Source organism: Sminthopsis crassicaudata, chromosome 5, assembly GCF_048593235.1.
Source record: "Sminthopsis crassicaudata isolate SCR6 chromosome 5, ASM4859323v1, whole genome shotgun sequence".
NCBI classification, from domain to species: Eukaryota; Metazoa; Chordata; class Mammalia; order Dasyuromorphia; family Dasyuridae; genus Sminthopsis; species Sminthopsis crassicaudata.
In genome coordinates this window covers 44825291-44897379 of record NC_133621.1, presented here as the reverse complement: position 1 = coordinate 44897379, position 72089 = coordinate 44825291, and the positions used below count along the sequence as shown (strand labels likewise).

At 35.7% G+C, this 72089-nt stretch overlaps 3 long non-coding RNA genes across 3 annotated transcripts; 2 read left to right on the top strand and 1 right to left on the bottom strand.

Moving 5' to 3' along the window:
- Positions 1 to 13031: 13031 nt before the first annotated feature.
- Positions 13032 to 38809, bottom strand: LOC141543359 (uncharacterized). Its single transcript, XR_012482419.1, has 3 exons — positions 38723 to 38809; positions 15136 to 15297; positions 13032 to 13155 (listed from the first exon to the last, which is right to left on the bottom strand). It is a non-coding gene; the product is annotated as an uncharacterized LOC141543359 (long non-coding RNA).
- LOC141543360 (uncharacterized) lies at positions 19839 to 28478 on the top strand. Its single transcript, XR_012482421.1, has 3 exons — positions 19839 to 19866; positions 20689 to 20863; positions 28432 to 28478. It is a non-coding gene; the product is annotated as an uncharacterized LOC141543360 (long non-coding RNA).
- Positions 29341 to 32797, top strand: LOC141543361 (uncharacterized). The gene is made up of 2 exons (XR_012482422.1): positions 29341 to 29421; positions 32305 to 32797. It is a non-coding gene; the product is annotated as an uncharacterized LOC141543361 (long non-coding RNA).
- Positions 38810 to 72089: the final 33280 nt, after the last annotated feature.

Below are 72089 nucleotides of genomic sequence, written 5' to 3'. Positions count from 1 at the left end.
ATGAAATAGTTAAAATATTTTGCAGGTTTTGTGTCCTTAAATGTTCATGCATCTCTGAATATATTAGCTTGTGCTGCATTTGACAGGAAGTGAAAATATCAAAATAAATAAGATTCATCTCATGGTATTTTCTGGCTTAACTGAATGCAGGAAGTACTGGAAATCTTGTAAGACTGCCTCTTCCTTCAAGATGTCTTGTTTGGTTTCCAGAGTAAAAAAAAAAAAAAAAAAAAAAAAAAAAAAAAAAAAAAAAAGTTTTAAGTTTTTGATGAGTATCTAAAATCAGTTAGGTTTTTTTTTTTTTCAGTTTGACTGTCACTGGAGCTCTGCATGAGATCCTGCTTTAGGCTCATTCAAAGGTTTTTTTTTTTGTTTTGTTTTTTTTGACACATTATAAGTCTCATACAAAGTGTCTTTAGAGTTAGTTTTTTCTTTCTTGTTATCACACTTTTTATCTGTATGGGTTTAAGACACTTTAGTGGAATTAATTACATCTAAACTTCAAGTGGATTAAATGGAAAATCAGACAAATATTTAAACAGATCATAACCTTTTGGTTTGAAGCATCTGATTAAGTGTACTTTAAATCTCTTATGCTTCCCCCCGTGAATAAAGGTGAACTTGAACACTGAAAACTTGGTGTAAAAAGTACATCTATCTACTTGTGATCTGTGGTTCTTTAAAACCCTTTTCCAAATTTCTTTACTTTTTTCTGTTTTGTTAATAATGATTTAAAATGGATGATTTAATTTCATTGAGGCAATGTGAAGTAATGAATAGAATACTAGATTTGGAATTAAAAGTTAGGGCTTGGAGCTTTGCTTTCCTCCTTAGTAACTTATGTGACTTGGGTAAGTGACTCAGACTCTCTGAATCATAGTTCATTTATCAAGGAGGGTTGTTGGAGCAAGTAATCTATAAAGTTCCCTCCAGTTTTAATTCCCATGATTTCAGTCTTAGAGGTACCTAGTAGTTATGAGCTTTACAAGTAAAGATTCACTCATAGTATAAGAATGTTATTGGAAAGATTTATGATCTCTCCTCTCCTGTCCTCTCCTGTCTTCTTCGTATGATCAGAAAAATCATGGTCAGTCATATAATAAGGACAAGGGAAAACTTGGACAGTCTGGGGGGTCATGTCTATGCTAGTGATATTTATTCAATATCAAGAAAACTAGAAAGAAAACTATGAGCACATTGAGTGGAAGATCCATGGGAGAATTTGGTCAAAAGTTGCACAGGACAGCCAAGGATGAATGAGTTGCTACTTACCCAGGTAGAAATAGACACTCTTATAACGTCACAGAGCAATGAAATATCAAAATGTGTTTGTTGTCATAACTTTGAAAGCTAGAATACTAGGCTTTAACATTGTGGTATAGCTTTATGGAAATTTTCATAGAATTTCTTCTCTTGGAATCCCAAAGAGAGAAATCCTTAGAAAAATTAATGTGATGTACATTGAGAAGATACCAAGAGTTAGTTTTGTTTACCCAAGCTTAAATGAGAAAGAAATTATGAAAAGCAATTTGAAATTAAGCTACGAAAGCAATTAAAATATCCACACCCTTCGATCCAGATAGCCCACTATTAGGTATGTTATACCTTAAGGAAGGCAAAAAGAAAGAAAAAGAAAACAAAGATAAAACGTTAGAAATCGAATGCTATGAAATCATAATAGTCGTGCTTGGTCCCAAGAAAAATATATGAAAAGATAGCTCCATCTTTGAGGAGGTAGATATGATATAGGTGGGAAGCTTCATTCTAATGTTCAACTTGGTTAATATGTTGGTTAGTTCTGCTGAACTATTTCTTTTTCTCTTTTAAAAAACTATTATAATGGATGGCTCTCTGGAAGGGGAAGGACTATAAAGGAAACAAAAAACAAAAGACATCAATAATATTTTAAATTAGAAAGACTACAGTAGAGGAAAAAATATGTATGTATCTGTGTAGGCACAGTTAAATAATAATTAAGCATAATTTCACATAACCAGTTCCTAAATTACAAATTGATTTTCAGGAAATTTTCTGAGGTATGGCTTGTTGCAAGAGTCCAAAGACAATGCATTTAAAAAACTCCATAAACTTAAAGATGAACATCAACTGTGATGATCATGTTGATGAAGATGGAGACATTATCATTTCAGTGTGCAAGATCCTTTCTGCTGACAGTGAGCCATTACATTGCCTTGCTATTCATTTCATGAATGATTCAATTCTGAACATCCTGTAGCCATTTCCTTTGCAATCAAACACTCCCAGAATCCTATGTATGGCTTTTCTCACTTCTTGACAGGTCCCCAAATATTACAATTTCTTCCACTTTATTTTCTTCTAACAATAAATAACGTCTTTCCACCCCAATCATTCATCTTTTTCTTGGTACAAAGCATTTGCAGTGGTAAATATGGTCTACCAAATCATCCTTACTTTGGAGAACTCTCCTGTATTTTTATTTGCTCAGAACTTTCAGAGCTTTGGATTTAAGCTGTTCCCAAATTTGGTGTCAGAGCCCAATTGTGTTTGACATTGTGAATAAAATCCATTTGTTTTTGTTCAAGGTATGTTACAAAATTCATTCTGTACTTTTTCTTTACTTTCCGATATGAAAAATAGAACATTACCATTAACAAAGTCTTTCTAGAGGCAAGAATATTGGTGATTTGATTCCAATTATCAGAAAAGGAGATGAGAGATGCAATGTTTATAACAAATGGGAAGCAAATTGTTACTGATGTGAAAGTCATTACTTAATCAACTATCTTGGTATAGTCAGCCCACTGACTTGATAAAGGAAATATAAAAATTTAGAAGAAAATGACAGAGAAAAAAAGATCAGGGTATATGATTAAAACATTTCAAAACTTACCTACTTAAATTATTGTTGCAAAAAATGAGAATGGAAGGAAGACATTAACACAGGTAATAACAGATTACAAGTTTTATACTGAAGCTTAGCCAGTGAAAATATATTGCTATAATGAGGAGATCAAAAGACATTAAAAACCACTATTTGATCCCCTTGTCAAGTGGAGAAACATGAAAATAAAAGCAAACCACAATTTAGACTATATATATATTTATAAAATCTTACTTGGAAGTGTGACGGAAGATTATGAATCTTCCATTTGGTGTTAGAAGTCCTTCATACTGCCCCCCTTAAACTTTTCCAGTCTTCTTATACCTTACATCCCACCATATACTATATAATCCAGAAATGTTGGTCTCATTACTTTCTTAAATAATATGCTCTGGGAGTTTTTGAGGACTTTCTCTTCTCATCTCTGTTTCCTGGATTCTCTGTTTGTTTTTTTTTTTTTTTTTCCAAGTACCAGCTAAAATCCCATCTTCTACAAGAAACCTTTCCTTGTCCCTCTTAATTTTAGTGCCTCTTCTGTATTTATTATCATCATCCATTTATCCCATATCTTGTTTATACATAGTTTTATACGTATTTTCTCTTTTATTTGCTCTCTTCGAGAGCAAAGGTTTTTTTCCCCTTCCTTTTTTTTTTTTTTAAATCTCTACAAAGTAGATCTGGCACACATCAGGCACTTAATAATTTTTGTTATCTCACAAAGCCAACATATGGTAAAGACAGTACTTAAGCCCAAGTCCTCCTAAGTCCTATCCACCATGCCATCTTGTTTATTATTTGTCTAATTGCTAATCATGGTCTAGCAAATGATGCTTCCATCTACTTGCTTTTTCTGCTTAGATTATTAAGTTAGATTCTTTTTAAAAATTTTAAGATTTATTTTATTTTTAATTTATGGAATAAAACAAGCTTTCCATAACATAGTATAATAAAGAGATGATTGCATAAGACATTGCAAATCTAAGTCCCCCCTCCTGAGATGGCCGATTTTAGACATACATATGTGTGTGTGTAAAATCATTCTCTATATATTTTTACTTGTCAGGTCTTTCTCTGGATATAGATGGTATCCTGTTTCATAGGTCCTTTGTAGATTTTTTTTATTTATAATTTTATAATATTTATAATAGTCAGTAATAATATAATAGTCAAAATTATCATTCAAAATTGTTCTTTTTAAAAATTTTTAGAGTTTTAAAAATTATTATAGTTTTTTATTGACAAAGCATATGCATGGATAATTTTTCAACATTGACCTTTGCAAAAACTTCTGTTCCAACTTTTTACTTGCTTCTCTCTACTCCCTCCCCTAGATGGCAGGTAAATTTGTTCTTAAAAGAATATTACTGTTACTGTATGCAACGTTATCTTGGTTAAATTCTTTTTAGCTTCAAACTTTTCCCTGAAACAAAACCTCATTTTTAAAATATAAATATTCAGCTGATAGAAAGATGTATGGGTGTTTTTTGTGTGTGTGTGTGTGTGTGTGTGTGTGTGTGTGTGTGTGTGTGTGTCTGTGTCTGTGTGTGTATGCTGCATCCCATTACAAATAGGGAATCAGAAGGGTGAAAAAGACTAAACAATTTCATTGAAGGAATATATGTGAGAAATCAAAGATGGATTGGTAATGTGGTAAAAGTGAGGGATGATGGATGTACAGCCTATGTACTTCCTTAGCAGCCGTACAAAATCAAGAAAAAGCAAAGAAAACCCCTTAAACATTGATTGTAACGTGGTAGCTTCTATTACGATTTCCTGGGAGGACAATGGTGAGCACAGGATGTAGAAGCATGGAGGGACTGGAAGAACTCCCTACATTTGATGAGATCACAGATCCATTTGAGTATCTTAATCACCTGTTGAAAAGATAACTCTGGCTTTTTTTCAGGAACCTGATAATTTTAGGGAAATCTACACAGAAACTCTTTGGAAAGACTGTGTTTTAGGAACTTGATTTCTTCAGTCTTGCATAAAACTGGTACCACAAAATGGGGGTTAGGACCATTAGGACATGTATGGTATGCTGGATCAGGTCTGGAAAGCAAATTAGGATCTCATCTAATTATTATGCACCATGTGATCATATATATATATATATATATATATATATATATATATATATATATATGCAGATATAATTTATGAATGATGTGATTCTGGAAGACAAGAGGCACATAGTCTAGATGGTATCCTGACACATTCAATGCTCACATGAAATCTAAAATGTGACCATTCCATTCATCCTTTCTCCAAATTTGGATTAGTTTGCACTGCTTTCAATTTGTTATAAATAACAAGCTCCCATAGCTGTTCTGTTGGGTTTAGGATCAGCCAGAGAAGTTGGAAGTGTGAGTTGAAGAGAATGATTGTCCTGAAAGCTCTTCATGGAGACTTCCATTCTTGCTCTTAACCAAGAAGAAAATTGACATTTCATCACTGGAAGTGGGAACATATTGGAGCTTTTAGGGGAGGACAACTTCAATGATTGGGCAGGTGGGCGGCAGAGTGCTGGGCTTGGAATCTCTTCTTTGTGAGGTTGAATCTGGCCTCAGACACTTACTTATTAGCTGTGTGACACTGGACAAGTCACTTAACTCAGCCTCAATTTCTTCATCTGTCAAATGAGCTGGAGAAGGAAATGTCAAACCAATCCAGTATCTTTGCCAAGAAAACTCCAAATGGGGTCATTAAGAATCAGAAATGACTGGACAACAATAAAGACTTCAGTGAATTTCTGGTAGATTCTCTTTTTAAATTTGGGAAAATGTAACTTATTGTGTGAAGTATTAAAGGGGCTGAGAACACAATAAGTTACATTTTTTTAAAGTTATAGTCAGATATCACTGGTGGATGACAGCGATCCAAATTTTAGGCATGGCATACAGGAAGAAATAAATAACTTTTGAGAACTAGCCTTGCAAACATAAACCTTCCAAGTGAGAGTAAATGTCATAGCACTTTACCAAGGTCAATAATTCAGCCAGGAGAGCAGCCAAAGCCAATTCCATTCTCATGAGCCGAAAGACAATGCATGTTGTCAAACTAAATTCAGATTAGGGTACTTGTCTAGTTGATGATTAAATTCAAAAGCAATGTAGACATAAATCATGGTTAGTTTATTTCATAAACTGGTTAAAATAATTTTTCTTACTGAGATTCATTTGCACTCCTGAAAAGGGCTTTAAACTTATTTCTTGATTTTTTTATATCACTATCACTTTCTGATAACCCCTTAACCTAATAGATATCTCTATTACAACAAAAATAAACAGTTAAACAAACAAATGGACATATGCACAGGTCATGTTTGCCTGCACATTCAGGATTTCACAATAGTTTGTTGTGTTCATCACATCTGATTCTTTAAGGCCTCATTTGAGGTTTTCTTGGCAAAAATACTGGCGTGGTCTGTCATTTCCTTCTCTACTCATTTTACAATTGAGGAAACTGAGACAAATAAGCTTAAATGATTTGCCTGGGGTCGCACAGCTAATAAGCATCTGAGGTTACATTTGACCTTAGGTCTTCCTGATTTCAGACCTTGAATTCTAGCCACTGCACCATCTAGTTGCCCTTGATATAAACTCTCACTTTTCTATTAAGAAGGAGGGGGGGGGAGAATATTTTTCATTAGGCCTCTCGAATTAAGGTTGGTTCTTCCCATTAATATACATATGTGTGTGTTTGTGTTTTACATTACTTTTTACATTATTGTGGTAATTTTGCCTTTTTTCTCCTTTCTGTGTAATTAGTAGACATCTACCCAGATTTCTTTGAATTCCTCACATTTACTATTTATTAGAGATAAGGACTGACCCTGTGATTGAATCACTTTAGGGATCTCCCAGGTTAAGAAATTAACTCTACCAATGTTTGTCAGCCCCTTCTCTGTAACTTAGAGATTTAATAGCCATTTTAAGAGACTTGCCCAGAAACATGCAGGCAAGTATGGGAGAAAGATAGGACTTGATCTATGTCTTCCCGATTTTAAGGTCAGCTCTCTCTACTTTACTTTGCTTCTTCTTGCAATTTATTATGACACAATAATGTTTCATTTGTGCATATACCAAAACTTATTCAACTATTCCCTAATTTATAGGTGCTCACTTAGTTGGACCAATTTATAAATGCATTCACAGTGTAGTAGTACAAAGAAGTTAACTTTTGAATAAATAAACAGAACTAAATTGAAAATAATTGTTTACATTTTAATAGAATTTAAAGGTTTACAAAATATTATATATGTATTCATTATATATACATAAACATAAACATATATAATTGTATTTGAGTCTCATAATAACACTGTGAAATACAATCAACTCAATTTAACAGAGGAGAAAACTAAGACTCTAAAATGGTTTAGGAGATTTAAATAGGGGTGTTTAGATTAGAGAAGCAGAGATTTAGGAGGACATGTTAGTTTGCATCATGTATTTGAAAGATTTTTGTAAAAGTTATCCTTTTTCTGATTGCTGAAAGGATAGAATTAGCAATGAATAGAAATTATTGTGAAGCAAATTCAGGCTTGATGTTTCTGATAATTAGTTGTCCAAAAGTGGTCAAGTGTGTGTAGAAGATATTATAGGAGGAATCATAGGACAAATAGGAATTAGATGTGATTTTGTTGTTTTGATAGTTTTGCTAGATGATAAAAAAAGGGGGAAAGCAGGGGATTGCATTGGGAATGAAAGGAGAAGTAAGGAAACAGAAATAATTATGACATAATATAATAGTATAAGAAAAAGAGGAGGGGGAAAGGGAAAAGGAAACAGGCATTCTTGAGCCTCACTTTCTTTTGAACTGCATAAAGGAAGAGCAAACACAATTACAGTGCCCCCTTACTCTCTTACACACACACACACACACACACACACATGCACACACGCACACATGCACATCTCTCCAAGCTTTCTGCAAATATATTAAATTTATGAGGGAAATAGTAGATAATGGGAATTCTGAAAAAGAAAGAGGAACTTAAGAAGAAAGAAAGTATAGGTAAAGGAATAGTCATAAAGAAAACAAATTCAAATGTGAAAAAAATTTAGTGAGGAAAGGAAAGAAAGAATAAAAATTTGGCATTAGAAGTGGGATAGGGGGAAGAAAAGATCAGGTGCAACTGAATGGAAGAAGAACATTTATTTTATCAATCACACATGTGATTCCCTTTCTTTTACTATCTTCCCTCTCTTTTATTGTCTTCTGGTGTGTGTGTGTGTGTGTGTGTGTGTGTGTGTGTGTGTGTGTGTGTTTTGTGTTTTTTTTTTTTTGTAAAGAAAAGGGTGGAAATAAGGAGAAAACTATAAGAGCACAGGATGGAGTAAAATACACAAGTAACAATTATAACTATGAATGTTAATGGGATCAGCCCACTCATAAAATAGAAGAGGATAGCACAATGGATTAGAAAGTGGAATCCAACAATAAGTTGTTTATATAAAACCTGCCTAAGTTATGAAGATACACATAAAATTAAAATTAGGGGCTGGAGCAAACTCTATTATATTTCACTTTAATTTTAAAAAATGTTAAGGTAGCAATCATAATTTTAGATAAGGCTAAAATAAGGTAAGATGTGATAAAAGAAGATAAGTAAGAACATTATATTATGAGTAATGATCATGAATCAATATCACCACTAGATAACTGTGCACTAAATAGTAGCACACCTAAATACTTAAAGATAATATTAATTGAATTAGAGAGAGAAATAGATAGGAGAGCTATGATAGGTGAGGGACCTCAATGTAACTCTTTTAAACTTACACAAATCTAATAAAAAGATTAAAAAAAGATATTAAGAACTTTAGTAGAACTTATTAAAGATAAAAGCTGTCAGCAATTATTGAATGAGGAATTTACATACATCTGTACATGGTACTTAAAAGAAATTATCTGAGTGCTATACCAATCAGACTCCCAAGAAACTATTTTAATGACCTAGAAAAAATAACAACAAAATTCATATGGAAGAATAAAAGGTCGAGAATTGCAAGGGAACTAATGAAAAAAAAGTCAGAGGAAGGTGGTCTAAGTGTACCTGATTTAAAGCTATATTATAAAGCAACAGTCACCAAAACCATTTGGTATTGGCTAAGAAATAGACTAGTTGATCAGTGGCATAGGTTAGGTTCACAGGACAAGATAGTGAATAAAAATAGCAATCTAATCTTTGACAAACCCAAAGATCCCAAATTTTGGGATAAAAATTCATTATTTGACAAAAACTGCTGGGAAAACTGGAAATTAGTATGGCAGAAACTAGGCATGGACCCACATTGAACACCACATACTAAGATTAGATCAAAATGGGTCCAAGATTTAGGCATAAAGAACGAAATCATAAATAAATTGGAGGAACATGGGATGGTTCACCTCTCAGACTTGTGGAGGAGGAAGGAGTTTGTGTCCAAGGGAGAACTAGAGACCATTATTGATCACAAAATAGAACATTTTGATTACACCAAATTAAAAAAGTTTCTGCACAAACAAAACTAATGCAAACAAGATTAGAAGGGAAGTAACAAATTGGGAAAAAATTTTTACAGTTAAAGGTTCTGATAAAGGCCTCATCTCCAAAATATACAGAGAATTGACTTTAATCTATAAGAAATCAAGCCATTCTCCAATTGATAAATGGTCAAAGGATATGAACAGACAATTTTCAGATGATGAAATTAAAACTATTTCCACTCATATGAAAGAGTGTTCCAAATCACTATTGATCAGAGAAATGCAAATTAAGACAACTCTGAGGTATCATTACACACCTGTCAGATTGGCTAAGATGACAGGAACAAATAACGATGAATGTTGGAGGGGCTGTGGGAAAACTGGGACACTGATGCATTGTTGGTGGAGTTGTGAAAGAATCCAACCATTCTGGAGAGCAATCTGGAATTATGCCCAAAAAGTTATCAAAATGTGCATACCCTTTGACCCAGCCATACTACTACTGGGCTTATACCCCAAGGAACTACTAGAGAAGGGAAAGGGTCCTGTATGTGCCAAAATGTTTGTGGCAGCCCTTTTCATAGTGGCTAGAAGCTGGAAGATGAATGGATGTCCATCAATTGGAGAATGGTTGGGTAAACTATGGTATATGAATGTTATGGAATATTATTGTTCTATAAGAAATGACCAACAGGAGAAATATAGAGAGGCTTGGAGAGACTTACATCAACTGATGCTGAGTGAAACGAGCAGAACCAGAAGATCATTATACACTTCAACAATGATACTGTACGAGGATGTATGCTGATGGAAGTGGATTTCTTCAACATAGAGAAGAGCTAATCCAATTCCAATTGATTAATGATGGAAAGAACCAGCTACATCCAGAAAAGGAACAATGGGAAATGAATGTAAACTGTTATTTTTACCTTCTGAATCCAATTCTTCCTGTGCAACAAAAAATTCGGTTCTACACACATATATTGTATCTAAATTATACTGTAATATATTTAACATATATAAGACTGCTTGCCATCTGGGGGAGGGGTTTGGGGGAGGAAGGGAAAAAATCTGAATAGAAGTAAGTGCAAGGGATAATGTTATAAAAAATTACCCATGCATATGTATTGTCAAAAAATGTTATAATTATAAAATAAAATAAAAATAAATTAAAAAAAAAAAAAAAAAAGAAATTATCTGAAAATAGTTGCCCAATTATATGTTAATAAAGCTGATATTTTGGAGGAAAAAGAAGAGTACTTAAAAATGTAAAATGTCAATATTAAGAAAAAGAAAATTGACTTTTTAAATAACTCTATCAAAAAAAATCTAATAAGTCATCAGTAAACTCCAAAAAGGGAAAAATTGTAAGATCAGATGGATTTCTCAGTGAATTACATCAAACATTCAAAGAGCAATTATTTCCAATAATACACAAATTATTTCCAATAATAGAAAAAGAAGATAAAAATATGGTCTTAATAACTAAGCCAGGGAGAAAAAAGGTAGAGAAAGAGAATTAAAGACCATTATTCCTAATGAACACCAATACAAACATTTTAAATAAAACATTAGTAAATAAGATACACAGAAATCAAAAATTTTTATCCTATGACTAGATTTGGCTTATATTAGAAATTTAGAGTTTAATTCAACATAAGGAAGACTATCAGTATGTCATATTAATAACATAAATAATTAAAGCCTAGGTTTACTTTAATAGATACTGAAAAAGACTTTTGACAAAGTCCAATACTCATTTCTGCTAAAATACCAGAAATTATAGGAATAAATGGAACTTTCCTTTCATATGAAAATAATTTCTACCTTAAAACAGAAGTAAACTTTAAAGATCTTTCTAATAAGATCAGGTATTAAAGCAAGGATGTCCATTAGCATCACTACTATTCAATCTAGTCCTAGTAATATTAGCTAAAATAGTAACACAAGAAAGTTAAATCAAGGGAATAAGCATAAGCAAAGAGGAAACAAAATTATTACTTTCTTCAAGTGATATTATTTCCTTAGAATACCCTAAATATTCAACCAAAAATAATTAGTAACTCCAGCAAAGCTATAGAATATAAAGCAAATCAGTGTAAACCATCAACTCTCCTTTATCAACAAACTCCAGCAGGAAGAACTAGAGAGAAAAATTCCATTCAAAATAACTACAGTATAAAATATTTGAGAGTATCTACCAATGTACATCCAAAAACTATATGAACCCAACAATAAAACACTCCTTGAAGAAATGAATTCAGATTTAAATAATCATAGAAATGCTAATTTCTCATGAGTAGAAGCAGTGGGAGGAAAATATAATGAAAGCTTGTAAAATAAGTACAAATAATTATTTAAAGAAATCTTTGGTCAGCAGATAGCCTTTGAGGTAGTTTTTAGCTTTTAAATTCTATAATTCTGTCACTCACCATTGGTCACATAACTAGTAAATGTCATAGTTGAAATTTGAACTTAACTTCTTCTGCCCCAAAGTCTAACATTTTTCCAATATATCACACTATTTACTCACTAATGTTGAACATGTAATGCAATCTACTGTTATTTAAAACACTTGAACTGTCTTTAAGCTGAATTTACCTCTTTCCACAAGAGGAATTTCTTAGTAGACCACATTTGGGGAGTTTTTTGGCTATTGATTATGTGTGAAACTTTTGTCATTTTTTTTCTTTTCTCTCTTTGACCATAATTGCTATCACTATTTCATGGTTTAAAAACTCTGAGAAGAAGTACTTTTTTTTTTTTTACCTGAGAAGACATGTCCAGAGAAGATCTCCAAAGTGCTCTTCTTGGACTAATAATGGCTTGATATTCTCAGACTCCCCCAGCAGCAGGCATTCAAGTACTGGGTTACTTGGCTTACCACAAAGAAACCTAAATATTTCCTGAAATTCTTGGGAATTTTAAGGGTATTTTTCCTTTTTAAAATAGGATCTTTGCACAACTTTTCTTTATTTTAGTGACTCAGAAAAAGAGAGAGAGAGAGAGAGAGAGAGAGAGAGAGAGAGAGAGAGAGAGAGAGAGAGAGAGAGAGAGAGAGAGAGAGAAAGAGAGAGAGAGAGAGAGAGAAGAAGAAGAAGAAGAAGAAGAAGAAGAAGAAGAAGAAGAAGAAGAAGAAGAAGAAGAAGAAGAAGAAGAAGAAGAAGAAGAAGAAGAAGAAGAAGAAGAAGAAGAAGAAGAAAAGAGAGATTAAAAGAGATTCTTCAAAAAATTATTTATCTGAATTAGGCCGTCTTCAGAGTGCACTTTGGGTAAGGAGAAAGGACTAAAAGGAGCTGGAGAGAAATATTTTGTAATTCTAGAGTTCTATGGCTTTAAATATGAGCCTTTATTCATGATTTAGAGAACTTGTAAGTTATGGAATAGTTTTCCAATATAATCACTAATTTTGAGACATCCAAAATCAATAAATACAAGTTAGAAAATTATACTGAGCCCATAATGGCTTTGTAAACTCATTTTAGAGTACCTTAGGATTTAAGATATAATTATATATCTCTAGATAATTTATCTATATCACAATTCTCTAGATAATACAAATAACAATAATGATGATGATTCTATTAATACCCAATTCATTCTTCTCAGTTTTCTTGCTTTTTATGTTTAGAAGTAGATGACAAGTGCAACAAAGGGTTTGTGAGATGTCTCTGGAATATGAACATTTTTAGAGGTGAAGAAGAAAGAGATAGGAGTAAATGATGACACCCTTGCAGGGACTGTGCCTGTCTATTTCAGATAGTCTTGGCAGGACATAGATGACCAGGTAGTTTTCTTGCTGTGAGGAAATTCCTTGCCTAGTAATGCAGAAGAGAGGAATACAAATTAGATGGTAGATTGAGAAAGCTGGAGAGACTAGACCAAGGATAGGTAACCCTTCATCCAAGGGAGGGAGGGAAGAGAGGGAAAGGAAACGTTGTGACCAGTGCTTGACCCTATTTAATAAAAAGGATCAGTACTCAGTCCCACCTGTCATTCATGTGATTCTATATCAGAAAAAGTCTGGGGCATTTATCTCTAGTGTTCCAGAATTATCTGGAAGCAGAACGAATAAGGGACATCGCTCTTTCCCTCAGCCACTTCTTCTGTTCTTTGAGAGAGACATGAGTTTTCTGGGCTTACTGTATCACATTCACCACCTGGGCACTGATCTACTATTGAGGCTTACTAATGTGACTTACTTAATCATCTACCAGAAGCCAGGAAGCTCTCTGTTCAAATGCAACTCCTGAAACTTATTTAGCTCTGTAACTCTGGGAAAGTCAATCTGTCTCAAATTCAAACTTCTCAACTATAAATTGGGAATAATTAAATCTGTATTCATGAGAATAATGCTGTAAAACTTAATTGATATATAGTACCTTGCCAAATCTAAAGCACCATGCATCAGTTATTACATTATTAATATAAAATAAGTGATATTATTATTAGCTGTAAGCGAACAAGCCCTGATCATGGGCTTTTGCTAGATCTCTATCAGGAAATGTTGTAGGAGATGGAGGAATTAGTTTCTAAGCTTTTGAGTCTGCTTACCACTGAGGAACCGATGTGGGGTCTGAAGGAAGATCATATGGATTGGTGAATTCATGAATGTTGGCTGCATTGATTCTAACTCATTCCAGTTCATTTCTTCTGTTTTTATTTAAAAATCTCTATATAACCATGTCTGTATAAGAACATTAATAAAAACACAATATAGATAGGATGAAGTGGAGGAGTTTTCCTAAAATGGATGAAGGCTGGGAACATATTTATGTGACTGATGGATAATTTACATCTAGATTTCTGAGAGTGATACTACCCACAAAGGGATGGAACCAATAAGCCAGTGATGTTCGGCTGTCTGAAATCTATAAGAGAGTAACACAGGTGTTTGGCAATTGCCCCAGAACCCCTTCTAAAATAAGAAATCAACATATAAAGGAGCCAGCAATCTCTTTTATAATCCTATCCCTGGTTTACCATAGGAAGAGACTGGTAAATTTACCATATTGTGTATTTACCAAATTGTGTGGCTTGAGAAGAAACTCTCTTTCTTGGCTGAGCTGAGTTTGTAGAGTTCATTCATTCTACATTGTCTGGTATATATTCTCTTATATATCCTTTCTCTGATTTTTTGTTTTGCTTGGATAAATGGGATTATTTGCTATTTACTATGAATGTTCATTATAGAACTGGAATCTGGTGGGAACAGAGTCAAGCCTTGGATACATCGTTTGGGGCACTCCCTCCCCTTTTAAGGGGTAGTGAGCAGGAGCAAAACTTGAACCAAAAATTATTTTCCTTGGGTCAGACAGGGAGTAGATACATCTAATTCTAACTTGTTACCCACTCTCTCTGAAGAAAACCAAATGGCCATCCTCAGGTTTCAACCTCCTACTTCCCTCTTGGTAGAAATCAAAATCTCTTTGAGGAAGGAGATTCTAGAAATCTAGAAATATCTATTATATATATAAACTTCCATAGGCAAAACCACAACCCATAGCATAATACACTCATACTTATATATATATATATATATATATATATATATATATATATATATATATATATATATATATATATATATATATATATATACATATATATGCAGTTATTTACATACATACATGCATATTCATACATATAGGATAAGATACATATATACTTCTACTCAAGTATTATTACTCTGCTGCCTGATTGTGAGGTGGAGGTCACTATGGGCTCTCAAAGGTCATGCTAAAGGAGAGTTAGTGTGGGTAGGTCAGATGCTAGAACAGTTTCCACTACATACTCACTGATAAACTGTGCCTCTGGTCCAAAGTACCCCATGTAGCTCTAGAATGATGCTGGCAACTCTCCAAAGTTTTCTATCAACTCATAAAGAAGTTGCCATCCGCTTCAGTAGAGGGAAACACATGGGCAAAATCAAAGATCCTTGAAGTAAATATTATTATTAGCTTTAGGAGAGATCAGAAAGCAGAGTACATATGAGTTCCTAAGTCTGAGAAAGAAAAAAGACCCATCACAAGTTAGAAACAAAGGGAAATAAAGAAATTTGACCTAGGGAAAATACTGTTTTTAACCCTGTGTCCTAGAATTTTTCCCCATTAGTAAATACAATATTTTTTGATTCTTATAACTCCCCCAATGGTATGAAGTGCTTTTGTTGTATACATTTTTCCCTGTAGAAGTGAAGTGATTGATTGAATCATAATCATGATTTTTACTGTTTGTATACAGAAACTGCAAATGCAATTCCCCCCCCCCCATTTTGGGGGTATTTTATAGAAAAATTGCTTGTTTTAGGTATGGTTTATTATAAGCTAATTTTTTTTGTTGTTGTTTGAAGCATAGACACTTGTAACCTTACAAGTTCACATACAAAATAATTGAACAATATTTTCCCCTTTCTTTGAAATTTTCCCTGCTAATGTAAAGTGATTGATAGTAAGTTCTTCCAAGATTGATCTCAGGATAATTATTAGTACCTAAACCGGGCAGACTGCCCACTCTGACATAACCATCAGCTCCCAAGGTCACTGACTGCATGTCATGTTTAGGTTAATTATAAGAATAAACCCATGATATGTCCTCCTCTATTTCCTCTCCCCCTCCTGCTTCTTCCTCTCCTACAATAGGTACTTTCATCTAAGCCATTGAGAATATTGACTGTGTACCAAGAACAAATTGCCTTGTGAAACCAATCCCATGTTTGGAAAAAGTTCACCACAATCTCAGGCACATATGCTCTGGTCAATGAGTACTTTTGTTTCTTCACAATAACTTGAGAAGCAAGATAGGAAATAAAGAGTGATATTAGAAGTGGAACATTTCCTTTTAGAATCAACAACAGTCCAGTCTCAAATTACATTGCTTCTAAAGACTCATTCTATAATCTCATCTAGGTACAAATGCTTTTATCCACACAAAGAAGACAAGAGGACCAGGAGTGTATCCTTCATCTAGAAGCCCCAGGCCTGCTTCCTGCAGTCATGATTGATCTAGAATCCATCTGGTTATAACTTTTATTCTTCAATAAACCTTGATGGAACTCACATGAGTTTTTGTGTTGGATCCTACTTTGACCTTTTGTGGTGCAGAGGTAAAGGTGACCACAATATTATTCATTTAGAGAGTATTTGCTGTTAAAAAGTTGGGGAATGGGCTGGAAAATCAAACCCTAGGAATGAGATCTGGGAGCCTAGAACAACTTCATAAAAAATGAGAAATGAATTTATACAGTAAAGGCTTTTATCCCCCTATACTACTTCATATGATGATTATTTGCATCCATAGTACCATTATCTCTGCAGAATTATCTTACCCTCTCTCATCTCTGACCAATCCTCCTTCCCCCTCCCCAACTTTCCATTACCGTTGAAGTCACTCTCATCCTTCAAGTCAATCAGACTAGCAATCTAAGTGTCATCCTCAGTTCTTCAATAACATTTACCCTTCCTATTCAAATCTATTACTAAGTCTTGTTGTTTCTACTTTCAATATCTCTGGCCCATGTCAACTTCCAACTGCCACCTCAGTGCCGGCCTTCATCACCCTCGTGCATAAATGTTCCTCCCCAACACAATCCATCCTCTACTCAACTACCAAAGGGTTCCTTGGATATGACAGTCTGTCTCCTTACTCTTTACCTTTTCATGGGTTATCCTCCATGTGTAGAAAGCTTTCTCTCCTGATTTCCTTCCTTCAAGCTCATATCCCACTTCTGAGGAAGCTTTTCCCAACTCTTGTCCCTTATTCTTAATGACTTCCCTTTGAGAGAATATCCTCCATTCACACTGTATATATTTTATATGTATGATTTTTTTTTTTTTTGCAATTTGCTTCCCCCATTAGGTGAGATCTTTTGGGTTAAGAACAGTGTTTTGCTTTTTTTTTTTTATTCCTAGTGTTTAGCACAGGACCTGTCTCATTGCAAATATTTAATAAATGCTTCTTGTTGACTGACCAAAGAGCCTCTTGATGTCTAGAATAAGCGTTTTTCATACATAGAACTTGGACTCTTCAACTGGTGAACCTTTCTTTGAGATGTTGTGGCCAATAGCATCATCACTGCAGAAATTGAGCCAACTGAGTTTAAATGGCTAGTCTAAATGTTTCACCACCATGTAGTGGTGAGGTCAGTAAGGAAACTCAGGGTGCTTTTATTCCCTGTCTCACTCAAACACTTGCCTCTGGACTAGACTGTCTCACTCCAGACCACACAAGCTCCAACAGAGCATCTATAGAGAGATTTATTCCAATGGACGATTATTTTCTTGAAAGAGCTAGTGATATACTATCCATTTAAAATTAGATTGAATTGGTATATTATTGTCAAGTAGTCTCACCATTTTGAACTTATTGAAATGTTTATTGAAATTAATTATAAAACTCTACTTGAAATGAAATGTTTGAAGTCAGAATTTCCCAAATTAATTCATCTATAGAACACTTTTGAGGTAGAAATGTTGCAAAAAGTATGATCTTAATTATTTAATATGAAAAAAAGGGAGGGAAATTAGGGTAAAGAGAGTAATTAAATAATTTCTTTCTTCTTTGAACTCTACTAGAATTTTGTACCTTTCTTATACACTAATTCATATGATAGTAAAAGAGTTCTCTGGGCATCAACCTATTTTTCTTCTCTCAGATTGTAAGTTCTTTGAGATCAGAGATCAAAACCACTTAGCACTTTGTACACAATAAATGTCCCCAAATAATTTAAATTTATTTGAAAATCTATTTAACATTGGAAGGACTAAACTTAGGTAGTGGAGATGAGAATAAAGAAAGGGGTAATTATTAATGGAAAAAGACTGTTCATCAAAATCTTAGCAAAAAATAATTTAGAACAAATACTTAAGGACCTACTTAATGCAAAGCTCTATGACATGTACTACAGAAATAAAAATGACAAATAGTATAAGTAATACATTCATTATCTTCAAGGGGCTTACAATTTACTTTCTTCTATTTGGCTCAAGTTTTATATATATATATATGATAAAGAGAATTTGCCTTCCCTGGAATACTTCCAACCTCTTCTATCCTATAATTTTGTTAGAAATATTAGATTGTGATTTTAAAAAACATAACTTCCCAAATTGTTTTCCAGGAGAACTCATGTGTTCCATGTGATATACCTGTCCTCTAAAAGGATAATGATGATGATGATGATAAGTAACATTTGTATAATGCTCACTATATGGCAGACATTATTTTAAGTGCTTTATAATTATCATCTCATAACAATCCTGGAAGGTAGATATTATTATCTCTATTTTGAAAATTAAGGGACTTGCTCAGCTCACATAGCTATTAAGTGTCTGAATCTAGATTTAAACTCAGAATACAGCTTAAGTCCACATTCACCATTTATTTCATCTTTCTCAATTAAAAACTTTGGTGATCAAGACAAATATCACAAAATACCTCTGGAGAAAGCAGTGGAAAAGACATCTTTTGAGACAAATTCAGTTATGGGAAGAGAAAACTGAGGAAGAGAGCTTGGACTTTGAAATATAAGACCTGATTGGGGAAGAAACATCTTTGACAATGGGGAGATAGAAACCTTAGTTATCAGAACAGTTTGCACCTGATGTTGAGTGAGGGACTAGGATTAAGCTCATCTGTGATGCTGATGAGAATGGGAGGAAGATGTGGAAGCACTTCATTTTAAAGTTTTATATTTTAACTATTCTTGTTAATTTGATGATAAGTTCCATTGTTTCTATCTTCAAGATTACAAGTTCTATTGGCACTTTTAATCATCCTTCTGGGACAAAGTCCTAATTGCCAGCTATGCCCAGTTATAGTTCTATGTTAACTCATACAAAAGTCTTACTTTCATTTTTTATATCTTATATCTATATCTATCTATCTATCTATCTATCTATCTATCTATCTATCTATCTATCTATCTATCTATCTATCTATCTATCTATCTATCTATCTTATATATCTTATATGACACAATGACATTGAATGATTTTTCTAGAAGCACAAACTGTCTATAGAATTTCAGATTTAGAAAGGCAATCTTAGGTCTATGTAGTTCAACTCATGGCCCCAAAAGAATTACTTCTACAACTTAACAAAAGGATTTGCTTGAAGCATTCCAGTGATAGAAAAGCCAAGATTTATCAAGGTAGCCTGCTCTTCTTTCAGATAAATCTGAGGAAATATATCTGTGCTGCAATCATTCCACCTTCTCAGCCAATTTCTACCAGGCACACTTTTAATTCTACTCTCTGAAACAAAACAAATCTAATTCTTCTACATAAAAGCCTTCCCAATATTTGGAGGGGAAAAAAACCTATTTTGTGTCTTTGAGTCTTTCCTTCTCAAAGCTAAACATCCCCATTTCCTTCACCTGATCTGCATATCAACTTATGGCATCAATCTCTGGTTTATTAACTTTTCTGATTCCCCTTCTCTGAATGCCTTTTAGTTTCCTGATGTCCTTCATAAATGTAAAGCTAAGAAATCACAACGCTCCAGATGTTGTCTAACCAGAGCAATTGATAGTAAGTAGATTGTTGATCTCACTAGTCCTGTTTCTTGATGTAATTTGGCTGGCATTTGGTTTTTTGGTTGTCGTGTCATTATACTGACCCATATTGAGCTAAAATCCTTAGATCTTTTTCAGGCAAACTGCTCACTAATCATATCTCTCTCTTCTTGTTTTTTTGGATCAAAGTGTAAAGCTTTACCTTTTTTCCAAGAAATTCTATCTAAACAGATTTATCTAAAGCTAACAAGGACGATATATTTTAGTACTCTGACTCTCACACCCTAACTCTCCCTCCAAACCTTTTATCATTTACTACTTTAATATGCGTGTCATCTATGCCTTTATCTAAGTCAGTGATGTAAATATTAAACAGCACAAGGTCAAGCACAGGTCTCTGAGGAACTCAATGACAGTCAAGATGACATCAAATCATTAATAAATATTTTCTGAGTCTAGCTATTCAACCAATTGTGAATCCATCTAATCATAGCATCATGGAGCCTATGTCTCTTCATTTTTACTAAAAGAATAGTGTGAAAGACATTATCAGGATAAAATTTTTACAATGTCTCCTTCCTGTATATTTACCAATTTATTAACCTTGTTGGAAAAAGATCTAGCAAAATTCATGTTGCTAAAATTAGGCTGGGTGATGTTTTCCCCCTTCCCCCATCACTGTTTTTTCCCATAGATCTTCACCAACCATTTCTTTAATATGACTTTCTAGAATGTTTTTTCCAGGCATATTATGCTCACTGATCTATAGTTTCCAGATCCTGTTTTCCCCCTTCTGAAAATTGACAGAACATTCTTTTTTCCCTCTCCTGTTCTCTAGTGGTTCTGCAGTCATACCTTTCAAGTCCTTCTGAGCATCTATTATCTGATCCAGATTCGCCCAGAGAGCATCTTCTTCTGTATCTTGGGGATCAGCTTCCTTTTAGCCAGTTTTGTTGTGCTCTATCCAGAATTGACATGCTTAAAGCTCCATAGGAGCCAGATATTGGTGGTGGGTAAGTGGCTAATTTCTCTTTCTTCACTTGGCAACTCAAAGGATATCCGACTCACATGAACACTTCCAGAGAAGGAAGAGAAAGATGTGAAGCTCAGACTTTTTTTTTAAATGTACACTCAGTTCTAGCTCATCCTCTCTTGAGTCATCAATCCTTCTAGCTCTGAAATCAATTAAAAGACTTTTCATCATCACATAGTACTAACTCTGAGTCATCACGACTGAAACCTGGATCCTCCCAAGTTTCCACATGTTCACTTGGATAGAAATGAGTCATGTAATATCTGCATGTGCTTCAACGATTGGGTCTTGATTGACCAGTCCTCCCATTACATGGAGTGAGATTTCCTCCTTCTTGTTAATTGTTTCAATTTAAATTCTCTTTAATTACACTTGCAAGACATTCAAAGGCATTTTTATGACTCCTTCATAGATGAACGCTATACCTGGTCAGGAACTTCTCATTACTATTATTTTCAGCCATGATCCAGAAATTTATACACTGTCTACTTAATCAGTTCTTCATTTCTGTAGTGAGATCCACTTGCACTTGTATCTTTGTTATCTTCCACATTGTTTAGCAGGGTTTGGGGAATAAATTACTTAACAAATAATTAATGATTGTCCAGCACTAATCTATATAATCAGGAAAGATTCCTATTTCAGGGATATAGGATATATGTTTAATAATATGGTTATATGTTTAATATATAAACTTATTTTTTTGTTTGTTTAAATTTTTTATATTTTTATAGCCTTTTATTTACCAGATATATACATGGGTAATTTTATAGCATTGATAATTGCCAAGCTTTTTGTTCCAACTTTTCCCTTCTTTCCCCCCACCCCCTCCCCCAGATGGCAGTACATGTTAAATATGTTAAAGTATAAATTAAATACAATATATGTATACATTGTAAACATATTATTAAACATATGTCATATATGTTTAATAACAAAGTATTTATTTGTTAATATTTGCTCACTTATTACATATTAATTAATAATATTTAATAATCTGAAAAGCATGACACATTTTAAAGTTTAATCTACTGTAGCATTTTCTCTATCACTTTCTTAAGTTAGACTATCAATGCAAGCCTTCATTTTCAAAGTTTGCCCATTTCTGAGGGGTTAATGTTTTCATTATCATGTAACAATCAGTAGTCATCAATTGGTAATGACTGGCTCCAGCACATTTCTTCTCCTACCTCCTATAAAACCCACGAAAACATTTTCTGAAACAAACAACTCTTCTAATCCTGCTTTAAGATGATTCTAATTTTTTTATCCTCCGGTAATTGTTTCTATACCTCTACCATAAAAACAAACAAAAGTTTAAAAGCACGACAATATTCCTTGCTAATTAGAAAGGAAACAGACTGTGAAATCTTTCTCCAATTCTTTAGAGAGACCCAGGCGGCAAAGGGATGGTTGTTATCTGGATAAAACAGACCTCAGAAACAGACAAGAAGAAAGTTGTTGCATGATAGTTGTAGGCCGAGGCAGTTGTGCTCAGCTTGTAATTTTTATTTGGGGAAACAATGTATCCAAATGAAAAACATCTTGCTCCCACTAAGAATAGCGATTGCCATTGTGGTGGTGTTGTGTCTGTCAATTGTGTCTGATTCTTTGCGACCCTAATTGGGATTTTCTTGGCAGAGAAACTGACCAGATTTGTCATTTCCTTCTCCAGCTCATTTTACAGAGGAGGAAACTGAGGCAAACAGGGGAAAGTGACTTGCCCAGAGCTAGCTAGTGGGCAGGTTTGAAAACTCCCAGGGAGGTTCTTCCTGACTCCAGGTTTGGCCCTCTATTTACATATAGCACCACCTAGCTACCTTAGATCCTGTATAGATACAAACTGTCAGTGGGAAGAGTGAGCATCCTTGCTGTATGGAGGACTGAAAGAGGCATATCTGGAGACAACGCCTGCCTGTGGCAAAGTCAATTCAGGTCTAGAAAGCATTTCTTTTGTCTTCTAATCCTCATGTAGGCTCTCTTCTGGAGTGGGCAAGTTACTCAGCACCAAGACATCAATTCCACTAAAGGGGAGAGGGAACAGAAGCAAAGCTCGAGAGTCAAGGGGGAAAAGCCCACAAATTTCCTCTCAAGAGTGAGGTTCTGCCCCAGAGAAAAAGAACTTCTCTTCTTGGCTGTCATAAATAAGTCTTTCAACTAAAGCATGACCTTCCATCTTAATACTCCAGAACTGGCAATGTTACTTTTAAAAAGACACCATGTACTTGGCTAGCTGTCCTATAATCCCACCAACTTAATTGATCATTGTTTTCACACTTTCCAAAGGAGAAAATAAATATAAACACTCCCTTACAATCTCTTTGCAAATTAAAAAAAAATTCATTGCTTTAATATTGAATTTCAAGCAATCTTTCAACTAAAGGATCATCTTCTATCTTAACACTCCAGAGCTGGCTTTTAAAAAGATACCATATACTTGGCTAGCTGTCCTATAATCCCACCAATTTAATTGATCATTGTTTTCACACTTTCCAAAGGAGAAAATAAATATAAATGCTCCCTTACAATCTCTTTGCAAATTAAAAAAAATTAATGGCTTTAATATTGAATTTTAAGCAATCTTTCTACTAAAGGATCACCTTCTATCTTAACACTCCAGAGCTGGCTTTTAAAAAGATACCATATACTTGGCTAGCTGTCCTATTACTTGGCTAGCTGTCCTATAATTTCATCAACTTAATTGATCATTGTTTTCACACTTTCTAAAGGAGAAAATAAATATAAACACTCTCTTACATTCTCTTTGCAAATTAAAAAAAATCATTGTTTTAACATTGAATTTTGAGCAATCTGAATATCAAATTGCTATTGCTTAAAACAACACGTTCTTTTATCTTCCTGACTGCTCATTTTTGTTTGTGGAATGAATCTTATATGGTGTTAAGTCATTGTATAGATATTTCCTTAAATTTAAATAAGTTCAGTAGAAATAAATGAATATTTATCAGAAAGACATTTAGTTAGTTATTGAGAAAGATGGAATTCATAGAGCATAATGGATACATGGGTTTGGTTCAAGACTTATTTATCCATCTGGATTTTCCTTTGTGCCCATTTTTTGGCTGAGCAGTTATTCAAGATAATGAAGACAATTGGTAGCTCTCCTCTACCTGATTGGAGTTCTGGTGTATTCCACTGTCACTCAGATAATAGACAAATTTATGCACCAAAGATCATGCTAAACAAGAAAGCCATTGAATACTAGGGTTGGAAGGGACCCCAAGGGGTCATTAGTATATTCTTTGCTTTTGCACATGACTACATTAAACTATTCCGGGTTTTTAAATCTTCTTTTCTTACATCTCCAGGAAAGGAGATTCCACAAGTTCCCTTGACAACCCTTCTTACTGTTACTTTGGGACATTGATCCCATCCCCAAAGTGTTACAAAAAAGAAAGTTCATGTGAAAAGAGCACTTAATAGTAAGATCCTAAAAGAAAAAGTGGAGAGGGGAAAAAACTCTGGAATTTCCAAGAAAAAAAAAATCAAGTTCCTCTAAAACATGACAGCATCCGCAAATGGCCTGTCAACTAGTTTTGGCCACAGAATATTTGAGTCCATCTTCCTAATGGGCAAAGTCCTTTTGCCCTAATATGATTTGTCAAGCAATTACAAAGACGTCCTACCACTTGGCTTCCAGACTGACTATCTCCTGCTGTGATAAATTGAAATTTCTTCTGTCAGTTTACTGGGGGATATACAGAACCATGACAACAGAAAGAGACCCTCATTTTTTTAAAATAAGAAAATAAGAAAGGACTCCTCCCCAAAGAAAACCATGAAATACAGCGTGAAAGGGACCTCCTCTCCCATCCCTATTGCTTTATTGCCAATGGCATGGGAGGAGGAGAATCTGCTCAACTACCACAGACTTCTTCATGTCTTCCCTACTTACATTTGTGGGTATCCTGTGAATAACTCATAGTCTCAGAATTAATTGTGGAAGCTATTTTTCATATTCCATTAATCATTTCTGGCAATTAATTCTATTCTATCACCAACTTTCTTAGGAATGAACTCTTTTCCATTCTCTGAAAAACAAGATAAAACAACAATCCAAAACATTCTGAGCTTTTGTTGAAAACATTGGCTTTTAAGTGCTAATATGTCACTAGAAAAATATGTCAATATTTCGACATTTACAAGAAGCAGCACAGTGTAGTGGATATACTCAAAACCTGAAAGATCTGAATTCAAGTTCCACACATAGTATCTGGGTGAGAGTCTGGATAAGTAACATAACTTCTTTTTTTTTTATTATTATTTTTTTATTCATTTTTCCAAACTATCCCCTCCCTTCCTCCACTCCCCCCCCCCATGGCAGGCAATCCCATACATTTTACATGTGTTACAACACAACCCAGATACAACATATGTATATAAATACCACCTTCCCGTTGCACACCAACCATTAGCTTCCGAAGGTATAAGCAACCTGGGCAGATAGACAGCAGTGCCAACAATTTACATTCGCTTCCCAGTGTTCCTTCTCTGGGTATAGTTATTTCTGTCCATCATTGAGCAACTGGAAGTGAGTTGGCTCTTCTTTATGTTGAAGATTTCCACTTCCATCAGAATACATCCTCATACAGTATTGTTGTTGAAGTGTATAGTGATCTTCTGGTTCTGCTCATTTCACTCAGCAACAGTTGATTTAAGTCTCTCCAAGCCTCTCTGTATTCCTCCTGCTGGTCATTTCTTACAGAGCAATAATATTCCATAACCTTCATATACCACAATTTACCCAACCATTCTCCAATTGATGGTCATCCATTCAACTTCCAGTAACATAACTTTTTAATATTCTAGGTGGCTTTCTGGGACAATTGCATAGAAAATGCTGAGCTGCATAGGTAGAGGAAGTTTCTTATATCAATGAAACCATAGTACCACTCCGTGTGACTATTCTCTAAAATTTCATTTATGTTAGCACTCCCTCCAGTGGTTCAGGTCCCAGCCCATTAATGCCTTTTCAATGCTGGTAATTCAGGTCTTTGGACTTTTAGGACTAGGTAGTGAGGTGTGCATTGGGACCAAGTACTGAGTAATTCTCAGATCTTAATTGGCTCATACTGGTTTATGGGACAAAATAGGAGGCAGGGTGGTAGAGTAGATAGAAACCTGACCTTGGAAGATCTGAGTTCAAATTCTGCCTCTGATACATATTGGCTCTGTGATTCTGGGCAGGTCACCTAAATTTCCCAGGCAGATCCAGGTTGCCAGAGTGACAGAGGAGCCAACTTGCAAAGAAATTCCTTTCCAGAACCCCTTAAACTGATGTAATTACAGACTCAGTAAGAGAATTTTTTTTCAATGAATTGTCCTATATCTTCACGGGATCCGTGAAGTGACCAGCAGTTGGTGTCAATACAAACTTAGTCATCATTAGTTCCCAAAAGTAGAGGAAAAAGTTTTGGGGTAAAATCTTCAGTGGGAAATTTTGGAATATAAAATTGTCATTACTACATGGATTCTTCTATCGTTTCCTTCTCATGTTAGAGTTTAACCAGTCAACGACAACTGGCTCAGTGTAGACAATTTTCCATTCAAAAGAGGGCTGGAGGGATAGTTTTTCTTCTGTTTAGTCAAGTCAACAAACGTTTTATTCGAATCATACGCTGAATTAAGTTATGAGGATAAAAAGAAAGGAATCTGCTTGTGAATTTTGTGAGAGAAGAACTAAATCACTATATCACAGATACCATCCAATTATCTATCATTATATAATATATTATTATATAATCTATCTATTAAAAACACTTATTCAATGCCAACTGTGTGCCAGGCATTATTCTCGGCACAATATAGAGCAGAAGCGTTTTAATCTTTGTCAAAGTCAGAAATTATAAATAACCCTAGGATTATAGGTTGATAAAGAATGAGAATTGAAAAACATAAGTGTTCACCACTCCTTTTGAATATACGTAGGTTTTCCTCATTAATGTGTTGTAAGAATGTAGCAGCTTCTCACAGCGGAGAAAATCTTGTCCTAACTAGCAGATTCCATATTTCTGTGTCAGAATCAAGCAGAAATAGTTTTTTTTTCTTTTCAGAATATTTTTCTTTTTATACCTGTCTCAAGAATAGCCAGAAAAAGAGATAACTAATAAATATTGACCAAAAAAATAGATATACATGTGGCTTGTGCTGTCATCAGAGTGGCCATATGAGTCTATTTTCCTTAGCTGGTTTTCTTTTTTCTCTGTTACAAGGGAGGATTCAATAGAAGTTTAAAAACTGGAAAGTGACTTTAATGCAAAAACAGAAAACATCAAGAAAACTTTTTAAAAGAGGCAATGAAGACAAAGAGAAACAGGCATAGAAAGACAGAGACAAAGAGATTGATACAAGGAAAAAAAGTTTTCAAATTTCCAAACAGCCAAAAGTAAGCATGTGCTATATAGTTATAAATTTGCTAAATATGGTAACTTAGATAACTAGGGTAGTTACAAGAAAGCAGATGAGGTGAAATGAATAGATAATATTTTATATTGACAATTATGGACTCCAAGTAACCACGTCTAACATTTAACATTCTTTTTTTTTATTATAGCTTTTCATTTTTTTTTTTAAAAACATACGCATGATTAATTCTTCAACATTAATCCTTGCAAAACCTTGTGTTCTAATTCCCCTCCTTCCCCACCCCCTCCCCTAGATGGCAATATATATTAAACATGGTAGAAATATATTAGCGTTCTTTTCTTAAAAATATTTTTGTTTCATAAAATATTTCCCAATTACATGTAAAATGCTTTTTCTCCTTTATTTTTTAAAAATTTTGAGTCCCAAATTCTCTCCTTTCCTTCCATCCCTTTCCCCCTCCTTGAGAAGGCGAGTAATTTGATATCAGTTATATATTTGAAGTTATGCAAAACATGTTTCCATATTAGCCACATTGCAAAAGAAAATGCACATGCAAATGAAAAATAAAGAAAAAATTTAAAAATTATGCTTCAGCCTGCACTCAGCCATCCATTCTCTTTCTGGAGGGGGCTAGCATTTTTCATCACGTGTTCTTTGCAATTGTCTCCGATCATTGTCTTGATCAGAGGAGCTAAATACTTAGTATTCTTAATGAATTCTTATTCTTTATTATAAAGAGAGCCAAGACAATAGGCTCCCACTCCAAAGCCATATCTTCACCTCTATAAAATTTGCATTTCTTCTTGGATCAGAGAGAAGGCACTATAGAGATTAGATTCGGTAAATTGAAATTTTAAATGAGGGCAGAGAAATCCCCTTTACTCTGGCTGGCTGATTTGATAAGCCAAACTTGCATCATGGTTGGTCCCTGCCAGCTATACTCAAGGAGTCAAGGGCATGGCTTCAAATGATGTACACAGCCTACTTTTGATCTGAGGCTCTACACCCAAGAACACAGACTAGATTTAATCCTCTTGAATAACTTCTGTTCTTGATTGTGACTCAGTATTTTGTGCAGTAGAGTGACTGGGGGGAGAGATAGGGAGCAAAGGAAGGGAAAAAATACTAAAGTACTCCCTTTCTCTATGAAATTCTTTCTAGTTGCCATCACCTTCCTTCTCTTCGACCTCAAAATCATACTTCTCCTACTACTACTTTGAACAATCCAATTATGAATCACTAAAAAATGCACAACAGAGAACAAAAGAAAATCTATGACAAAGCAAAGGAAAAATGAACAGCTCTGAATACAAGGTGTAGTATTTATTATTGCTTTGTATTTTGAATCCTTTTTCATGTTCTGCTGTGCACAGGGAAATTTTTTTATTTCTTTATTTTGTATTTATGTTTAAAAGTTTTTCAAAATTCTAACTATACTCCTTCTAGTGTGTGGGACTCTGGGAAGTCCACTTCTTTTTATGGTCTCTTGATTCAGATCAGAGATTACTCTCCCTTTTTTATCCCCCTGTACTTTTGTGTTCCAGACGCTGTTTTTTTCTTCATCCCTCAGCACAGCCTGGTAACCTATAAATGCTCCTAGCATTGATGCTTTTGATCCTTCGACTTGATGAACTCTGAAGAAACTTATTCTCTGACCTATGTTTTTCCTACAAGTAGAAGAAACAAAGGAAATGGAATTATATGTGGAAAAGGTTACGCTCACGCATTTCCTAACTTTAGTTCAGAATTACTGCATCATTTTCATCGCCAGGACCATCCTGTAGCTAGATATGGTGTTGGTATAGTAGTAACAACCCTGGATTAGGATCAAGGAATTTGGGAACCAAGCCCCATCTCCATCATTGATTAGTTGTATATCTTTGGCCACTTCTTTTTGTCTCAACTTCTCCGCTCACCAAAGAGGAGAGGAGGGGGGCAATGAAGGGAGCTGATTACTTTTGTTTCTCCAATGATATGATTTGCAAAAGTTAAACCTGAGTTTACATCATATTTATGAAGAATAAAGGCTCTTCCTGAGAATGTTTTATTTCCAGCACACGAAAGACCTGTCAGCAAAATTCCCTCATTTTAAAGGGCTGGTATGCAATTACTGGATTTGGAGCATGTGAGATATTAAAAATAGCCACACTGGTAAGTTCTAACTTTGTTCTTTTGCCAGTCCTAAAGTCCCATGAGAGTGAGGGATTTTATGATTACAGTCCCCAGATAAAACCTGTGCACGTCTGTCCTAGCCGTCTCCTGGAAGTTTTCTGGGTCTGCAGATGGACTCCAAACCAGTTTATTCCATAGATTTTCATTTCAGTATAAACTGAAGGCTGGAAAACCATTTCAATTCAACTTTAAAAATTAATTTTCCAAGTTCTGTTTAGCTGAATTTCCTAAGCTAGATCTCTTTTTATTGTAGGGCTGGAAGATATATAATATAAGTAAAACAAGAACTCACGGTGCTTAGAGTTTGTTAACTATTTTAAAAAGCACTTGATTAAGAAGAGCAAAATGCTGCCTTAGACTGTATGTTTTCCATAGAGTCAAAATCATACAAGGCTTCTTAAATTATATATCAATAAAGATAACTTTGAATAGTAATATTAACTGATGCTCCAAATGGGGAGATCCATGATTATCAAAGAAGTCTGTCATCTTCGCAGATGATCTCTAACAGAGAATTCAAATGAAAAAGTGGTTTCTTGTTATAAGGTGAGGTCTTTCTTATGTACCTTTATGTGTATGATATTGTACTAATCTTATCAAGTCCCCAGAGCTTGCTATCCATATTCATTCAGATTTTGGCCAAGCCATCCACATAGAAAAACCAACTGGATAAAAATGTGTATTGTCAAGGCTAAAAGTTTATAAAATGGGGGCTATGGAAGTGGATCCCAGAAGACTTGTAAGCAGATACTAGAAAGACAAGGTCAAATTCTATCTTAATTGTGAGACCCAGTTGTCTGTCTTGTCTCCAAGACAACTATACTCTTCCCTTTTCTCTACTATAGAAACTCCCAACTTTCCCCATTTATTATTGTTGTTCAGTCATTTTTTTTTCAATTATATTTTAACCTTTGTGACCCTTTTTGGGGGTTTTCTTGACACTGGAGTGATTTTCTATTTTCTTCTCTAGCTCATTTTACAGATGAGGCAACTGAGACAAACCAGGTTAAATGATACTCCCAGATTTATACCATTAGTAAATTTTTGAGACTGGATTTGAAACTTCCCCATTATGAGCTAGGATCACTTCTCATGTCAGTTATAATTTTAACTATTACAAACAGCAGATGGACATGTGTCATTGGGAAAATTCTACAGGGCATCTGATGCCCTGCTGCCAACCAAATCACCTCAGGAAACTGTGAGGACTGAACTTGAGGAAAGTAATGTAGTAAGAAAGATCCTCATCTCCTGGGATAGAGTGAGTCATATAAAATGAATAGACATGGAGGAACTATAATCTGGAGTGTAGATATACTTACATTATCTTTCTCCCCAAACCTAAATCTTTTCCAGATTTCCCTATTATTGTTAAATCTTTGCAGTCCCTCAGGTTCTTACAACTTCATTCTCATATTCGATATCTTGCTTTCTCCCACCTCCCATTCACATAACCAATCAGTTGCAAAATACCTCTATGTCTCATCTGTCTCCTTTCTCCTCATACAGTTGCCAACTGAAGGTTCTTGTCACCTTTTTTCCTAGACTGTTGCAATAGCCTCAAAATTGGTCTCCCCCTCAGGTTCTCTCTATTCCAATTCATTTCCAAAGAGATTTTCCTAAAGTATAGTTCTAATCACTGAGTCACAACACTCCCCTACTCAAAAAATGCCAAAATTCCTTATTTACTCCAGGTTCAAATATTGTTCCATTTTCTTCTTGCATAAATTTTGTCTATTTCTGAGTAAATTTTATAATACACATAACTGCTAGTGCAGCATTATATTATTTATGAACATATAGAATATGCAGATAAGATAATGCACATATTGGGAATATATGATTTTTTAAACTGATTTTAAAAGTTAAAAGTTTAGAGTTTAGAGTTTGCTAGTCTGGACTATAGAATGTAATTGAAAGGTTGTTGCTCTCCTTTATTATCAAAAAGGACGAAAAGGACATCAGGATGTCAGAGTCAAGTTAGTGTGTTCAGCTGTGGTTGTTCAGGTTGTTCAGTCAAGCTTTGACTGCTCTGCCACAGATCAGACACAAATAGTTCTTATGAACATTTGGGGTGGATTCTCTAACTTTGTGCAAATTGTGTTTCTTCTAAGCTAATTCACTTTTGTTTTGCTCACAGAGACAGCATCTTCTATGCTGAGGACACCCCATGTTGGGTAGTCCTGTGACAGTACCTCACATATCATAAGTAAATTCTAAATTTCTTTAGATCTTGAGAATTTCCTTGTATTGCTTTTTTGGGGACCTATTGTTACTATTTGACCTCTGTGAGTTCTTCATAAAATAGACTTTTTTGTTAAACATACATTTGGCATTCAAACAATGTGAGAAGCCCAACTGCTCTCTGCAGTAGAGTTGTGTTAATGGGCGCAACCTGCTGGTGACTGCTGGGGATCTACTTCTGACCAGCAGAAAAGATCCCTTCATGTGAGAGAATGATAAGGATACAAAGAGATTGAGGGGCAATTGCATTCTCTGACCTCTCTCCTCTTCCTTTTTGTCTCTGATTTATTTCATTCCCAATCCACAAGCAGCATCTGCATCAGTAAAGGCTGATTTGCAATTCCTTCAAGTACATTATGATTCACAGCTGTGCAGACTTTCAGAGAATCAACCTGTCCCTTCACACTTAGGTGTAGTCCTTAACAGAGTTGGACCTTAGTGTCTGGTATTGTTGATACATCCATTGTGTTGATCAGACAATGCATTTGGTCAAAGATCCAGTCTCAGAATTGAGTAGAAGGAAATGATCTTAGAAGTATTTTTCTTTGAAAAAATTCATTGATATCTTTCTGTATCCTCTTAATATCCCAATAATACCTATTCCTTCTTTTTTTCTAGGATCTTACATTTTAATAAATAATATGAAAGAAAAAGGAAAAAAAAAGACAATTCAACAAAACTAAGCTCAAGTTCAACAGTAAATGTTCTATTCTATCTCCATGGTGCATCTCTACTCTCCCTTCCCCACCTAAGAAGGAACAAAGATGAATTCTTAGATATGAGAATCTAATCTCATATCATTACATTGTAATCTCTGAAAATTACCTAGCATTCATTTTTGATTGTTTTTCCTGTGCATGGCCAAGTGGTTCAATATCAGAAATGTCTTTAAATGTCCTACCATTTGCTTTACCAATACTCCTTAAGGTCTATGAGACCTTTCTATCTGATTTCAAACTGAAATCTTATTTTCTAGTCCCATTCCCTCCTCCCCACTCTTCCCCTAGGAATGAAAGCTCCTTGAGATCAGAAGCTGTCTTACTTTTCTATTTTAAGCTCAAATGATTTATACAATGTAAGCTATTAATAAATGCTTTTTTCATTCATTCATTCATTCATTCATTGTAGTCATTGTGCATATTGTTTTCTTGGTTCTGTTTTACTTTATATTCATTCATATATATTCCTATGCCTGTGTTCTTCATATTCCTCCTTTCTTAAACTGCAGTAATGTTCCAGTGCATTCATGTGCCACAAATCATTTAGCCATTCCTCTAATCAAGGGGCATCTACATTTTTTTTCAGCTCTTGCTGCTAAAAAGTGCTGCTAACTAGTTTTTGGTGGCTGTTGGATTCTTCCATCTTTGATCTTCTTTGGATATATGTCTAGCAGATCTGATCTCAGACCTAGCTGTGTTGCCATGAGCAAGTCATCTGATCTATGTCTGTCTCAGTTTCCTCATCTTTAAATTGAGAAGCATAATAGCACCTATCTGCCAGAATTATTGTGAGGATCAAATGAGATAATATTTGTAAAGCACTTAGCACAGTGCCTGTCACATAGTAGATGCTTAATAAATGCTTGTTCTCTTCCATACTTCCTTCCCAATAGTATTTATCTTTTCATACACTAACATTAACTGTCCCATCTTTTGTAATTTTTGCCAATTTACTGGATAGAAAGTGAAGTTTCATAATTGTTTTGATTTATTTCCATTTCTTTTATTGTTAGTAATTTAGAGCAAACTTTCATAGGATAGTTTACACTATTACTTTGTTAATATTTGCACTTCTTTGGAAACTGTTTATTCATATGCTTTGAGCACTTATACATTGGGGACTGACTTGGGGTATTTTATATATGCACACATACCCACATACTGTAATCATTAAAAGCTCAGATAGCTCATTGAATCGATCAAAAGTAGGAGCTGATTGTAAATAAGTACTTAATTTGAAAAGAAAAAAGTGTTTTAATCATTATAAAGATAAATGATATCATGTAGGAAAATATCTTGCAAATGGCTGAAAGAATAAGAAATGAATGGATGCCCATCAATTAGAGAATGGCTGAATAAATTGTGGTATATGAAGGTTATGGAATATTATTGCTCTGTAAGAAATGACCAGCAGGATGAATACAGAGAGGCCTGGAGAGACTTACATGAACTGATGCTGAGTGAAATGAGCAGAACCAGGAGATCATCATATACTTCAACAACGATGCTGTATGATGATCGATTCTGATGGAAGTGGATATCTTCAACATAGAGAAGATCTAATCCAGTTCCAATTGATCAATGATGGACAGAAACAGCTACACCCAGAGAAGGAACGCTGGGAAATGAGTGTAAAATGTTTGCACTATTGTCTTTCTACCTAAGTTACTTATACCTTCGGAATCCGATTCTTACTGTGCAACAAGAAATTTGGTTTTACACACATATATTGTATCTATGATATTTTGTAACACATTTAATATGTATGGGATTGCCTGTCATCTAGGGGAGGGAGTAGAGGGAGGAAGGGTAAAATTTGGAAAAGTGAATACAAGGGATAATGTTGTAAAAAAAAAATTACCCATGCATATGTATTATAAAAAAAATTATAATTATATAATTAATAATAAAAAATAGGTCCTGCTTCCAATATCTTTCTTTTTTTGTAATAGTTTTTATTTACCAGCTATATGCATGGGTAATTTTACAACATTGACAATTGCCAAACCCTTCGTTCCAATTTTTCCCCTTCTTCCCTCTCCCCAGATGGCAGGCCGACCAATACATGTTAAATATGTTAGAGTATAAATTAAATACAATATATGTATACATGACCAAACAGTTGTATTGCTGTACAAAAAGAATCGGACTTTGAAATAGTGTACATTTAGCCTGTGAAGGAAATCAAAAATGCAGGCGGACAAAATTAGAGGGTTCCATATCTCTGTCTCTGTCTCTTTCTCCAAAAAGTTGTCTATATTTGGTGCCTCAACTTCCTTTCCTCTTTTTGACTCTCTACAATGTAGCTTCTAATTTTCATCTGAAATTTCTCTTTTTAAAATTATTAATGATATACTAATGACCAAATCTATCATTCTTTACTCTTCATTGTCTTGAGCTCTCTTTAACTTTTTTATATCACTGATAAGCCTCCCTTCCTGAATTGTGCCCTTTTCTCTCTAGGATTTTGTGACACTGCTCTCTCTTGGTTCTCCTCTTAACTGACTGTATTTCAGTTTCCACTTACTAGTTTGTCAAGATGTCAAGCCCACTAACTGTGGCTTTAAGCTAAAAATTTCACACTGTACTTGGTTAGACTAGTAATTCCATCTTTATCATCATCTTTATGTAAATAACTTCCAGATATGTTTGAGCCTAGTCCATCTCCTGATACCCAGTCCTGTATCACCAACTAGTTACAGTTAGGATGGGCTTCAACAAGTCCAGAAGAAGTTATTACTTTCTCCCTAAATCATCTTCTCTTCCAAGCTTTGTTGTTATTTTTCTTCTTTAAAAATGTTTTTATTGATAGCTTTTGTTTTCACATTAATGAAATTTCTCCCTGTACTATCTCTCCTTCCTGGCCCATAGGACTGTCCTATAAAACAAAGAATATCTTAAAAGGAAAAAGAGGAAGGAGAGAAAAAATTGACAATGTTAATCAAATGGATAAAATCTAAGAATATATACAGTGTTCCACAATTTCCACCTCTGCAAAGGAGTGGGGAGAAATGTCTTATCATATCATTTCATATCATTCTTAAGAATACTTATTCTTTCTAATTTTGTAGCATTCATTTTCTATTTTATTTGGTGGTTACTGTTCTTTCCATTTACATTGATTTAGTGTTATTTCTTGGCATTCCTTTCATTGTTCAGAATCTATTTATGGAAATCTTTCCATATTTCTCTTTATGATATTCATCATTTCTTAGGGAAGAGTAACATTACATTACATTCATGTGTGACAAATTGTTTAACTATTTTTCAGGTTATGGAATTTACTTTGCATCCATTTCTTTGCTACCATAAAAGATGTGTCTGGAAATATTTGGGGATTTTCTTTTTATTAAAGATTTCCTTGGAATATAAACCTATTAGGCTTACATATGTAATCTCTGGGTCAAAGAGTAGGGATATTTTAGTGACCGTATTTGCATAAATCCAACTTGTGTTCCGGAATGGGGCACTAACTCATAGATCCAGAAATGATACACTTCCATTCACTTCTTTCCTGATCTCCTCTGTACTGCAAAGATTCACTTGGTCATCTCTCAGGCTTTCCCTTTGGCTTTAGAGGATTTAGTGGTTCTTTTCCTTGTTAAGGCCATCTTCTCCTTGCATTAATGCCTTAATTCTTGTCCCTTAATCCTTGCATTCCCCTTTAGGATCTTGCACCATCATCTATTTTTATTCTTTGTCTTCCTGCTCTTTGTTTCCTTCCCTCTTCTCTTTAATTTCTTCTCTTTTCCTTTTGCCACAATCAGGTCTTCATTATAGTAGGAAAGTAAGCTTATCTTTGATTCTGCCATTTTATCAGCATATCCATTCTCTTTCTATGCTCCTTTCTTAAGCTTTTGGAAAGGGCGCTACAAATTCCCTGCTTTGATTTCTTCAAAACTCTCTCAGTCTTGGACCCACTTATCTCTATTTTCTGGCTTCTCTTCTTTTGGTCAGCTTTGCTTCCCCTTTCCTCCTGAATGTGGATATCCCCTTAAATTCTGTCCTTTTCTTTATACTCTCTCCCTCAGTTAGCTCCTATCTCCTTATGGCTTCAGTTATCATTTCTCTATAAAATGACTTAGACATTTTATATCTTCTCTGAGAGGCAGTGTACGATTTATGGATAGAGAAGACCTAGTTTCAACTCATGCTTCTGAAATGTACTGACTATATGACTCCCAGAAAGTCTTGGTGTTCTGGGCAACTCTCTAAGAAAGTTGCAAAGAAAGTGTTGACTTACTCAGAGGGTTGCTTGTACTAGAAAAATTATAGCTCAGCCCCGATTTCTTTCTGAAACTTCAATGCTATATTTCCAAACCTCTGCTGAGTAGGTCCACGTGATTATTGAGATTCTTCAAACTCTGTGTATCCAAAACAAGACTCATCAACCATCATCCTGAACTTTCTTTCTTTCTTTTTCTTTTTTTTTTTTTTTTTTCTGTTCAAATCTTCTCAGTTCCCCAAGCTGGCAATGCCAGTTTTTTTTTTTTCTTGGACTCTTTTCTTTTTCTCACCGCTCAGATCTAATCAATTGCTTCAGTAGCTTCTCTTTTCATATCAAATAACACAGAAACTACTAAACCTGCCATTCAAGACTCATTACATTCTGGCTCTAGCCTCCCTCACCAACCTAATTTCATAACGTTAATGAGTTTTGTTACAACTATGCTACACTCTAGCCAAACTGAACTGGTCCCTGATCTTATTTTTTTCTCTTTGACCTCATGCCAAGAACAAACTCCCTGTCCCATTGTCCTCCACTCCTAAAACCTCCACCTCTTACAGAATCACAGAATTTCAGAGTTGGAAGGGAATGAGGCCATGTAGTACAAATCATAACTGAACAAGAATCCTTTCTCTAACTCACTCTGAAAGTGCTCATATATCCTGTGCTTGAAGATCTGAGGCAGGTCATTCTTCTTGGAGACATACCTGATTTTTAGGACATTTTTTTCTTATATCAAATTTAAATTTGCTTCTTTGAAACTTTTCCTCTTGCTCCTAGTCCTGTCCTCTAAGCCCTGTCTCCCTCTCTGCCCCCCCATACACACACCCACACTTTAGAATAAGGGACAAAAGAAGGGGGGCATAGTAGACAAAGTCAATCCCACAGTTAGGATGACCTCAATTCAAAGTCATATGTGTATATGTGTATAGTCATATATGTATGTATACATACACAGAATGGTTTGCCATTTCCTTCTCCATCTCTCTTTATAGATGAGGAAACTGAAGCAAACAGGGTTAAGTGACTTGTCCAGGGTCACACAAGTCAGATTTGAATTTAGTTCTTTCTGAGTCTAGGACTGGCATGCTATATGTGTGTATGTCTGTTCACACACATATACATATGCATATTCATATTTGTCACTTAATTGCTCTGTAGAGCAATTTTGGATGTGAGATTAAGGAGTCTTAGAAGAGTCAGGTGAGAATGATTATCAAAAGGGAATGAAAGAGGGTCTGGCTGGATAACAGAAATTCCTCACTTGATGGTTTAGAGCCAGAAAGTATTAGACAAAGTATTCAGGACCCATAGTGTGATTGTGTAAATCGAGGGAGCATAAATAATATCTTTCCTACCAATAGTTTCAAAAATCTGAATTAGAAAAATCACTAATTTGGCCCATTATAGGAGATTATTGGCTACAATGTCCTTTTCTTTGATGCAGATCTGATATTTAATAAATTTAGAGGGCTTGTAAATGGGGAAACTCCATGAAACAGGGGAAATGAGGAACTTACAAACTTGGAAAGTTGTCTGGGAAACTGACAGATTAAGCCACTTGTACAAGAATCCCATCAATATATGACTGGCCACTCTACTCAGTCAGTAAGGATTTGAATCCAGATCATCCCAACTGTGGGTGTGGCTCTCTATCCATTATGCCCTCTTCTTAACTTTAGCAGACATAAAGTAAGAAACAGACTTCTCTTGTCCCTTATCCTAAGGTAAATGAAAGGATTTTGAATTGGCTAGTATATTTGCCTAAGATGGGTCAGGAATGAAGAAATTTAACCTTGATCTTAAAGAAAAAAAAATGAATATGTATCTATAGGATACCATCTCCAGAAAGAACACAGCCTTACCAACTTATTATCTATCGGCCATTTTCATCACAGGTCCTGCATGTACCTCCAATAGCATAGGATATGAAGAATTTGATTTTGTATTTAAATAGAAGCTTTTTTTAAAAGGAGATATGAAGTCAGTTATTAGTTTGAATCCTACCACTGACTTCAATGCTTAATCACAAAACAAAACTTGTCTTGATCTCTTCCCCACCCAGACTGTCAGTTTTACAATTACTCACAATCCACTTCACACATTGAAGCAGCAGCAGCAGCAGCAGCAGCAGCAGCAGCAGCAGCAGCAGCAGCAGCAGCAGCAGCAGCAGCAGTGTAAAGGTCCAGGACTTACAAAAGGTTCCTGGAAAATTGGGACTTGTGCTGAAAATACCTGAACTCTCTGCCTTGGGTAGTGATCTCACTAAAGAGAATTGTGCCTGGAATGGGCAACCTCCAAGGAAAACCCAGGGAGAGGCAGGATGTGGTGATAGTGATTCAGAAGTAGCCCTCTTCCCCCTCTGTCTGAGTCAGGGCTGAACCACATGGCCCCCACATGCGACAAGGAGACTCCTGTACTGTTGAAGGGCTAACTTCTAGATGAGCTGTCAACCGGAGGGCTTGCTCAGCTTGCATTCATTATAAGCACTCGGGGCTCTTTATCTTGGGCTAATTTGTAATATGAGTTATATCTATCTAAATGACTCCTTATGATTATAGTCAGGCAAGATCGATTTTCTCACTTTTTGTCATAAATCATGCTGTGATACTGAGGGTGTGGAACTTCCTAACCCCTGGTCATTCTTCTCAAACTAGGGCATAGTTTTATCAGGGGAACTAGAGGCAAAGGCAGGACTCTGGACCTTAAAGAAAGTGATATGGTCCTATGGATGAAATCTTGCATTAATTCAAAAGAACAGATTTCAAATCCCATTTGTGTCTCATATCTATGGGATCTCAGGCAAATCATTTATCCTTTCTTGGTCCTCACTTCTTCATATGTGTCTAGTATTTTGGCAAGCTAGAACGAGCTGACAGCCTTCTTGATGGGGGACGGAGGCAATGGAATGATCTTTAACAATATACATCCTATATCCAGGTTCATTGCTATAGGGTTACTTGACTTCTCAATAGAGGAATTATTGAGTGCTTCCTTCCACTGCCATGTTGGATTCCCTGAAAAAAAAAATCTATTTTTGACTGTGGTAGGAAAGGATATATACCATCAGTAAAGCTTGGGATGGGTAGTTTATTCTCACACAGAAAAAGTAATGCTAAACAATAGGGAATCATAGGATTCTTACAACAGAATTGTACACTACTAGTTGGAACACATGCTATCTGTATGACTTTGGACGGTTCATTTGAATATTTCCTCACTTGTGAAATGGGGGGGATTAAACTAGATGGCATCTAAAGTCCCTTTCAGCTCTAAATCTATGATCCTATGATCTTTCTCCTTGGAGCTGTCCCAGCTGTGAGAGGACCTCCCCACTGCCTTGAGGCTAGGAGTTGTGGCTTCATGTCTTTCAGAACTGAAGGCTAAGTCATCTTGTAAGTGTCAAGATTATGAATAGCTGTGTGTTCTGTTGCAGACAAAAAAATAATCTATTTGGTGACAGCCTGGTAATTAAAAGAAAAAAAAGATGACCAAGGAAACATTTATAAACTCATGACTGCCTGTGACTTATCAATTCAGACACCAAACCATTGGTTTTGTTTTTAAGAACCTTTACATCAGGGTGGTCTGGGAATTTCAGAGGTTAGGTTGATTTGCTCAGAGTCAGTCTGTGTCAGAGGTAGGGTTTGAACTCGGCTCATCCCAACTGTAAGGCCGGCTTTCTATCCAGACTTTCCTCTCTTTGCCAGACATAAAGTCAGAAACCAACTTCTCTAGTTCCTTATACAAAAGTAAATGGAAGGATTTTGAATTGCCTACAATATATTTGCCTAAGATGAGTCAGGAAGGAACAAATAGTGAGTCATGAGGCACTTTTTTTTTGTAATGAGCATGGCCATATCATGTCCATAGGCCTTGTGATGGTTGTTATTGTGGGCATCCTGAACAAGTTCCCCTCAAGAAACAAATGAAGGAGAATGCATTGAGAGAATGGCTAAGTTAGCAGTTTGTTGTTTAGTTTTCCAGTTTTTCCTGTTGCCCCAATAAAAATTCAATTTTATGTTGTTGGGAATGCTCAGTGAAATTGGTGGTGGTGGTGGTGGTGTTGATCAGGGGTCCTATTGATTAGAATATAGAACATAAGCAATATTCTGGGCTCCCAAATGTCCCACACGGTACATGAAGGTCATTGTTGACTGTGCCTGGATCAATGAGACTATATCCTATGATCACAGTGGATAGAAGGAACTTTGGTGAGTCAGCCTGACTTTTCCACAGGTGAATTTAAGTCCCAATGCTATCTGGAGATGGAGCCTCCCCGTGCTTTATTCATCTGATTGTTAAGACATTTTTCCTTGGGTCATCCAAAATTGCTTAAATTTAAATCCATTTCCTCCTCTTTGATGTTATATGGCTATGTTGTTAAATTGTTTCAGCCCGTTAGACTCTTTGGGACCCCATTCAGGGTTTCTTTGGCAAAGATACTAGAATGGTTTGCCATTTCCTTGCTATAGATCAGTACTTTCCTCATAAAACTTTACAGACACTTGAGGAAAGTAACTGTCATGCATGGAATTTTAATTTCTTTCTTTTGAATAAATATCTATCATTCTCTTAACCATCTTCTGTAAGAAGGTTACACTTAATACTTGTGTGGCTGTGGGCAAAACACTGAATATTCTTCAGTCTCAGTTTCCCCATCTGTAAAATGGGGATAATAAAGCATTGGTCCCATAAGGTTGTTATGAGGATTGAGTGACATAACCTTTGTTAAGTTCTTGACAAATCCCAATACTATCTGAATGCTGGCTGTTATTATCAAGAGCTATTCCTTGTATACCTTTATTATTTTTCCCTATGACCCATTGGTTTCTTCGTGTCATTTTTCAAATGTGGTGACAAGAACTTAGACACTACAATATAATTCCCAATTGTAAGAATAACGAATCCAATAAAATGATTGTCAAAAATAGAAGATTGAATTAGTTCATAGAAGTTGGTTAGTTGTTGTCCTTCATTCTCAAAGAGAAGCAAAATAACATGATTGTGAGGGTTAAGTTAGTGTGTCCGACTGTAGCTGATCAGAACAATGTGAGCTTGGAATGCTCTGCCATAGGTTGGACACAAGGCAGACCCTATGAACATTTGAGGTGGACTCTCTCACTTTGCACATCTCAAGTTTCTTCTGAGCTATTTCAATCCTGCTTTACTCACACAGCACAGCTCCTCTGATGAGGGCACGCCATCTGTGCCAGTGTCATAGACATATCCCATGTCATAGAATCAATTCTAAACTTAAGAAAGACTTTGAGAGTGTCCTTGTATCATGTTTTCTGACCACCTTGTGAGCTCTTGCCCTGTGTGAGTTCTCCATAAAATAGTGTTTTTGACAAGTGCCTATTTGGCATTTGAGCAACGTGGCCAGCCCTGGAGTTCTCTCTGCAGGAGAGTTGGAATGCTTGGCAGTTGGAGAAAGGACCTCAGTGTCTGGTATTTTATCCTGCCAGGTGAGCTTCAGAATTTTCCCAAGACAATTTAAATGGAAGAGATTCAGTTTCCTGGCATGGTGCTGGTAGACTGTCCAGATTTCACAGGCATACAACAAAGAGGTCAGCCCAATAGCTTTGTGGATCTTCAGTTTGGTAGAAAGCTTAATACCTCTGCTCTTCCACACTTCCCTTTGGAGCCTTCCAAACATCGAGCTGGCTTTGGCAATGCTCGTGTCAATCTCATTATCATTGTGGATAGTACATCAGTTTCATGATGGCATGCTTGCTTAGGTGCTGGACAATGGACAATGATCATAGAAGTGAAAAGTTAAAAAAAAGTTAAAGAAATTTCAAAGAAGTTAAAAGAAAGATCTTAATACTCAGAGCCAGTGATGGCCAGACTAATCTCCTGTCCCTTATTTTATTCCCATACTTTTGTTCACAATACCACAATTCTCATTCTTTCTTCCTCCTCCTCCTCCTTTTCTTCTCTCCCTCCCTTCCTCCCTTCCTCCCTCCTTCTCTCTCTCTCTCTCTCTCTCTCTCTCTCTCTCTCTCTCTCTCTCTCTCTCTCTCTCTCTATGGGCCCAGGTTTACACGGCTAGTGAGTGTCTGAGGCTGGATTTGAATTCAGTCTTCCTGATTCCAATGCTGGTGCTCTGTGCTATCTAATTACTACTACAACATCTCTTTTATATCATATTGTCTTCTCTCCTGCATAGCCCTTGCCTTTCACACTTGTTTTTAACAAGCTTTATTATAGTGTTGACTTTTGGTCGTGGTGCCATTATATTAACATTCTGATTGTATCAATTATGATTCCAAATTTTTTTATTTGTACTCAGTAATTTCTTTCTCATTTTGTGCTTTAAATTGTTGATTTTTCCTTATATATGTTTGCATACACAAATATATATGTATGCATGCACATGTATGCATATATGCTCACATATGTACTTGTTCTGGACAGATATTTTTTCTATTCTTGATAATTAAATTTATTTCAGTCCTCAAAGTATTAGGATCCCATTTAGGCTACCACCATCTGTAAATCCAATAAGAATCTTAAAAATTCATTTCCCCATCTCTTGTGCCAGCAATAAAATATGCTACTTGGTATTATCTTTGCTTCTAAGAATAAGTCTTACAGATTTAAAAATATCTGTCTTTCTCTTGCAGTCCTTAATGGAATTAGGGTGCAGGAGATAAAAAGTGCTGGATCTGGAGTGAGAAAGACTCTTTTTTTGTGAGTGCAAATCCAGCCTTAAGCATGAGCTGTGAGACTCTGGGCAAGTCAGTTCATCCTGTTTGCCTCAGTTTCTTTATCTGTAAGATGATCTGGAATAGGAAGGACAAACTGCCCCAGTACTTTGCCAAGAAAACCCCCCAGTATTCTCTTGCTATGATTTATAAGATCATGAAGAATCAGAAAAGGGTGAACAATAACAAGAAGGTACTCTTGTGAGTGATTACTTATTCCCTTCCCCAGATTTCCTACATCTCTGCAAGTCTAGCTACTGCCTTGCTTTTTCACTCTAGTGATACAATTATTTGTACTAATGTCTTTATTATTCTTATTTAACCCATCCTAACTCTGCTCCCTGTGAGTGTCCTCCCTTTCAGAGGCAGCATTCACTTTTTTTGCTCTCCCTAAGTCATTGGAATTAAAATAAAAATAATAAAGAAACTGCAGCATATATTCTAACCAGGAATTTTTTTTGGTGGGGAATAGAGGGGAGAGAGAGGCAAAATACACAGAGTATATTGGGTAGTTTAAAGAAGGAGATCAAAGATATCAACTGATAAGGACACTCCTTCAATTTGAAAATAGAAATAAATCTTGCACCTGACACAAATGAAGACAGAGTTTGATATGTTAAGGAATGTGTTTTAAAATCACTACTAGATATGTCACCATACAAAGATTAGCTCCTTTGCGATTATCAAAACATCACTAATTTATTACAGTTAATAAATTTCTTGAGTACTTACTATGTAAATAAATACTAGGAGTGGAGTTGGAGGAACCTACGCTAGAGTGAGTATACAACATTGTCTCTCCCTCAAGGAGCTTACTATATAGCTGCAGAGAGAGACATGTATATGAGGGAGACCTCACAGGTATTTCAATCTTTTTCATTAGTTCCTATGATATGAAGTGGAATGACATCACAAGGATTCATTAGAAAGAGAGGTATAAAAAATTAAATTGGCTGATTGACTCAATGATATTAAAATGTGGATTTGTGACTTCATGGTAGGGTTGAATTATAGATGTTATTACGAAAGGGAATTGGCTCTGACAATCTTATATGAGGTATGTCTGCACATTTTAATTAAATGACAAATTTAATATTCTGAGTTCCCATGAAAAAGACTTCACAGAAGTAAGTAGACCAGTCTGTATGAAGCAGTTTCCCCAGAGATTTTTTCTTTCCCAATGGCTCAATGAATCTCATGAATGTGGGTATTTCCTTCAGATCACACCCATCCATGATTTCTCATCTGGTGGAGAATGTTTACATTTTTCTAGAAGATCCTCTAATATGATGGAGCTTTTCTATAGTATATGTATTATTATTTCTCATCCTTGCTGAATAACCAATCCAACCTCATTTCCAATTCTACATTTCCTTGCATGTATCTTATAAGACCCTTCTCAAATACAAATTATCAATGGTGGTAAACTTCAGTCTACTTATACAGCCATATCTCTCTATTGTCTCTTGGTTCACCTACCATTTTGATTCTTTGGAGGTTGTGGTATCCCATAACTTAAAAACATTTAAGAGGCAGCTAGATGGTGCAGTGGATAGAGTACTGGACTTGAGTTCAAATCTGGTCTCAGATTGCCTCAGCAAAAAAACCAAAAACATGTAATATGAATTTTTAAAATTTATGCAAAAAAGATTTTTTAAAAAACCATCAATAAGTAGTTTGGGATTCTTGAAAAAGTGGCAAAATCTCCAAATCTGAACATTCTGGGGAGAAAAAGGAATAGAAGGAGAAAGTGAAGGACTTGCAGAGGAGAAGAAAAAGAAGTATTCAAGATTAAGGGTTAAAAGGAATCAAGGAGAAGTGAAAACAAGATGCAAGCTAGTAGGATAAATGAGTTGAAGATAGCTGTCATGGGCTTATATTCATGAGAAAGTAACAATTCCAGCCTTAAAGAATCCCAAAAGAAAATGGCCAGAACCAATGGGACTCAATGGAACTGTCCGGAAGACAGTCAAGGACTAATGATCTCACTTTTGACAAGTATGGAGAGAAGAACAAAATTTGCAGTAATTATGTAGAGGGGGCAATGTTTGTGTTTTTGCGTAGCCAAATGGCTGCTGAAGTGCTGCAGCCTGGTCTTCTTTCTAGAAGTGAGCTTAAAGGGACTTGAGGAACACATCCCTTTTTCATCAAAGATAACAATGGAATGAAAAAAATGGAAAAGGTCTTCAGTCTGGAAACAAAGACAAAACATCTGAGAAGCAGCGGAGAATCTTCGCCTATATCAGAATACTGGAAAATTGAAGAATATCAGGTAGAAAAGAGACACTGAATATTTCGAACGGCGAGACAGATGTGAGTCTCATCCCAAGGAGTTGAGCCATCTAAAGAGGAAGCAGCTGCTTTTCTTTGAAGGAAAATGCTGTGAATATACAAATAACTATTAGAGAAAAGATCATCTGGGAAGAAGAGAAAAGTAATGGTGGTTGGTGACATCCTCTTGAGGGCTACTGAGATAGCTATTTGTCAACCTGGTAACAACTGTAAGGTAACAACTATATTATCTTCCTGAGGCACATATCCATGAGATAATGAAATAGCTCTGAAGATTTGTCAAACCACGGCTGTTTTATATGGGCCCAAGTCATTCTTCTAGAAGAAACTTAGAAAGGTCTATTAATGATTATGAAGGCTTAAACAGGAAACTGAAGACCATAGGGACAGAGCTGGTGTTTTCTCACTGCTGCTGATTGAAGGCAAGGACTACAGAGCGGAAAGACAAATTTGGGAAGTGAGCAGATTTAGGAGGTTAAGATGATGGGAGGTACCAGCCCATTCCTGATTTGCACCAGATGCTACCTTTATTTACATAAGGCATTAAGAGAGTTTGCAAAATCTGTGGGCATTACTTTTAGTGTAACATTTAGGACCTAAAATTATGGGAGTTTTGGTCAAGGACAGGGTAAATCTCTGAAGAGTTTGTAAGACTACATTTGCTGAATATACACTTATGTGCCTAATTTGAAAAGCTCATCAAAAGGCTTTAAGATAAAAAGAAGATGCCTATATGTATATATATCCATCCTCCCTCTATCTATCTATCTATCTATCTATCTATCTATCTATCTATCTATCTATCTATCTATCCAAACTCCATCAACTTAGATACTTATCACAAAGAGTAGTTGTAATATAAGGACAAAATCCAAGAAAGGAATCAATAATAAAATCAATATCTTCAGACATCTACAAATACATAAACTATGAGTAACAAGTAAGATGTACTAGGGACCTTGCACAGAGATTAATTCCATAGGAAGTTGATCAAGTAAGATCTGAGACTATAACATATTGGATGACAGAGTAAGGATACAAAGAGATCTTAACAAGCTAGAATAATAACAGCAAATAACATTTATTTAACACTATAATGCTTCACAAATATTAATTGACATTTATTAAATGCTTATTATGTACCAGGCATTATCTTCGTAACAATTCTGGAAAGTAAGTGCTATTATCACCTGCTTTTTCAGATGAGGAAACTGAGGCAAATAGGAGTTAAATGATTTACCAGGGTCTACACAGCCAGTAAGTGTCTGAGGCAAGATCTGAATTTAGATATTCTTGCTTCCCCATCTAGCTGTGTGATCTAATTGTCTAGAATATTGGGATGAATCTTGTAAGATGAAATGTAATAAGGAAAGTTACAGGGTTAAAAAAATCTGCTTCACTGTGAATGAATGAATGAAAAGTATTTATTATATGTCATTTATCATGTGTCAAGGTCTGTGCTAAGTGCTGAGGTCACCAATAAAAAAGCAAAGATAGTTTCTATCCTTATTGAATTTAGATTTTTATAGAGGGAGACAGCATATATAGGAGAGTGGTGGCCAAGGAGGCATATTTTGGTTTGGAAAGTTACATGAATGGTGAATAAGAGTCCTTGAAAAATAAATTGACCTTCCTTTTCCAGGAGCAATGACAAAGTTGATTTGATTATGGAATTATGGATTATGAAAAGTGAAGGTGAGGTGATAGAGGGATGGAAATTCTGAAGCAGGATGAGAGCCAAATTTAGGGTATAATGGAGAATGTGGTACAACAGCTAATTATCATGTCAGGGCCTCAGGTGTTATGGGAATGAAAAGGTTAATTCCCCCGAGGACAGGAGGAGTGACCTGGAGGTAGAGGAGGTATAGCTTGATAAAAGTATATCTGATAACACTGGTGGATATAGTGTGTCCAGGGGAAGGCAAAGAAGATTCCTATAAATTTTCTACAATGCAAAGATCTCTGGGATGAAGATCTGGGGATGTTTAGTCAGAAGAAAAGATTTAGGGGGACATGATGCCAGGGGGTTGAATTTATTCTGATCAAGGGTGCCTTTGGCAGTAATATGTGAAAATTGCAAAGAGGTAAATGGAAGTAAGAAAAAAAACTTCCTAAAAATGCAAAAATGGAATTGGCTGCTTTGGGTCATGATACATTCCCATTTACTGGAGTTCTTCAAGCAAAGGTTTTGTCATTACTTTGGAGGAATGATAAATAATGGATCCTTGGCTATATTATTACCAAGTATTTTGAATTTTGAGGTGTTTTTATTTTTTTTCAAGAGGTGAACAATATACATTTTTCTCTTTTCACCTTGTCCTCAAAGATCAAATAAGTTTTCTTTAATTATTTGTTGAAGTATAGAATCCAGTTTTTTTCTTTTGCTTTGTTATGGTTTTCAAGGAGTCGGATGATTTTTAAATTATTTCTCTTCAACCTATTAAATAGGACAACTGATTTTGTTCGCAGACACTATCCACTGCTGTGGCCCTAAGAGATAGAGATACTGACTAGATAAGAGAGACTGAACTTGTCTTGAGCACTATGGAGTGTCCCCTGACATATGGACTGCTTAGGTGCTTCCATTTACCTGGAGTTCCTTTGGCAGGATAAGAGGTCAGGCTTTGGGAGGACCTCGTTATACTCCTCTTCATCCATTTATTCTGATAGGTCAGGGCCAAGATCTCAAGAATCCTGTGGGATTCAGGCTCTACTTACTGGAGTTTGCACTGGCTTCTGCCTCTCCCACCAAATTCAGATAGTTCCCCTCTGATGTTCACAAGCTTCTGAACATTTTCTTTGAGTTCTAGCCCGGATATTGGAACTTACTGGTATTTTGTCTTAGTTTTCTAGATCATTATTTTCTCTGGTACCCTTTTAGATCTTTGATAATATATTCCTCAGTGGGAAGCGTATCTAGGTAGTGAAATGGATAAGTGCCAAATCTGGAGTCGAGGACCCAAATTCAAATCTAGCCTCAGACACTCACTAGCTGTATGATCCTGTGCAAGTCTGTTTGCCTCAGTTTCCTCATCTGTAAAATGAGCTGGAGAAGGTAATGGCAAACCACTCCAGTATCTTTGCCAAGAAAACTCCAAATGGGGTCAAGAAGAACAGGACACACTCAACAACAAAAACAAAATGTCTGGGGCAACTGGGCTGACTAGGATCTTTCAAATTGCAATCTTAACTTATTGTTAGAAAGGTGCAAGTTGATCAGATGACTTGAGAGTTTCAGCTAACTTTTAGTTTTCATGATTTTGTGAAATACAATTTATTCTCTCTTCCTTCCACTCAAATTTGGGTCTACCTTGTTGCCTATGTAAAAATGGACTGAAAAGCATATGTAAAAATGAACTGAATTCTATGGACCTCAGACCATCACTTTAATTGTACAGCATAATCTGGACGATTGGCATTCTTTATCCATTTTGTTTTTCTTTTGTAGATTGCAACATCAAACTGTTTTGAGTTGTTTTGGATATCACTGAGAAGGTTTTATAGGATTGTAGGGCAAGAGAGAGCCAGTACAATGCCATCAGCAGATAAGAGTTACTAGAAGACTTCAGTATCTATAGAGAAGCCTTTTCCTACTTGGACATTGCATTGGCCGTCTTCCATGACATTTGTGAATATTTTTATCCTCCCCATGTTTAAGTTCATTTGCTATTAATAACTAGAACTCTTTTGTTCCATCTATCAAGAAAAATATACGGTCATTATATATGTGTGAGAGAGGCACTTTGACCAAAGATTGATTTTAGTATCCCACTTTTCTCAACAAATTTAAGAGCTTCATTGTTTATTACAAAAACTACAGGTCAATGTTGTACTCTTTATTCCAATTGTATAATTAAAAATATGGTTTGTGTTAGAAATTCATTTGTGAAAGCTTATCACTTTCCATATTTTCATAAAGATTTAAATAGAAAAAATAAATAGTTAAATAGAAGGATATAGAAATCATTCTCCTAAAGATTTTATATGCATGAGAAATTCAGAGGCATATATCACTAATTACTGATGTCCTTTCTGGTGCCATTTTGTAGTCAAATAATATTATATATAATTCTTTTTTCAATCTGGAATATTTGGATAAAAGGAAATAATGGACAATGAAATTGTAAAGGTAGATCGAGGCCAAAATGAATGTCAGTTCTTGAACGCTAAACTTTAATCTGTGTGTAATCTGTAAAGAGACATTGGCAGTTTTTGAACAAAAGAATATAATGCTATAAAGGGTGTTTTAAGAAGATCAATTTGATGGTGGTAACACGAAGTTGAGGGGGGAAAGCCTGGAGGCAGGGAAATTAGCTCAGAAGCTATTGCAATAATTCAGGCATGAGGTGATGACGGCCAAGTCTAGGGTGGTGACAGTGGGAGAGGAAAGGAAAGGATGAATTCCAAAGACATGATGGGCAAAACAACAGGATTTGGTGACTAACTGGATATGGAGAAGGAAAAGTCAAAATGATTCCAAAGTTTTAAGCTTGAATTTTTGGGAGATGATACTTTTGGCAGAAATAAGGAAGTCAGGAGATGCACACAAACACACATTCATACATATACTGAACACAAACATCACACAATACACAGAACTCCCACCTACCACGTCTATTTCGAGAGGATAGTTAGAGAAAGTATACTAGTGGGGAGGAAAAACATGGGATTTCTAGTCAGAGTACCTGAATTCAAATCCTTACTTTATCATTTACTCCCTCTGTTGGTTTGAGAATGTCATATAACTTTTCTTTTCCTCAGTTAACTCATCTTTAAAATGACAGAGTTGGAGCAGATGGCTTCTAAGGTCCCCCTCTAGGTCTCTGCTTATTCTACACCCAATGCATCGGCACAAACACAAGCCTTTTATATGCTTTTTAAAAGTGCTTTTACTTAAATTTGCAAAAATGTTGTACTTTCCAACACAAAGTTAGTAAAATAAAACATTTTTAAGAAGGCAGTGTAGTCTAATGGAACGATCACTCGCTTTGAAATCCCAAGGCCTGGTTTTTAATTTTGCCTCTTACTTAGCAATCTGTAGGTCTCTGAGCAAGTCACTTAACCTCAAGCCTCTGTTTCTTTATAAATAAAATTCAGGATTTGGATTAGTTGATCCCTAAATTTCTTCAAACTCTCTAAATTGCTGGATCCTCAATATTCTGCTTCTCCTACTGAATAGCTGTCTGTCTCTAGGCAGCTTTGGCCAGAACGCCTTGCTCTCCCTTCCCTAACTAGCCAACATCAAAGTGAAGATTTATTTTGGAGCCAAGATGGCCAAGTGAGCCAATGCGGAAAGAGCCTTAGCCCATCTGTGGAGAGCTGGATTTAGGAGCCTACTCATAATGAATGTACATTCAAGGAATGTGCCTCTGGGAAAGCTGGAGATGTTTCTATTCTAGTAGTTCTTTATTTTTTCATGCTGAGGTCCCTTGAGCTGAAAGATTAAATTTCACACAACTCCATATGCTCCCATATTCTGTTTCCCCCCCTTCTCTCTGGTGGCCTCCTTTGCAGATTATACCCTCTAGCTCTTCCACCTTATTGCCACCCCTAAAATAGACTCCACCCCCTTATAACTCCAATTAGGCTTCTGGGAAATTCCCTTCTTTTTTCTGCTCCAAGGAGAACCATATTTGTAGCTGTGACAAAGTATTTGGTGCCCTAGGAAAGATTTAAAAATTGAATCCTTCTGGGGTTACTGTTCAAATTGAGATTTTGAGCCCTCAGTAATTCACACAGATGATTTGCCTTATCACAAAATCAAAACTTGTGTGTCTTGGAAAGTATGATCTTTTGAATTGAAAAATATATTCATTTACAGCAAATAATATTGAAAAGTGCTCTTTGTTGTACACCCATCTCATTCCTCTCCCACATTTTATACTCTAGGTAGCCACATACCCAACTTACCACTAGTTCATGTTTTGCCATTAGCCACAGTTTACTTCTAGGGATGCCTACCTAGCACTGTGAATATTGCTGAGTTATTAACTCTTTATCCATGATATTTCTGTCTCTGTGTCTATACTGGCCACCCCATGTCAAGAATACACTCCTTTCTCCTTCCTAGAATCCCTCTGTTCCTTCAAGATGCACTCAAGCCTCAGCTTCTAGATGAAGACTTTTGTGATTCACTGATATAGTTATTTCATATATAAAAATAAACAATACCTTGTATTACTTTGTAGAGATTTATGTAATACCAGTACATGGTACTGTGGAAGGTACTCCATCCTATCTGTTCCCTCTTCCTTTCTGGAAAGAGTAGAGCTGAATCTCTTCTGGGCATTGTCTATCTCACCTAACCATACCTACTTACAGCCTGGCCCCTTTCCTTTCTCACATCAGAGGGGGGAGATTTAATCAGTCATATTCCATTGTAATAAGTAAGTCACTTTTATCTAGAAGTATCATAAAGGTCCTTACCTCCCTATATGGCCCCCTTTCTATGCTGTTCTTTGGAGTTCATATCAGATGAAGAGTTATTACTACAATTACAATAACTAGAGCCCCAATTAGAAAAATTCTTAGTATTCAAACAGGGCTTTGGCTTCATGCACTAATTTAAAGCTTTGTGTGTCTACATAACTCTTTATATTTCAGGCAAAACAAGAACACAAAAAAAATGTTTACTTGGAACAAACAAGCATAATGTATTGCATCATCTGTTACTGGATAGGTAAAGAGGAAGTTGAGGAAAGAGCTGAGATCTTCATCTTTGAAGAGGTCAGGACAACAGAAAGAGGGAAGGGAAAGAAAAGGAAATGAAATAACTTACTAAGTGCCAGATATTGGACTCATTATAATTGTTACCTCATTTGATCCTTGCAACAGTCCGAGGGCTATTATCAGACAGAGATGCAGTGACTTATCCAGGATAATACAGGTAGGAAGCATCTGAGGCCATATTTGAACTCAGGTGTTCCTCTAGACTCAGTGCTTTCAATCTGAGCCCCCTCTTCCCAAATGCTTGGAGGATCTAATGGTCCACTTTAAGCTTTCATTTCTCTGCCATAGCTCAGCCTTCCTTTCCATCGCAATCCCCCTTCCACCAATTCTTTCCAGCTCAGCTTAAATCCTGCAGAGAGTTAGGGATACCGATCCTCCAATGCTGCTCATCTCTTGCATCCCTTTCCTTCTGTGTATCTCTCCAAATAGGGCTTTTGTAACTCACCATCTTCTTCGTGACTATCAGATATAATAGAAAGAACACTTAACTTGGAATACTCAACTAGGAATCAGGACTTTGGGCAAATCTAAACCTCTGAACCTGGATTTTCTCATCTGTACAAGTAAGGAGGCAGAGGGGAGGACATCCAAAGTCCCTCCCATATCTAAATCTGGGAGTAATTTTTAAGAGTTACAGTATAGGGAAAAAATATCTCTGGAAAACTAACTGCTTTCCCCAGATGTCACAGTACCTGGAAGTACTGGATTAGTTTCATTCCTTTGGGTTTAGGACTGGGATCTCCCTGAGGTCATCTCTTAAAATTCACAGAATCTTTGCCTGGTTAGTATTTTGTAATCAATACATTGCTGTGAATTAATATATCAGATGCTTTGTTGGGGCACATGAGGTTGAGGAAATATTAAAAAGAGTCAGGAAAAGGACAAACACAATGGCAGGAGAGGAAGATACTAAAGGTGGGCCAAGGACGGATTTGGACAACTTAATTTTACGTTGGGCCAGTCCAAAATAAGACTTAGCAATATACAAAAAACATGAATGTATTTGTGTGCTAAGTGATTGTAACTAAAAAAAAATACATGCTTTTATTTCAATTTACTCTTTCTAGATGTACTTATGTTTGGTTTCTTATTACACTCTTAATATATTGGTTTAAAGATTAATTCTGTTAATTGGTTTAAAGCTTAAAGTTAATTCATGGAAGAAATTTTTCAGTGTCATTCTTGGTTAATTTTAGACAAGTACTAATTGTAAGGAGACTTTTTTTTAGTTACTGTGTTTAATAAAATAGGGACTACTTCTGAAAAGATTGCCAATTGGTACAATTTACACCCCCACTCCCCCATATATATATTTATTCCTACAGAAAAGAAAAATTCATGAGAATATCTATTGCCAAAATCATTAAAGAAAAATATTTAGCGGATATTAAATAGGAGAAAGTACTTTATAAAAATGAAACAAAAAAGAATGAGTTCTGGAAAGAAAGAAGAAAAATATGAAACCTTACAGAATGTATTAAATGGACACAATTTTCCAAAAGTAAACTGGATGAAAGGCAGGATGTGATTATTTTTTGGGGGTGATCAATTCAACAATTTATTTATATCTGTATTATACATTATTCACATTACACATATGATAACTCCCCGCATAATATGGATATAAAGATGAAAAATATGTCTTTGTTCTCAAAGAGTGAGGGAGAAGGGATTACAAAAATAACTATAATATATTAGACTTGGATCAGTCAATTAAAGTGTCATGAAAGGATGAGGGGAGTGATAACTGGATTATTTTGTGTCCATATTATATATTGCTTCTCTCTGTCTCTGTCTCTCTGCCTCTGTCTCTTTCTGTCTCTGTCTCTGTCTCTCTGTCTGTTTCTCTCTTTCCTGTCTCTTGGTCTCTGTGTCTGCATCTGTCTCTGTCTCTGTCTCTCTCTTTCTCTCTCTCTTGTGAGTCAGACCCCAAAGCTGTACCCAGTTAGCACAGTGAAATTCTCTTTAATCTGTATTTGGGACTCTTTTGCTTCCTTATCAGAACTAAGTACTCCAGTCTTTTCTCAATCTCTGGAAGTTAACAATAAGTTGTTCTTGAGATTTATTTAGTGAAGACAGAATAGAGTTGGTAACCTTAGTCCTGTAGCTGCATTCAAATATTTGGGGTTTTTTCCTATACATACAGAACCACAGAGGCAGAAGACAAAAGAAATTGGGGAATAATAAATTATCTAATTTGGTTCAAATATAGACTTTAGGATAGGAGTAGTATGAAATAATGCTGAAAGGAAGAGTGGACCCAGATAATATAGAGCCTTAAATATGAGATTGTTTTCTATTCTGTCAGTCATGGGAAGGCACTGAAGGGTTTTTTTTTTTAAATAGCTCCGGGGATATTATATGATTAATCAACCTGCTCCTTTCCTTTTCTTCTTTTTCTCAACTCCCTTACTTCCCTATTCCCTCCCTTTCACTTCTCTTTTCTCCATTCCTTTTTTCCTCTCTCTCCTCCTCTCCTCTTCTGTCTTTTAAAGAGATTTTGGGAGTATAGCAGGTAGGATCTTCCTTCTTCCCGGCTTCCAGATCCCATTTGTTTTTCTTTGTTATGGAGACAAACTCACTAGTTGGTTGTAATGGGGACTATAAATGGAAATAACTGTGAAGTAAGACAAAAGCTATCATAAAACTTTAAAAAATAAGATAAAATTATAGAGAGTAAGAAAATGCCATAAGCCTAGAAGAGAAGGGCAAATATTGATTTTTTTTAAAGTATGATTTATAAACCACAGGGAGGTTCACTTTGAGTCGTGGCAAAATTCTACAATTTATGTGCAAAAACTAAACCCTTGAAAATTATAACCCCCTTTCTTATTTTCTCAGGCACAATGTAAGTTATGTTGGTACTAAGTTCCAATGATATGGTAGCTTTGATGAGTGGGGATGAATGGGTAGCGGTGATAGTTGATACAAAGACATGATGTGGTAATAATTATAATAATAATGCTCTTTACTACTGAAATTGTGCTGAGAATGTTTTCAATGAGTCCACAGAGGATGAGGCTGTATCCTAATACTTTGACTACAAAAATCAAAATACTTTTATAACTCAAGTCTTCACCATTGCAACATCCCCTCTCTGTAAATCATCATATCCACAAATTCACAAAAAACACCAAACATTTAACTAAGACATAAAATTAATGCAAATAACAAGAGGAAATAAAGTAATGGAGATATTCTCTGTTTTCATACATAAATAAGTACAACTTCCTTGAGCATTCTGGATCAATCTTTTATTTGAAAAATTCAGAAGTGCCACCAAGTTCTCGACTAGCCATAGATCACAGCTCTCCATTTTATCCACAAGAGTAACATGACAGGTTGTCTCAAATTGTTAAAAAACCAATATTATTCTGGTGTGGCCCATTTTTAATAAAGTCATTTGTAAAAAAAACTGCTTCCCCTTTAGATGTTCATAATCCATTCCTTTAATTAGACTTAATTATAATCTAGGAGAAAGACCCCAAATTTGTGATGTCTGGATTCAAGAGAACATTACTCATTGGAAGAAATTTATTAAAACAGATTTTCTAGAAAGCTGTCTGTCTATCTGGCTATATATTGGTGACATCTCTAGTCAATGACTTCTAAGCAAAACATACATTTCAGCAACACAATGAACCTGCTAGATCTGAATATTCAGACTCAAAAAATTTCTAGAGTTTCAGAATCAATTGTAATGCCTATTCAAAGTAATGGTGAAGTATTTCAGACAGTGAATTGGAATTTAGTATAATTCTTAAGTTATCTTAACAATTTATGCCTTCTTTTCAAGAGATTACAAAAAGGCAGAAGGTAAGAAGTGATTGGCAGGAAGAAAAGGTAAAGCTATGTGCTTTTAACCCTGAGATCTGTGAGTCACTACTTGTGTGTGTTAGACAAGTAAGAGGAAAACCAGGAGGTCCCAGGACCAGAGAGACCAAAGAAGAACACATCACAATAGAAAGTGACCAATAGTGTTGGGTACTATAGGAAGAATATAGTGAGTGAGGATTGAGAAATTTGTCCATTAAAATATTTTTTGGTGATCTGTAAGGGTAGAAATTTTAGTAGAATGCTGGGAATGGAAGTATTCAAGGAGTGAATAGATGGTGGAGAAATAGGAATCAAAAATTATGCATTATTACAGAAATATATAAAATGGAAATATATATTATTTAATTTAATTTATGAGGCCCACGGATTTAGAAGAACAGGTACTGATCAGTTTTTGGAATTGTATTCTGAGAGCTTAACACAATGTCATAAATGCAGGGCTTGATAATTTTTGATGGATTGTTGAATTTAATTTCTCCAAGAAAATGAAGAATGGCAAAAAAAAAAAATTGTATCACGTAATATTTTCCCCATATATCCTTTTCAAAGTTTAGGTAACTTGCAAAAATTTACATTAAAAAAATCTAAACTCTGATTCCTGCTTTGCTTCTGGACGGTGGTTTTTGTGTGCGTTGTTTATACATTTTAATCGAGGACTCTAATATCGAAAGAACTCAAAACAAATCTTTAATAACTTGTTGGTTATTTCTGAACACCCCAAGTTTGCAACTTATTTTCACTTTTCTACTGGGGATATATGGAAAGTAGCTCTGATTTGATGTCAGCACTATTTGTGAACCAACTGCTAAATAATTTAACTGTTAATATTTCATTTTAATAAGAACTCCTGACCTTCGCTTAGCCTTTCCCCTTTAAGGCTCTGTGTGCCTTTGGCCTAGGAAGGTCTTGACCTGAGAAACTCAACCTGGCCAATGTGAGACAGGGGAGGGAAAAATATAACACCTAGGAGATTGGAGTAAACAGCAAAACCATTCCAAGTTAATCTGGGCTGAAATGCTTGGAATGTGGGAGCCACGGATGATGCCCGTTGTCTGTGTGTCTGACTGAATCCTTTCTTTTCTTCCAGCAAAGCAGAGCCTGGGACGTAGGCCAAATGCCTGCCACTTACCTTAAATTGATCAGCCACTTTGAGATGAAAAACACTGAAAACTGCCACGCCAGAGAAACAAGGCTCCCTTCACATTAAAGGCAAATTGCGACTTGGGGTTTGCTGTGATCTTTTTTCCATTTTATCCAGTTTTTCACAGTGCACACTTTTTTTTTCTTTCCATTTATACTCCAATGCAGAAGCCAATAGTTACAGCATCTTGGCCAAGCATTCATTAAGGTTTATAAAAACAAAATTTATGGTTATTTAGGAGTTGGCACAAAAGCAGGCTGTTTCTGGAAAAAAGAAGAAGAAATACAGTTTGGAAATATAAGTCTAAACCAGGCCTCCAACAAAGGCCTCTACTATACCATGGTGTGCTGTATTCTCAGCTTTGCTTCTTAGAGGGAAAGGAAAAAAGCATTGAGATAAACTATCTATCCATCCATTCTGACCTATTCAACAAACATATCTTAGGGCCAGTCATGGGGAAGGCAAAATGAATAGGGGGATGGGTGGAGGTGAGCTAAAGATATGATGAGCTTGATGATGGTAATGATAATGATGATGATGATTGATAATTCTGTCTGTCACTGAGACTAAATGTCACTGTCACTGAGGATGCTTTCAGTGAGCTAATAGAAGAAAAGATTAACTACAAACATTTTTAAATCCCTTTATTAGAACGTGAACTCCTTGAGGGCAGGGATTGTTTTAGCACAGAGCCTGGCACAAAGTAAGCACTAAATAAATGCTTATCAGCTTGACTTATCTATCTATGCTATAGCGTATTATGCTTAAATATAAGAAAAATAATAGCAGGATAGAAAGTTATCCCAAGATCTTTTCTACTGGAAATCCATCAAAAAGGTGAGAAAAACATGATACAGATGATAATATCATTATTGTCCATATTGTGAGGGGCTAATGCAACAGAAAGGAGAGGAATGACAGCTGGAGGCAATATACAGTGGGACAATGTTGCACTCTTAATGGTAGCAATGTGACGGTGTTCAATCATTTTCTGTTATGTCTGATTCTTTATGACCCCATTTGGGGTTTTCTCAGCACAGATATTAGGGTGGTTGGCCATTTCCTTCTCCAGCTCATTTTATAGATGGGGAAACTGAGGCAAACAGAGTGAAGTGAGTTGGCCAGGGTCACACAGCTAGGAAGTACCTGAGTCAGATTCGAACCTGTGAATATGGGACTTCCTGACTCCAGGTCTAGTGCTCTATGCACTGTGGTGCTGCTTAGCTGCCCTATGTAAGACTTTAAAAGTACTGAATATTATAATCCTCACAACGACCTTGTGTGGCACTGTTATTATCCCACTTTACAAAAAGATAAACTGAGATTAAGTGACTTGTCCAACATCATAAGGCTAGTAAATGTCTGAAGCAGAATTTGAATTTCAGGCTTTTTGATTTTAACTCTAGTACTTTACCCCTTACACCAGCTAGTTACTCAGAAAACTTTGATGGCAAAAAGAGTCCTGATGCGTCAAATGAATTTAAGAGGAGATGGGGACACTTAAGAGTGGAATTTTGAGGAAAGCCCTGTTTAAATTTGGTGGCATGTGGATAACTAACTAGCTGAATAACTAAACCAAAATAGGGTATTTTGAAAAAGCTAGTCGCTGCTATGACAACTTTTCCTTCCACAACATTTGACAGAAAGTGTAATAACATGCTCACAACAGAATATGCGGTGGTGGTCTCTATCATGGCAAGTACCATGTGAAGAAAAGTGGTGCTATTGTGTAATTCCCCTTAAGCCAGGAGCCAAACAGCCCTATTGCAGAAGTAATATGAGAATTATAACAGCATTAAAAGATTGTATCAATAACTAAGTACATACAGCAGAAAACATAAATGCCATATCGCCCAATTAAAAGAAGCAAAAAAGAAATATGGAAATAAATCTCAAAAGAAAAAAAAATTCAGGAAATTTAGATTCTTATAATCAGAAATTGAAAATAAAACTCAAAAGGTGGTATAAGGAGTCAAAGCAGTGCAAAGAATGAAATAAATAATTCAATATCAATTTAAAAAACATCCTTCTCTGAGGCTTGGGAAATTTAAAAAATATGAAAGGTTGAGGAGAACTTCTGAAGAAGGAAGATGTGGAAAATTTCTGGTCAGTCGGATGGTGGCAAGAAGTCCAACATAATGAAAATGCAAGTTGGATGAAATGAGAAATAGGAAACTTGGGCACCATTAATATAATGAATGACAGAACAATTACGTCAAGGAAGATGACTGAAACTTTAGCTTCTCTGCAAAAATGGAAAGTGGCAGCACTGGAGATGATCCAGAATTACTGGTTCAAATGCTTCACAGTAGTGTGTGAATTACTAGCAAAGCATTCTACTGAATTCTGGATTTTAGCCGTAAGCCTGATTCTACTGTTCTCAACAAAAGGCATTAAATATCCCCTTCAAATGACTCCTTCAAATAGCGATAGTTGGTCAGTTATGTTTTTTTGTACTTTATACCAAATTCGTAGTTTGGATTGTTCAAAGAAAAATCAATTAACTCTTACAGGAAAACATAATTTTGGCTTAAGAACTAAAGAAGTTCCTAGAATAGAAATCTACTCCTTATTGATTTAAATGAACAAGTAACTACAGAGTACCAACATATCTCCTTTATTGATTATCACAAAAGCTCGGATCCAGTTCCACATTTGTGATTTAATCAAATATATGATATGTATATAATACAGACCCAAGTATATTGAGAACTCTAGAATAATTGATGTACAGATGGAAAACTGTACTCCACTACCAATATTATCATCAGGAATAATAGGGGCTGCTAGGAGACACAGTGGATAGAGCAGCAGCCCTGAAGTCAGGAGGACTTGAGTTCAAATCTGGTCTCAGACACTTAACACTTCCTAGCTTTGTGATTCTGGGCAAGTTATTTAACCCTAATTGCCTCAGAATAAAAAGAATAATTTACATGAAGCATAACTTTTTTCTTATCTGGAGAAGTAATATTCCCCACCTTCTCCTGACCAACTGCTACCTATAGGGAAGCAGAAGCTACAAGATATCTTGAGGAAGAGACAAGAGATACCACGTGCTATCTCTGACGTCAATGGAAGTAGTCCAAGACCCAAGAACCCTGGGAGTGGTACCACCCCGAATCCAGGAGCTTTGGGATTAATAGTGCCAGAGCACTCGTGGGTCCCGAGATCAACTGTGAAGATGGGAATTTCTCAGGGGAAAGGGCTTACATTTCTCTCCCATGGACTGCCATGCTATTATCCCATCTTCCTTTGGAGGCATAACCAAGCAACTGCTTCTCTGAATGCTGAATCATACCTGAAAAAAAGGTCCTTATTACCAAAGTCCTAAGCACTATCAAATAGTACAACCTTTGAAGCTGATATGACTTTCTTAGTGGAAATACACTACTAATCTGCTTTACAAGTGCATGATGCTTTCTATCAAACTTGCAACTGAAACTCCATGTGTGCTCTCCCTCATTAGGATAAAAGATTCCTGAGGGTAAGAACTGTCTTCCTTTTCTGTTTATATCCCCAGTGCTTATCACAATGCCTTGCACACAGTAAGCACATCTCAAATATTTTTTCATTTGTTCATACAAGTCCCTTATGGTTCTATCAAAAGGTTAACATTACCAAAAAGATTCTTTGCCAAAAAAAAAAAAAGATCACCAGATACTCTCAGAGCACATGATAAAAAGTAATGTAAAAGACCTACAGAAATACTTTTGGAAACAAATGGACATCACTTTATGAACAACAGTAGAGACTGACAACCGGCACACACATTAAGATTTGTTGAAACCAACATAAACGTGGTTTACCTCAGAAAGGCACCTAGGAAGTGGCCAAGATCCAGGAGGTGAATCAAAAAGCTCTTCATGGGAAAGAGCCACAAGAATTGAAATAATATTTTGACACAGAATGATTAACCAACAAATATATAACAGTAGCAAGAAATCAAATGGTTGAGTCAAGTCGAAATGTTTGTGGGAATCAAAAGATTTATGATGGCAATTAAAGACCAGGTAATTGCTTCCAGAAGCTATAAACACATATATATGTATATGTATATAATAATATATGTATGTGTGTATTGGCGGTAATTAGGGTTAAGTGACTTGCCACACAGCCAGTAAGTATCTGAAGTCAGATTTGAACTCAGGTTCTCTAGACTCGAGGTCGTGGCTACCTCTGCAAACATATATTCTTAAGATACCAGGACTAAGTGCAGATTATGCAAGGAAAAAATAGAAATCATGGAGCACATCACCACTGGCTATAAAATTTTACATCTATTGCATATGTAGCAAAACATGACTGGCTAGAATTGCTCATTATTGGTCCTGAACTAACAGCCAACAAATCTCCATACTATAAAATACATTCTTCAAACCATCCTAGGGAACTCAATGAATAATGAATGGTTTACTGAGATGAAAGTATTGTCATTGATTGAAATGTTGCCCACAATTGCCTACGTGTATCATTGATTAATTAAAACTCAAGGACAATGATTTTATTAGATGCTATCATAGCAGATCCTTATAATATCCAAGTTACATGGTAGGGAAAGCTTTTTTTTAAATATAAAGATCTAGTAGAAGAAATCAAAATTATATAAAAACAAGATGAGATAACACATTATCTCTATCACCTTTCTCCTTACTGAATTTGTACAGAGGATACTTTCAGGGTGCTTAAATCCCAATACATTTCTTCAGCCACAAAATAGGTGTTTCCTCTATCTACATAATATTAAATATAAAGGAATAATAGTAAAGTCACTACTTGGAAGACATTAAGTGACTCGCTCTGGATCAAATAGCTAGCAGACATCCGAGGCAGGATTTAAATTCAGTTCTTTCTGACTCCAAAATCCAGTGCTTCTATCCACAATGTCATGTGGCCACTTGCAACAATATTGAGTCATTTATGGAGCTCACTAATTGGCTCTTTTGATCCTCAGAACACCTTCACACAGCAGGAAATGTATATTTTACATTTTACAGTTGAGGAAACTGAGTCAGCTTTAGAAATTGGATGACTTGTTTAGGAGTCCATAACTAGTAAGTATTTGAGGAGAGGTTCAAACCCATTTTTCTCTAGAATTTCACATTCTTCTGATTTATGCAACACTGCTTCAGACTCTTGAAAAATTTACAACAGAATATAGGTGGGAAATAATTGTGATACAAGGGAAAATGTGTGTGTGAAGGAGGGATCCAGGCAATGTGGTATAGGAAATTCAAGGGGAGAGATTGCTTTTAGTTTAGGTATAGGAATATAGGGAGAAGGGAAGGGATTCAGAGGTTTCTGCACAGAAGATGCCACGTGAACAGGCCTGGAAGAACTGACACATTGGAGGGGGTGAAGGGAAAGAAGATGGGAGAAGAGAAAGAAAATAATCCATGAGTATATATGAGGATGGTACAATAGGGAGGAAACAGGCCAGAAAGGGGTCAATTGAGTGGAAAAAAGGGAAAGTCAGAGGATTCAATATTAAAAGGATAAAGCACAGGTAGAGGAGGGATCAGGAAGTAGGAAAATTGGAAAAGTAGGAAGATGCAGCCAGCCATGGAAGTTTTGTTCAGCTTCCAAGAACTGCACAGTTTCCAATGATAGGAAAGTCTAGAGTAGGACCCTCTCCCCCACCCCTGGCAGAAATGAAAGCTAGAGGAGTTAGGGGGTTTAAAGAACTGTGAATGAGAAGACTCACTAACATTTGCAGGCTCACTAACATTTATTGACCCCTCCCAGGCTGATGGTAGCAGAGATGGAGATGTTTTGGAATATTGTAAGCCAGCAGTCAAATTTACGGAGAAAGATGGGAGCATGTCCAGGAGGTTGGCAGATGTCAGCTACAGACAAGGATGTGGAGCTGGTAGCACAATTCCTTTCCATTTCATAACTAAAGGGATTGTTGGAACAATTAGATGTTTCCCAGGCAGTCCTGGACTTTTTTCCTTCTTAAAAATGCTACTGTCTTGAAGGCGCAGGACTTTCTGGGCAATTCTGAACTGAAGAATGCACAGTTTTCCAAACCAGTTAACATTTCATCAGCTTGGCTAAATGGATTAATTTCCTTAGCACGGTATGGATCAGGGTAACTGCTTCACCCTATTATTTCCATACCCCTTGGAAGACTGAATAAAACAGTGCTATTAAACAGTAGACTTTACATAATGGCAAGGTCTGTGTTCCCAAAAATTCAGGGTGTGGGCAAAACACTCCCTCAGTCTTTGAATTCTGGGAAGAATATGGAATCTTGGCACAAGTTGGAGGCTTAGCTTCTCCCCCAGGAAATATGATGAACGACTCTTATATATTCTATATTTTCTCAGATAATCTTGAAGAATAATTTTTTTTAATATGCTCCTGAGTGTGGTACCTTTGTAACACTGTGGCGGTTGAAATCCCATTCCTGCCAGGATGATATGGTAGAAAGAGCTCTAAATTTAGTCAAGAAAGAATTGAGGTTCAAATTCAGCTTTAGACACAGATCAATTTTGTGGTCATAGGCAAATCACTTCCTCAGGAGGAGTCACTTGCTCGCTCTCTACCTCAGTTTCCTTTTCTGCACAATGAAGGGGATGGACTTGATGGTCTCTTAGATCCTTCCAGTTCTAAATCTATGATCTTATAGCCTTTCAGTGCCTCAGTTTATTTCATCTGCAAAATGGGAATAATAACCAGCATTTGTTAAATGCCTACTACATTTTAGGCATTGTGGTAAGCATGAGAATACAGACACATTATGTATCCCACAAAGATGTTATGAGGAAAGCACTTTGCTTAAAGTGCTATAGAAATGGGAATAAAGTTATTATTTCCAATAATAATTGCACAGGAATAAGAACAACTTCAACAATAATGATTGCCAAACTGTATATAACATTTTAAGGTTTGCAAAGCACTTTCCATTTGATCCTCACAACAATCTTGGGAGATAGGTGTAATTATTATCTCAGTTTTACAAATGAGGAAACTGAGCCTGAGAGAGGTTAACTTGCTGAGTGTTGGACCTACTAGAATCAGGAAGATTTGAGTTCTAATATGACCTCAGACACTTACTAGCAATATGACCCCAAACTAACCTGTTTGTCTGCCTCAGTTTCCTCATCTGTAAAACAGATATAATGATAACACCTCTGGGGCTGCCGTGAGGAACAAATGAGACTAAAGTACTTAGTCTGGTGCCTGGCATGTAGTAAGCACTATATAAATGTTAGCTATTACTATTTTTGCTTAATATTCCCGGGTGATATTGTTAAAATTTAGGCATTCAAAATCAGGTATTCCTGATTCCAAGGCCACTGATCTGCCCACTACACCATGCTGCCTCTCTACTAAGGATGAGTGTCTACCTATTCTTATCTACAGCTTCAACATTTCACCAGGGAGAATCTAAAGGAACAATATCTCCTGTTGCTGTACAAATTTACCTGCTTTAGGATTCAAATCGGGTGTTTAATGGCGCTGTTGCTTCTTGCATTGGTAGAGTGGATAAAATAATACTTATGAGTTTAAAAGGGAACAAATGGTAGACTTTAGGGCCTTTATTAGCAGAATAGAAAAACTTGAATCTCTTCAAAGAAGCAAAAGAATAACTGATTGAGAATACAAATGTGCCGAAGTGAAGATAACCTTGAAAAAGAGAAGTGAAAAACCAAAACCAAAAAAAGTCATCTCCAATTTGCAATTTGCTAATTTCTATCATGATGCCATTGTAACTAGCAAGAGACATCAACGTCTATATTGATTATCCTTCAAATGCTTTAACCATCCAATTCCTCAATGTACCCATTTCCCATAATTCCTCCTCCATCCCACTTCAATCATACACAAAGATGCTTATGCTCTTGATTTTGCCACAAACCATAAATGCATCACCTCCATGTTCATGAATTCTGAAATCCCCTTATCTGACCATGAGCTTTTCACTTCTCCCTCTGCTTCCCTTACTAAAGACAGTAGGATCCTCAGAGTTACCTCTGATCCCTTGACCCCTCACTTTTCTCCTGGGATATCTCCGCTACATTAGCCACTCTCATTTTTTTTCCTATCTTCACCCTTTGGTGAACTGATTCAACTCTACACAATCTTCTTCTCTTAAATCCCTAGCCCTTTTATCATTTCCCCAATTTGCTCCGCCTCAGAGCACCCTGACCATTCACTACTTTCCCTCCTATACTTAAATGCTGCTGAACAAAGGTGAAGAAATCACATAATTGTTTTGGACTGATCCATCACAAATTAATGTTCTACAACCTTGAACTGAGTCCTCACTACTGCTAGGCAATATTTCTATACTTGCCTCTCATTAACTCACCATCTCATTTTCCTCAGCAGCTCTTCCAAATAGTCTCATCCCTCATCAGATCTCCTGTGGTTCCTCACCTCCAACTCATTCAGGTGAAAACCTTGAGAACCTCATATTTTACAGAAAAAAAAATTGACACTATTCACCATGAGTTTCTTTTTCCTCATCTCAGGTGTTTTCTGTTATTCTATTCTCTTCCATTCCTGACTCATGTGATGAAATAACCTTACTCCTTACTAGGGCTAGCACCCACAATCAATAGCATTCCACTTTGACTCTTCCAATGATTGCCCCTTCTGTCATTTCCCCGTATCCCCCTCTATCACTGATCTTCAATCTCTTCTTGTCTACTGGATCTTTTTCTATTGCCTATACATATGTTCATCTCTCCCTTTTCCTCAAAAAATCCTCACTGAAATCCTTTCAGCCTTGCTAATCCTTCTTTTATTTCTCTTCTGCCTTTGTAGTTAAGCTTCTTGGAAAGTCCAGCTACAAAAATTGCCCACACTTTCTCTCCTTTTACTCTCTTTTTAATGCCTTAAAATATAGCTTCCAACTTTATCATTCCACCAAAACTTCTCTCACCAAAATTATCAGTGATCTTTTAATTGTTAAATCCAATGATATTTTCTCCATCCTCAATTTCCTTGACTTCTCCACAGCCTACAACACAGTTTATCAACTTCTTCCTAATACTTTCTTCTCTCTACCTGGTTCCTCTACCTGACTCCCCCTCACTGTATCTTCATCCAGGTCTCACCTTATAACCTCAGGTATCTCTCAGGATTCCATCCTGGGCCCCCTTTTTTCTTCTTTAATACTTCATTTGGTGATCTCATCAGCTCTCATGGATTTAATTATCATCTCTATGCTGATGATTCTCAAATCTATCTTTCCTGCTCCAAACTGTTTGCTGACTTCCAATTTCACATTTCTAACTGCTTTTTAGACATCTTGAACTAAATGTTCACTAGACAATTTAATTTTAATGTATCCAAAATAGATCTCATTCTTTTTCTCTGTATACCCTCCCTTACACTTCTACTTTTCCCTATTCCTTCCTTCCTTCCTTCCTTCCTTCCTTCCTTCCTTCCTTCCTTCCTTCCTTCCTTCCTTCCTTCCTTCCTTCCTTCCTTCCTTCCTTCCTTCCTTCCTTCCTTCCTTCCTCCCTCCCTCCCTCCCTCCCTCCCTCCCTCCCTCCCTCCCTCCCTCCCTCTTTCTTCTTTCTTTCTTTCTTTTCTTTCTTTCTTCTTCTTTCTTTCTTTCTTTCTTTCTTTCTTTCTTTCTTTCTTCTTTCTTTCTTTCTTTCTTTCTTTCTTTCTTTCTTTCTTTCTTTCTTTCTTTCTTTCTTTCTTTCTTCCTTTCCTTCCTTCCTTCCTTCCTTCCTTCCTTCCTTCCTTCCTTCCTTCCTTCCTTCCTTCCTTCCTTCCTTCCTTCCTTCCTTCCTTCCTTCCTTCCTTCCTTCCTTCCTTCCTTCCTTCCTTCCTTCCTTCCTTTCTTTCTTTCTTTCTTCTTTCTTTCTTTCTTTCTTTCTTTCTTTCTTTCTTTCTTTCTTTCTTTCTTTCTTTCTTTCTCTTTCTTTCTTTCTTTCTTTCTTTCTTTCTTTCTTTCTTTCTTTCTTTCTTTCTTTCTTTCTTTCTTTCTTTCTTTCTTTCTTTCTTTCTTTTCTCTTTCTCTGAGATAATTGTCATTAAGTGACTTGCCCAGGGTCACACAGCTAGGAAGTGTTACATGTCTGAGACCAGATTTGAATTTAGGCCCTCCTGACTTCAGGGCTGGTGCTCTTTCCACTGTGTCACCTCGCTGCCCAACCTTCCTTATTTCTATAGAAACAACACCATCTTTTACCTTGCGAATACAATCCTTCCTTTGGAACAACAACAACAAAATTCGGTTCTGCACATATATATTGTACCTGGATATGCTATAAGATATTTAATATGTATGGGAATGCCTGCTATCTAGGGGAAGGGGTGGAGGGAAGGAGGGGAAAAACTCGGAACAGAAGGGAGTACAAGGGATAATGTTGTTAAAAAAAAATTACCTATGCATATGTACTGTCAAAGAAAATGTTATAGTTATAAAAATTAATAAAAAACAAAATTAAAAAAAGAAAACAACACCATCTCAGTTTCTCAAGCTTATGACTTAGAAATCTTCCTGAACCTCTCATTCTTTCATACCTCCATATCCTATCTGTTACTAAGGCTTGCTGATTATACCACTGCAACATCTCTTGAATATGTTCTTTTCTCTGCTACCCCTCTGGTGTAGGTCCTGGTCATCTCACACAGGAACTATTGCAACAGCTGCTGCTGGGTCTGCTTGCCTCTAGTTTCTCCCTCCTCTACTCAGCGATTTTCCTAAAACACAGGTTGGATCATATCCCCAAACTCTCCCCACCTTAATAAACTTCAGGGACTTTCCATTGCTTCTAGAAGCAAATATAAAATGCTCTTTTTGGATTTCAAAACTCTTCATTACCTAACCCTTTCCTACCTTTCCAGTCTTTATATACTTCATTGCTTAGTTATTTTCAGTCACATTTGACTTTGTGACCCCCCACCTTGGAGTTTTCTTGGCAAAGATACTAATTTATCACTTCCTCCTCCAGCTTGTTTTACAGATGGGGAGAATGAGACAAATGAGATTAAATGACTTGCCCAGGATCACACAGCTAATCAATGTCTGAGGTCACATTTGAACTCAAGCCTTCTTAACTACAACAGGTTCAGAACTTTTATCTACTGCATTGTCTAGTTGCCTTTCTTATTCCTTATTCTCTATGCTTGGAATCCTCTCTCCTCTCTGCCTACTGGCTTCTTTGACCTCCTTGAAGACTAAACTAAAATCTTATCTTCTACTGGAAGCCTTTTAAAATTCTTCTTAATTCTAATGCCTTCCCCCTCTTAATTATTTTCTATTTAATCTATATATAGTTTGCATATATTTGCTGCTTATTGTCTTTCCCATTAGATTATAAGTTCCTTTTAGTCTCAGGGACTGTTTTCTATCTCCTTTTTTATTCTCAGTGCTAGGTACAAAGTAGGGCTTAATTAACTTATTGATGGTTTGTTAATGTAATGGAATGTTACTGCCCCATGACAAATGATACACGTGAAGAACATAGAGAAAGAAATCTGAGAAAGCAGATATGAATGGATAGAGACTATGAAAATAAATATAATGACTACAACAATTTAAATAGAATGATCAGAGAAATTGCATATTCTTTATAGAGGTGAGGGAAAATGGATATAGACTGCTGCTATACTGTCAGATACTCTTGGTATATGGGAAAGTTTTACTGAGCTAATTTTTCTTCTCTCTTTTTTGTTTAAATTTTTTTGATGAGTAAAAATCTATTTTAACTCCCTTCTTCTTTCTACCCCCTTTTCCTACCACTGGAAAAGAATAAAAGAAAGAAAACTTTGTAATGAATCTGCATTGTCAATCAAAACAAATCCCCCCATCATCCATATTTTTAAAATGTGTCTTATTATATACTGTATCTATCAAGTTCCATCAAGATGGTAGGTAGCATTCTTCTTCAATGGTGGCTGGTCATTGCAGAGACCAGAAATCTTAAGATTTTCAAATCTATTTGTTTTTACAATGTTGCTCTTTTGTGTACATTGTTCTCCTGATTTCTCGCACTTCACTTAGTTCTTATATGTCTTCCTAAGATTCAATGAAGTTATACCTTTTATCATATCTTACAACAAAATAGTACTGCATTCATATGCCATAGTTTGTTCAGCTATTCCCAAATTAACCACATTCTCTTAGTTTCCAATTCTTTCTCATTACAAAAAGAGCAGTTTCAAACATTGTTGTATACATAGGTCTGTTTCCCTCTTTCTTTGATCTCTTTGATTTATATTTTTATTCTTTGTTACAAAGGATGGCTCTGTGGGTGGGGTAGGAATATTTGGAAATGAATCAAAAAATTGAAAAAAAAACATACATAAACTAACAGTTCCTAGGATACAGAGAATAAAATTAATCAGTCCTTGACCTTAAAGAGTTTACATTACATTGGATTGAAGGGGAAAAATTGTAGAGAGAAAAGTATGTCTGGTACAGAGCCTTAATGTATACTAACTATGGTGGGGTTTTTTAACCTAAAAAAAACCTATTTTAGTTTCATTTCATGGAATTCAAAATAAATATTTCCATAGACTAGTACAATAAAAAAGATGATTGCACATAAAGCTATAACGTGCTATTCCCTCCAAATATACAACAAATGTATCTTGTAAATTTCTTTTTTTTCTCCTCCAATCTAGAGATGGCTACCACTAAACAAAAGAAGGTATATGCATGTGAAATTATTCTTATATTTCTATTTATCAGTTATTTGGGTGAATATAGAGTCTTTCTTCATATGCCCTTATGTTTTGAATAATAAATTAAATGAAGTTACACCATTGGCCATATGATGAGGTATAGTAAGAATTACTATATTTAGTGATTTACCTTCATCTTGATGGGGGTGAGAGCTCTTTATTCAAAAGGATGCAAGAACTCATTGACATATCTCAATCCATAGTTTGAATGGTGCTCAGGCCATTGCAAGCATATATTTCTTGAAAATCTTATTTTCTCAATCTGGGAAAGTTGAGGCAGGCCATATATCCTCCTCTACCAGGAAAGGTAATTTTGGTGTTTCTATCAATTATACTATACCACATTTAACCTTTTAATAGGTGAGACTCTCTTTTCTTTTTTGCTAAAGAAAATTTCTAAGGCATTGGATCATGAATATTAGGAGACAGAAATCCTGAGAAACATTCTTCATCTTAGGGATAATATCCTTATAATGGATGACTGTGTCCTTTTTGAGAAAGTAGGATGAAATTAAAGGACTTCAAGTCAAAAATTGGCCCTTAATTGGAAAATGCTCTTTACATCCAGAGAGAGAACTATAAAGACTAAATGTGAACCAAAGCATAGTATTTCCACCTTTTTTGTTTGTTTGTTTACTTTTTCTTTCTTAGTTTTTTTTTCTTTTTGGTTTTATTTTTCTTTTATTACATGACAAATATATTTAAAAGAATTGTATATGTTTAACCTATATCAGATTGCTAGCTATCTTGGGGAGGGAAGATAAGGGAAGATGGAAGAAAAATTTGGAACACAAAGCTTTATAAAAATAAATGTTGAAAATTACCTTTATATGTTTCTGGAAAAATAAAATACTTGAGAAAAAATCAAATTAAAAAAAGAAAGATAACTATTTCCCAAATAAGATTATTGAAAAAAAAAAGAAATACCTAAAAATAATAAAAAGAAAACTCTTCTAAAATAATGAAACCCAGCTCTACATCTGCTGAAATGAAAGGATTAGTTCACAAGTTAAAACTGGGATGAGGGTGAGGTCTGTGTGTGGGATTTGAGCTGAGCTATATCTCTGGGTCTGACTTAAAGTCTTGCTTGCTTGTAAGCACTTGCCAATACTTGCACTTCAGTGGCCCAGACTTTATAAACCCAGGGTCACCTTCCTGTCAAGATGAGGTACTGGAGGAGGCTTTTAGTGGAGATGTTACACAAGGAATAGGGAAAAAAATGGTAGCTTGTCCATCTATCAACTTGCCATAGAGGTTGGAAAGCAGGGTGGATACAGTGGAAAAGTCCAAAAGAGATGAGTTCAAAGGGCACCATTAACATTTACTAACTGTGTGATCTTGGGTAAGTCCCTTAAACTCCACAGGTCTCAGTTTTCTAATAATTTAAAGTGAGATGGTTGGACTAGTCGGTGTCTAAAGTCCCTTTCAGGTTGAGAGCTACATGTTATGCCTTCTCTTATGCTTAATTGTCCTCCTCTCATTAATTAAATTAAAAGATTCCTCTAATTAATAAAGTAATTTATAGATACGATTTACTTTTATGTTTATGTTATTTTATATATTTATATTTTATTTTATATTATTTAATATATTCATTTATATTTATATTATTTTTATATTTATACAATGTTCAATAAATGAATTAAAGCTTGATATAGCTGAATCAGCACAAGATTTGAACCCAGAGGACATGGGTTCAAATTTCTGCTCTGTCACTTAATAACTTTTACTCCATGACCCTCAGTTTCTTCATCTGTAAAGTAGATCTAGAAATACCTACTTTATAAGTGGTAAACAAATCAAATAATTTGTTCAAAGTGCTTTCAGATACTGAAAATGCTATTCAGTCATTTCAATCTTGCATGCCATTTAAAAAAATTATTAGCAATAACACCGGAGTGGTTTGTCATTTCTTTCTTCAGAGCATTTTATACATGAGAAAACTGAAGCAAATAGAATTACATGTCTTATCCAGGGTTACACAAGTATTGAGTGAAGCCAGATTTGAAGGAAGTTGAGTCTTCCTGATTAAAGGACTGGCTCTATTATTTTGACCATTATCTGATACTTTCTGTCAAAAGATTTGTCTTCTC